The sequence below is a fragment of the Quercus robur genome, chromosome 11 (assembly GCF_932294415.1).
Source record: "Quercus robur chromosome 11, dhQueRobu3.1, whole genome shotgun sequence".
In the NCBI taxonomy this organism is placed as follows: Eukaryota; Viridiplantae; Streptophyta; class Magnoliopsida; order Fagales; family Fagaceae; genus Quercus; species Quercus robur.
The window spans coordinates 55,940,448-56,011,669 of record NC_065544.1 but is presented as its reverse complement, the minus strand read 5'-3'; the positions used below and the strand labels follow the sequence as shown (position 1 = coordinate 56,011,669).

The 71,222-nt window shown below is 34.6% G+C and overlaps 6 protein-coding genes, 1 long non-coding RNA gene and 1 pseudogene across 11 annotated transcripts; 4 read left to right on the top strand and 4 right to left on the bottom strand.

The window, feature by feature from the left end:
* Window positions 1-6,649: 6,649 nt before the first annotated feature.
* LOC126705281 (probable glycosyltransferase At5g20260) lies at window positions 6,650-8,397 on the top strand. Its single transcript, XM_050404170.1, has 5 exons — window positions 6,650-6,913; window positions 7,042-7,550; window positions 7,673-7,797; window positions 7,901-8,058; window positions 8,296-8,397. Exons 1-5 carry the CDS (start codon window positions 6,650-6,652, stop codon window positions 8,395-8,397), a joined length of 1,158 nt encoding a protein of 385 aa, XP_050260127.1.
* A 3,674-nt stretch (window positions 8,398-12,071) lies between these two features.
* LOC126705591 (uncharacterized) lies at window positions 12,072-19,900 on the top strand. Of its 3 annotated transcripts, XM_050404672.1 has the most exons (17): window positions 12,073-12,183; window positions 12,231-12,274; window positions 13,696-14,101; window positions 14,183-14,302; window positions 14,628-14,772; window positions 14,865-15,157; window positions 15,844-15,902; window positions 16,069-16,163; window positions 16,502-16,604; window positions 16,716-16,810; window positions 16,891-16,953; window positions 17,465-17,540; window positions 17,629-17,737; window positions 18,043-18,155; window positions 18,297-18,355; window positions 19,124-19,232; window positions 19,478-19,900. In XM_050404672.1, the coding sequence occupies exons 3-17, from the start codon at window positions 13,711-13,713 to the stop codon at window positions 19,610-19,612; spliced, it is 1,965 nt and encodes a 654-aa protein (XP_050260629.1). In that variant the 5' UTR covers window positions 12,073-12,183; window positions 12,231-12,274; window positions 13,696-13,710; the 3' UTR covers window positions 19,613-19,900. The 3 variants fall into 3 exon arrangements, 2 of the variants coding, with proteins under 2 accessions (XP_050260629.1, XP_050260628.1); XM_050404671.1 differs by having other exon boundaries at window positions 12,080-12,274; XR_007648321.1 differs by lacking the exon at window positions 19,478-19,900 and having other exon boundaries at window positions 12,072-12,274; window positions 18,043-18,188; window positions 19,124-19,200.
* Window positions 19,901-22,206: 2,306 nt separating this feature from the next.
* Window positions 22,207-22,916, bottom strand: LOC126707018 (receptor-like protein EIX2; annotated as a pseudogene).
* A 15,061-nt stretch (window positions 22,917-37,977) lies between these two features.
* LOC126705280 (receptor-like protein EIX2) lies at window positions 37,978-40,413 on the bottom strand. The gene is made up of 2 exons (XM_050404169.1): window positions 39,519-40,413; window positions 37,978-39,323 (listed from the first exon to the last, which is right to left on the bottom strand). Exons 1-2 carry the CDS (start codon window positions 40,411-40,413, stop codon window positions 37,978-37,980), a joined length of 2,241 nt encoding a protein of 746 aa, XP_050260126.1.
* Window positions 40,414-44,548: 4,135 nt separating this feature from the next.
* Window positions 44,549-45,446, top strand: LOC126706349 (uncharacterized). The gene has a single exon (XM_050405768.1). The coding sequence runs from the start codon at window positions 44,697-44,699 to the stop codon at window positions 45,183-45,185; it is 489 nt and encodes a 162-aa protein (XP_050261725.1). The 5' UTR covers window positions 44,549-44,696; the 3' UTR covers window positions 45,186-45,446.
* Window positions 45,447-50,848: 5,402 nt separating this feature from the next.
* Window positions 50,849-54,241, top strand: LOC126706218 (uncharacterized). The gene is made up of 4 exons (XM_050405557.1): window positions 50,849-51,163; window positions 51,469-52,100; window positions 52,683-52,880; window positions 53,976-54,241. The coding sequence occupies exons 1-4, from the start codon at window positions 50,935-50,937 to the stop codon at window positions 54,018-54,020; spliced, it is 1,104 nt and encodes a 367-aa protein (XP_050261514.1). The 5' UTR covers window positions 50,849-50,934; the 3' UTR covers window positions 54,021-54,241.
* A 430-nt stretch (window positions 54,242-54,671) lies between these two features.
* LOC126706219 (uncharacterized) lies at window positions 54,672-69,551 on the bottom strand. The gene is made up of 2 exons (XR_007648536.1): window positions 69,107-69,551; window positions 54,672-54,787 (listed from the first exon to the last, which is right to left on the bottom strand). It is a non-coding gene; the product is annotated as an uncharacterized LOC126706219 (long non-coding RNA).
* On the bottom strand, window positions 54,808-61,061 carry LOC126706217 (calcium-dependent protein kinase 26). 3 transcript variants are annotated; one of them, XM_050405555.1, is made up of 9 exons: window positions 60,798-61,061; window positions 59,540-60,375; window positions 59,090-59,233; window positions 58,852-59,004; window positions 58,234-58,349; window positions 57,878-58,045; window positions 56,492-56,716; window positions 55,634-55,781; window positions 54,808-55,150 (listed from the first exon to the last, which is right to left on the bottom strand). In XM_050405555.1, exons 2-8 carry the CDS (start codon window positions 60,300-60,302, stop codon window positions 55,659-55,661), a joined length of 1,692 nt encoding a protein of 563 aa, XP_050261512.1. In that variant the 5' UTR covers window positions 60,303-60,375; window positions 60,798-61,061; the 3' UTR covers window positions 54,808-55,150; window positions 55,634-55,658. The 3 variants fall into 3 exon arrangements, with proteins under 3 accessions (XP_050261512.1, XP_050261511.1, XP_050261513.1); XM_050405554.1 differs by having other exon boundaries at window positions 60,856-61,060; XM_050405556.1 differs by lacking the exon at window positions 60,798-61,061 and adding an exon at window positions 60,498-60,648.
* Window positions 69,552-71,222: the final 1,671 nt, after the last annotated feature.

The following is a 71,222-nucleotide window of genomic DNA, read 5'->3' as shown; positions in this document are numbered from 1 at the left end:
TAGGCACGTAGAGCAGTTTCAGTCTTGCAGCTCCGCTTGCAAGAAGTGTGGTGGCTCCCGGAGTGAGGCCGTGGCTCGTTCCCCTCTTTCACCTCGTCCGTTGCTGGGCTAACCCCCAACGGAAGTAGTGTTGATGGCGGAGGAACTAGAAGTGCTTTGGAAAAAACTTACTTTCACTGAAGAGGAAGACGTAGGAATAGTATTAGATAGTAGTAGCACAAGAGCAGCGAAAGAAATAGGAAAATGCTGCGTTTTGATGAAGATACTGACTCAAAGATGCATAAGTTTGGATGCACTGAGGAAAAACCTGCGAATGTTGTGGAAGCCGAACAAAGGGGTCCAGATTTCTGAGATTGATGAAGAACTCTTTTTGGTGGAGTTTGGGGATGGGAAAGACAAAAAGAGGGTGATTGAGATGTGTCCTTGGAACTATGAAAAACAACTTATTCTTATTCAAGACTTTGAAGGTGAACTTACCCCAAAGGAGATCGACATCAAATGGGCTCCGTTCTGGATTCAGATTTACAACCTCCCATTGAAATGCAGAACCAAGGAAACCGGATGGGCTATTGGCTCAAGCTTAGGGACGGTGTTGGATGTTGATGTTCCAGAATCCGGTGTTCAATGGGGCAAATGTCTTCGAGTTCGGGTGCGGATTGATACGACAAAACGATTGCTGAGAGGAAAGAAAGTAACCATTGAGGGTGGCGAGAGCAGGTGGGTGAGCTTCAAATTTGAGAGGCTACCAAACTTCTGCTATAGATGCGGCCTCCTTGATCATGCTTTGAAAGATTGCAGTGAGGAGCTTGACACTACCAGAGGAGCGAAGACGAACTTACTTCAGTACGGGTCTTGGCTGAGGGGTGAACCGTTACGACGGAGTGGATATGAGAGCTTTAAAATGGGGTCTAGAACTGAAGGTGTCGGTGGCTCCGGTAAAACAGAAGGGAGCAAGGGGAGGAGTACGACGGTGACACAGGAACCGAGCAAAGATCCTGTGAGTGGCGGAAATCACGGATCTGAGTTGACAGCTCTGAAGGGTATTAGCTCGATGCAGGACAGCAACCCGAGGAGTGATGGAGATGGTTCTGGTCCCTATACTCCTCTGTCAGAAGATCTACGTGAGAAGGGCAATCTCACTGAGAGGGAAGGAAAGCTAGGAGGATCGGAAACCTCTTTGGGCTGTCAGAAAAAGGGGCATACCTCAGTCCAAGCTTCCCCTTTAGCTGAAATGCAATGGGAGACAGCTCACCCTTTGGCTTTGGATGAAAGTCACGTGGGTGCTTTGGCGCCAACAAAAATCCTGGATGAAAAGGTGATGGGCCAAACTCCCGTGGGCCAAGACTTGGGCCTATCTACTTATAGATACACGGTGGGGCAAGATGAGATTGTGGAGACTCCAAGCCCACCGAAAAAAGAAGGAAGCAGGCCAGCAAGGGATGCAAAGTCCAAGCCCAGTAATTATGGAAAATGCCCCCTGGAAGTCAAAAAAGAGGGCCCAACCCCACTACAAGTCGTGGACACCAACATACAAGTCCCCCACGACTCCTCCATTCTAGCTCTGCTCCCTGAGAACAAAAATGGCACGGTGCAAGCTAAATGGAAGCGTATTCCTCACATGGAGACGGGCACACCCTCTCTCTGTGCTAGTCTTGCTGGTTCTAAACGTCCCACGGACATGGTTTCGGATCTTAATGAGTTACCAAGCAAAAAAATTCTGGTTTCTCATTCGGATAAAGAAAATCATATTGTAATGGCGAAGGCTGGCTCCCAGCCTCGCCAGGTGCAATGAGTTGCATAATGTGGAACTGCAGGGGGCTTGGGAACCAACTGGCAGTTCAGGAGCTTGTGGAAGTGGTGCAGGCGAAAGCTCCCTCTGTAGTGTTCTTAGCCGAAACACTGGCAGACGAGGCAAGGCTGGAATATGTTAAGGATAGGATACGTTTTGACAAATTATTCACGGTGGAAAGAGTGAGCAGAGGCGGTGGTTTAGCTTTGCTGTGGAAATCTGACATTGATGTCGAAGTTGAATCATCCTCGGTGAACCACATTGACATCACAATAAACAAAAACTCTGTGGCAGCTTGGCGTCTCACTGGGTTCTATGGTGAACCAGAAACTCACTTGAGACATGAGTCGTGGGATCTTCTTAAGCACCTCCACAGACAGAGTCCCATGCCGTGGCTTTGTGCTGGCGATTTTAATGAGATAACTAAACAGTCGGAAAAAGTTGGTGGTAGATTGAGGCCCTTCTCGCAAATGCAGATTTTCAAGGAGACTTTGGACGAATGTGGGTTAATGGATTTGGGTTACATAGGCTCTCCATTTACGTGGAGCAAACATTTCAGGAGTGGAGCGTCAATATGGGAAAGGCTGGACAGGGCAGTGGCATCTCATGATTGGTTTATTAGATTTCCAGGCTCTCGTGTCCACCACGTGGACAGCTCAACATCGGACCATAAATTTCTGTGGATTGATCCTTCATTCCTGGATTTTCAGTTAAAAAAGAAGATCTTCAGGTTTGAAGAAATGTGGTTAGCGGACAAAGGTTGTGGCGAAACAGTTGAAGGGGTGTGGCAAGCCAGTTTTGAGGGGACTGAGAATTTGAAGGTGATCCGGAAAATTGAGAAATGTGGGGAAAAGTTGACTCTTTGGAGCCGCAATAATTTTGGCAACGTCCGGAGGGAGTTGGTTAAAAAAAGAAAAGAATTAAACCGGGCGGAGCAACAAGCTGTGAGGACTGGGAACTCGTTTCGGGTTGTGCTCTTAAAGAAAGAAATAAATTCTCTAATGGGGAAAGAGGAAAGGATGTGGAGACAGAGATCGAGATTCACCTACATCAAAGAGGGTGATCGGAACACCCATTTTTTCCACAGCCGTGCCACAATGAGAAAGCGAAGAAATTACATAAAAAATATCCGTAACCAAGAGGATGTGTGGTGCAACGGCCAGGAGCAGATTGCTGTTACTTTTGTGGAATTCTATAAAAAGTTGTTCACTTCCTCAACTCCAAATGTTAACCCAGAAGATCTTGACTGTATCCCGCAGGTTGTGACTGGAGAGATGAATGAGATTCTGGTGGGTGAATTTCAAGCTTGGGAGGTTGATGCAGCTCTGAACCAGATGGCCCCTCTCAAAGCCCCAGGTCCCGACGGAATGCCTCCCCTGTTTTTCCAGAACTTCTGGCATCTGGTTAAAGGTGATGTTACCCAAACTGTTCTGCATTTCTTGAATTCTGGTTCTCTGCCTTATCCTTTAAATCATACATTTATTACATTGATTCCAAAAACAAAAAATCCTGAGCGGGTTTCCGAATTCAGACCCATTAGCCTGTGCAATGTGCTATATAAAATCTTCTCTAAAGTTTTAGCCAATAGATTGAAAAGAGTGCTTCCTCATATCATTTCTGAGCATCAGAGTGCATTTATTAAAGGCCGGTTGATCACAGACAATATTCTTGTGGCCTATGAAACATTGCATTACATGAAGAACCATAATTCAGGGAGTTCGGGCTTTATGGCTCTCAAATTAGATATGAGCAAAGCCTACGATAGGGTCGAGTGGTCTTTCCTGAGAAATGTTATGCTGGTTATGGGGTTCGATGAGCGTTGGGTGGCTCTTGTTATGGAATGTGTTACTACGGTGACATACTCCATTTTAATTAACGGTGAACCCATGGGTGACATCAAGCCGAGTAGAGGTATTCGACAAGGTGACCCATTATCACCTTATCTTTTCTTGTTGTGTTCCGAGGGTCTCCACAGGATGATTCAAAGAGCGGCTTGCAATGGGGTTATCAAAGGTGTATCTATTTGTCGCAATGGACCAAAGTTGACTCATTTATTTTTCGCCGACGATAGCCTCTTATTTTGTAGGGCTACCATCCAAGAATGTCGTCAGATTATGGGTATCCTTGCTGCATATGAGGAGGTTTCGGGGCAAAGATTGAATAAAGAGAAGACGGCCCTTTTCTTTAGCAAGTCCACAACCCTAGACCAGCAAGCTCAGATTATGGAGGAACTTGGGGTGTCTGAATTGAAACAGTATGAAGACTACTTGGGTCTTCCAGCTTTGGTGGGTAGAAATAAAAAAGCTAGCTTTGGTAAAATAAAACAAAGGGTCTGGAAGAGAATGCAAGGTTGGGAAGGGAAGCTTTTGTCACAAGCGGGTCGTGAAGTTCTAATCAAATCGGTGATTCAAGCTATCCCCACGTACACGATGGGCTGTTTTAAACTCCCTTCCACTTTGTGCCATGAGATTGAGATAATGGTTAGGAAGTTTTGGTGGGGTCAAAGAGGTGAGAGACGGAAAATCCATTGGGTAAGATGGGATGACCTTTGTCGCCAAAAAAATGACGGGGGAATGGGGTTTAAGGACCTCACTATGTTCAACGAGGCCATGCTTGCTAAACTTGCTTGGAGACTCCTTCATGATGACAACTCCCTCTTCTTTAGGGTCTTTAAGGCTCGTTTTTTCCCCACGGGAACCATTCTTGATGCCAAGGATTCTGTTTCGGCCTCTTATGCATGGAGGAGTATCCTAAAGGGTCGCGATGTCATCCAAAAAGGGGCTCTTTGGAGAGTGGGTGATGGGCAGCAAATTAGAATCTGGAAGGATAATTGGCTGCCTTTAAGGGGCTTAGCCAAAGTCTCTTCTCCTCAGGTGCAGGGGCAGGTTAACTCTTCTGTGGCAGTACTGATCAATGAGTCCTCTAGATGCTGGCGCACCGAGGTTATTGAGCATGTTTTTGTTCCAGCTGAGGCTGCTGCCATCATGAGTATTCCTCTGCCCTCCTCTAACCAAAGAGATAAGCTCATTTGGCCTTTCACCCCTAATGGCCAATATACTGTGAAATCGGGTTACCGATTCTTGTATGAAGGCACTTCAACAAACCATGCTTCAGCTGATGACCCTCTGTTTTGGAAAAAGATTTGGGGTCTTGGAGTTCCTAACAAAGTGAAAAACTTTGTCTGGCGTGCGTGCAGGGAAGCTCTCCCAACTAAAGCTAACTTGTTTCGTAGGAAGATTGCCCAGGACGCTCTCTGTGACAGTTGCAAGGGGCGAAATGAAGATGGCTCACACTCTATTTTCTTTTGTCCTTTGGTGCAGGTCGTGTGGCAGTCCGATCCTCGATGGCTTTGGCTCCATACGTTGGACGATCAACCAATGAAAGACATATTCAATTATGCCATCTCGGAGAAGAAAGCGGTAGAGCTTCTGGCCTTCACGGGATGGGCAATCTGGAATCGTCGTAACCAGGTCCGGCTCGGGGTTGATGCATGCCCTCTAGACCAAATTCTCAGGCTGTCGGAAGGTCGGCTTGCTGAATTCAGGGGCACTAGAACACTCATCCAAAAAATGGTTCACCATAACCATATTCGCTGGAGACCACCTGTGGGCGACACGGTGAAGATTAACTATGACGGTGCAATTTTCCCAGAGGAAGGTCGTGCCGGCCTGGGAGTTGTATGCCGCAACTCGGAGGGTGCTGTCATTGCCTCTCTTTCTGAGCAGATTCCGTTACCAGCGACCATTCCCCTTGTCGAAGCTCTGGCTGCTAGGAGGGCTGCCTTTTTTGCAGTTGATCTTGGCCTCTCCTCGGTTGTTTTGGAGGGTGACTCTGATATTGTTTTTAAGGACTTGTCAAATACTGAAACTTCCCTTGCGCCCCATGGGCATATTGTACAGGACGTTAAAGCCTTAGCATCTTCTTTTTCATGTATTAGCTTCTCCCATACACGTAGGCAAGGGAATGGTGTCGCCCATTTTTTGGCTAAGAGGGCAATCAACTCGCCCAATCAAAATGTCTGGTTGGACAATATGCCACCAGACGTATTCCATGTAGCTCTGGCTGATTTAGCCACTTCGGTTTAATATTATGAAAGCTGTTCTTTCTCAAAAAAAAAATAATAATAACTTTTCACATATTTTTGTTTTCTCTTCTTATAAAATAGCTAAATTTTAAAGTGGAAAAATAAATTTATAGAAAAAGTTGTGATTATTAGAGAAAAAAGTGGAACACAAAAATTTGGGCAAAAGATAATCTATTCATGACCGTTCAAAAGTATGACCAAAATAAATCAAGGGAAAAGTTATTAGGTATTCTTGGAGTATGATAATGTGATGCTTCATTATCTCACATTATTTTTTACTATTTAGTTAAGATATAGAGTGTGAGTGATATTAATCTTGTTTAACAACAACTGGTAAAATATTTTATTATTGAATGAGAAATCTGATGTACGAACCTTGTCTACACTTGAAATTAGCGCGATAATTAGAGTAATCGCCATGAAGTGTATGTTATATGTTTAAATTCTATTATATGTATAAAAAATAATAATAATAATAAGAGGTAATTTTATTGAGGGGGTGGAGGGTTATTTGGATTGGGCTGTTCCTTTGCTTTGGATGGTTTAGAAATGGAATTCTGCCCACATTTAGTACTGTAGGCCTCTTAAGTCTGTTAGCCCAATCCTGACCTCCAGTCACCCTGGTAACCAAACACCGCATCATCATATATGTAAAACGAAGTATCTCCCTCCCGCTTCCACAACTGATTTTAACAACTTTCTTTCACTCACCAAGAAACCAATACTCCCCTATAGTTTCTCTGCTCCAAGAAACCCAACCCAACCCAGGTACAACCATGGCACACCTCAGGTTTCCGCTTCCCAATGGTATTCCACATGAGCACGACCCTTTACCCAATCCACACCCAGAAGATGACCTTTTCCTCGATGATGAAGACGGAGGCTTTGGGGTTTACTTAGCAGAGCTAGGCATAGGCTACGAGGAATATCAGGCACGGAGGCGAATATTCTATTTCTGTCTCTCTCTGTTCCTGAGCTTCTACACAGTTGCTTTCTACTTATTCAGTAACCCCGATACTATCATGCAATTTCCATGGGTGGTACGTTAAGTATGTACTTAATTATATAATACTCTATGTTACTTTATTTCTCTTTCTTGAATCTTGTGCGCTAGCTCTGATCAGTACTTGTTATCTTTAATTTGATTTTGTTGTTGTTTCATAATTAGCGATCACATCTGCAAGATGATGTGTATCACCATCCTGGACGTTTTGCTTTGAAGTTCAAGGACATGGAGAGGGAGTTCAAGATGTATGCGTACCCTGCAGATGAAGTCCTCAACAAGTGCTATCCCTGGGATTACATGAGTTACAGGGCGGGTATGGAGGAAACAAAGAATGGGACCGAATGCGAAGGCGACTTCTTCTTCAAGAATATCAAGCAAAGTCGCTTCTTCACTACTGATGACCCTCGCAATGCTCACCTCTTCTTTGTTATGCCCATCTTTTTTATTTCACATAACAACACGTCTTCTTTGCACAAATCTTGCCCCATGCATCAGCATCAGCGAATATCTCAATACTCAATGCAGTACCCGTATCGGTATTGGAATCAAACACAAGCCAATCAACACTTTTATGTTACTACTTCCAGAAACGACGATGCAATACGAGTTGTTTGTAAATCTAAAATTGCATCCAATGAAATCTTACTTCCGCCTCTTCACATACCTAAAAGGTATTCCTAGCTATTATACAAACTCTTACTATTATCCATGCAAACTTTTCTTTATCATCATCAAGATTAATTTGTCTATTCAAGTCTTTCATAGTGATTTGTGTGTAATTTGTATATTACAGGGCATCTTATGAAGCCAAACTCATTTTTATAACCAAAAAGGATGCAATGTTTTGTGTATGCTCTGGCCGATCCCAAATTACCACTGCTTGTATAACTAAATCAATCTTGGATGGATGCATACCAGGTATGCCTTCATTTTCTTCCATTTTTATGTTGTTTATATATACAATTTTCTAACTTATTTTCTTTTAATGGCTTTTCTATGATTTTTGTTCGTCTTTCTTTAGTTTTCTTGTCAACCTACAGTCGCTTGCCCTTCAAAAGGATACTGGACTGGGATAAGTTTTCTCTAAGAATCGAAAGGAATGATACTTACGAGCCCCACAATCTTGTTCATAGGATAAAAGCCTCTGATTCCTTCACATTGCATTCCAACCTGCTCAAGGTAAAAAACATTATTCTAACACTGATCGGGCTTACATGCAAATTTTTGCTTCATTTACATTCTTTTGTTCCCCTTAAAAAATTCTTGGCTTGGCATGATTGTGTGTGCCATGCATTAATTCTGACATTGTCCTCATTAATTCGATTATGCTAGCTAGGCTAAAATTATGTCACCAAAGGTTGCATATGTATATGGTAAATGCATTATTTTATTAAATTTGCATTCTTTTTTAATCAGGTACAAAAAAGCTTTAAATGGAATTCACCACCCAGCAGATTTGATGCTTTTCACATGGCTATTTTCGAGCTCTGGGAATGCTACAATCAAAATTTTAAGTAGAACTACTCGTGTCAGGAAAAAAAAAAAGATTTGCATTTCGATTAATGTTTTTGAGTAGCATGTTAATTTTGAGTCTATTTATCAAATATTTCCAATGATATGTGTAACCATAAAGACGTAAATCAACCACATATTTTTTTTGTGTGATAGAAAAATGCATTTTTCTTCTTTAGATCTTGTTTTTATTTCACTTTTGAACTATTGCCTAATTACTTATGATCCATACCCCGCATAATGAAGCATTATCATCTAACTCTAATGCTTTAGTATCACTTACAAAGTTGAATTTCTCTTGATGTAGAAGCTCATCTAATCTGGCTGTGAGTTCATTGACTCTGTCTCACTATTCCTATAAGAAATCATATTTTCTCCTGAATTTGTTTCAGTTCCTCCTGGATCTTGTGTATTTGTAAATGTCTAAAGGCTGCTTTATTCCATCTTTGTAAATCCCCTCTACGTAGCCATGCATGGGAGTGTGGATTCAGAGGATAGAAACCTTAGGAGTGCCCAGGTCTCGTTATCCCTATGCGTCTCTAGCCAAACATATATAAACCCGTACGTTAAATACCATTTTCGCACACCATCATTCACAAATATTGTCGAGATATATATGATGATGAGATCTAGAATAGGCTTGGATATCAACGGTAATGTCAGCCTTCCACATTAAAGCCAAACCACCACTCAAACCTCATATTGCCACAATCGAAACATTCTGGAAATCCAGCAACACCTGCATTCTTTTTGTAATTGATAGAGTCATTGAGGGGTCTTTATTTTGTCCTCACCAACTTGTGAAGGTGTTGATATTAAAAATCAAGGAAAATCCTCAATCTAGTAACTAGTGGAATCTAAATTCTTTTGTTGATATAAAAGGCGTAAGCTTTTAGGTTAAGTATTGTTCCTAAGATGGAACTATAATTTTCTAAATTTATACCTATGACTTTTCTTTTTATCAATAATTTTGATCTCCTAAAAACATATAAAAGTTCAATATTGAGAAAAATAATATATAAGAGCCTTTGAGCATGGCCTATGTGCGAATGATTAGAAGCCAGTGAAATTTTTTCATCCAAAAGAAAGGTCTTCTTTGAGCATGTGCGTATCATTATGTGTCATTAGTTCAAGTGGCATTCAATTTTATTAATGTTTTTTTAGGGCCAATTTTATTAATGTTTTAAAATCTTGATTTCTAATTATACTAATTTTTCAAAAACAAACACAATTGCCAATTTAATTTTAAGCAACTTGAAAAAATGGGTGATAGTTATGGAATACTAGCATCTATGCTCAGAGGTTTATTTATTTATTTTTGGTTTAATGACAATTTTTTCATTCATTCCAATTTGAAGTTTTTGCTTTGGTCCAATGATATTTATGCATTTTCCAATCACTGATATAACTAAGGGTGTGATGAGACTTAGCACCAAAAAATGAACACACCGATATAACTAAGAGTGTGATGAAACTAAGCACCCAAAAATGAACATACCCACACAAACTAATGACTTCAATGCTATTTTGATTTTGATTTTTTTGGTGGTAGCCAGGTCTCATCACACTTTTAGCTATTTTTCAGTAATTGACAAATGCCCAAATATCATAGGACCAATGCATAAATCTTAAATTGGAATGAATGAAAAATCTGTTTTTAAACCCAAAAAAAAAAAAAAAATCCCTTTAAGAATGCACATGACGCATGCAAAAGAGACTAGTTATTATTTTTATTGCTAACAAAACTGTAATTTACTTATAAAAAGACAGTATCTTGCAGCTCTACAAGATACATAATTAAGATGCAAGCACTTTATTGCAAGAGACTTCTTTAAAAAAAATTTAAAATAAAACAACAGCTTAACAAAAGTTCGATTAAATTTACTCTAAATTTCAAATTTATTTAATTCAAAAATTTTGTCTGATTCTTGCTAAAAAAATTGTTATGCTCACATAAAAAATATATGTAATAAATTTATAAATTTTTTTCATGTGAAAAAAAATTTCTTTTAATAGTGTAGGGATGTGGAATCCCAAACTTAAGGAAACAACATTGGGCCTAAGATTTGGGCAGGCCCAAGACATACCTTTCCAAGAAAATAAGCCCAATTACGGAAGCACATACCTTGGAAATCGACCTTATAGGGCCCATAGCCCTCGGTCTAGGCATGATTGAACCATTTGAATCAACCAAGATAAATGTACATCAACATAAGGGCATTCCACCTAAGTACAAGCTACATTCGAGGATGCCCAAAGGCCTAAGACATCCCACTGAAGTACGAGCTCTATTTGGGCCATACCTTTTAGTTTTAGGCTAAAAAATGCAAACAAAATAGGCATTATAAATTAGAGATTATCTTAAAATTCAGGTTTCAATAATATAGGCATTATATTTATATTTGAAAAGAAAAAAAAAATGCTATAATTCTAAACTTATATAATAATTCTAAACTTATGTAAAATGTTACATGTGTTCGAGTGTACAATTTTATTTATTTATTTAATATTTTTGGATATGTTCAAATTAGTCAAAAATATTTTTAATAACATATTCTCCATTTATATAAAATAATATTATAATTATGTAATTAAAATATTTTAGTTAAATTACGTTTCATATATATATATATTAGTGAAATTTGATTAAAAGGTGGAACACAAAGAGAGGAATAGATAATTAATATTTGGTGTGAGAAGATAATAATGTAAATAAATTGAACACAAATTTTTTTTTTTTTTTTTTTGAGAAACAAACACAAACACAAGAGAGAGGGAAATAAGTTTTAACATAAAAGCACTCCACAAACTCTATTAAAAAGCCATAGTATCTTTTAAGGAGGATGAAACAAATTATACTAACTACAACATATTCTCTTAAGTAATATGAGACAATTACCTCTTTTTTTTTTTTTTCTTTTTTTTCTTTTTTTTAATATAGAAACAAACTCATACACACACATAAGGGAGAGGGAAATGGGTAAGTTGAACCCAATTAAAACAAGGCAAAACAAATATTAAAAGTAAAGACATTAATTAACAAAAGAATGAATGATGATGTTTCCGCTTTATGTTCCATCAATAATAACTTTTCACGTATTTTTGTTTTCTCTTCTTATAAAATAGCTAAATTTTAAAGTGGAAAAATAAATGTCTAGAAAAAGTTGTGATTAGTAGAGAAAAAAGTGAAACACAAAAAATTGGGCAAAAGATAATCTATTCATGACCGTTCAAAAGTAGGACCAAGGTGAATCAAGGGAAAAGTTATTAGGTATTCTTGGAGTATGATAATGTGATACTTCATTATCTCACATTATTTTTTACTATTTAGTTATGATATAGAGTGTGAGTGATATTAATCTTGTTTAACAATAACTGGTAAAATCTTTTATTATTGAATGAGAAATCTGATGTACGAACCTTGTCTACACCCCAAATTAGCGTGATAATTAGAGTCATCGCCATGAAGCGTATGTTATATGTTTAAATTCTATTATATGTATATAAAAATAATAATAATAATAATAAGAGGTAATTTTTTTGAGGGGGTGGGGGGTTATTTGGATTGGGCTGTTCCTTTGCTTTGGATGGTTTAGAAATAGAATTCTGCCCACATTTAGTACTGTAGGCCTCTTAAGTCTGTTAGCCCAATCCTGACCTCCAGTCACCCTGACCCTGGTAACCAAACACCGTATCTCCCTCCCTAAAGTGTCAGAGCTTACGCTTTTATTTTACTTAGCAGGAAAAAAAAAAAAAAAAATCAAAATCAAAATCAACTAGCCCTATTAATAATCCAATCATAATTTCTCTCTGAAAATCATAAAAATCTCTCTTCGAAACCCTTCAAGTACGTGCATTTTCGATTCCTCTGCAATTCTACAAGGTACAATCCTCACAAATTCTCTTCCAATTCCATTTTATCTTTGAACTGTTAATCAAAGTGAACCCTAGTAGATCTTTTAGAAACTTAAATTTGTTGACAAAATCCAGCTTGAAGTGATTTTCTTTTCAAATTTGATAGCTTTTGTGTGGTTTTTTGCTAAATAGTGAAATAAATCAAATGGGTAAACAGGGAATTCGAATTAGTATCTGTTAAGTGGGACTTTGACTTGTGGGGCGTGTTTGAATTGGATAAATATGTGAATGTTTGTGTGTTTTGAAAAAAAAAATTGAACTTTCCCATGTGGAATGGCTAATTTGGTATAGCTGGTGTTTTAGACTGTCAATCTTGAATTTTGGGTATGTGATTTGCTATGGAAGGAACTGGAGTTACCTGTTTGTGTGATCCTTCGCGCAAATTGCGAATTTGAAATGGAAATTGGAATGTGATTTTATACGAGAATTAACAAGTTCTGATAGCCCCATGTATTAGATTCAGTACTGAGTAGGTATTTAGCAAGTATTCATATCTGCTGAAATTGAAACGGTATTGAGAAAGTTTGATGTGTTGCAAGGTAGCTCAATGAACTTATTACTATCAATGTTTGAACTTATTACTATCAACCCACTATGATACTTACTGTACCTGGCCCAACCCCTTTCCACACCTTTTCTAGACTGACATCGTTAGAGTCCCAATATCTTACTTCCCATAAATATGTTAGTTTCCTCCTTCCTGTATGAAGGACATGCCCTGGTTTTAAATATCAGGGCTAATGAATGTTGTTTTGACCTTGAATAGTCATTTTGAGTTTAAGCCCCGGTACATTACCCTCGGGTTTGTGTATTATTTGCATTTACATTAAGCTGTTGTTGCAATGAAATATATATATATATTTTTTTTATTGTCATTGTCATTTATTTCTGTCATCTTTGTTGTCACCATCACCATTATCATCAGCGTCTTCATTAATGTACTCTTTGGTTGCTTTTGTTGTTACTGAAATAAGATTTAATTACTTTTTGCAATTAGGCATTTGTTATATGTTACTGGACTGCTCTTATGTGCAGAATGAAGCAGTCTTTTTTTTTTTTTTATAAATTACAGAATGAAGCAGTTATGTGCATATATGTAGAGATTGTGGATACGACATACGAACTAATTGAAGTAGGAAACTAATATAGTCAGATTTACTTTTCTAGTGAGTGTAGAAATGTACAATTAGATAATCCCATATGAAGGCATATACTTTTTACTGTTTACATTTCATACGTCTGTTTCTTAGTGAGATGTATATAGTGCAGTCTCCTGTTCAGGGACTTAAACAACCCCCCCCCCCCCCCACTCCCCAAAAAAAAAAAAAAATTTCTGTTATGTTAAAGATGCAAGTAATTATGGGGCTGAAGGTATCTTTATCATTGTAGGTGTAGCAGAAAAAGATGGAGAACATTCAGTATGCTGAGGAACTTGTGAGGGAGTTTCTTGTCTTCAGAGGATTTACTAATACTCTGCAAACTTTTGAGAGTGAATTAGGCACAGATATTGGTAAAGGGTTTCAAGTGGATAAGATTTTAGACTTAATCTTCTCAGTATACGTACCCAAATTTCAGGCAGAAAAATTAATTGGTCTCTTGAGCTTTTTCAAGAAGTGCTTTTCTTCAGCATCTGAAACTGTACTTATTGCTACTTTGTCTAAATTGGAGGTCTCAATTCTGCGATACTATATTGCTCATGCCATACAATCAGGGAGGAGGGACAAAGTTGTAGATTTGTTCGAGATGAATGGCAATGAATTTTTGCAGAGGGGCAAGGACTGGACTGCATGGTTTGGTGGGTTTCTCTTTTATTCATTCTATTGTGTTCTACTGGACTACCTTCTCCTTGATTTATAATTTTGGGCATGTGGTGCAGCCATTCCATATATAAAGAACCCAAACCTGGATCCTGAATTTCGTATTTATTTCTCAAAGGAATGGTATGAGGCCTTACGTCTTTCTGTGAGGAACTTCTTTAGTGAGATCTTTAATGGAACTCATATCCTTCAGAGCAATTCATATATATATAATATAATATAATTTGATACTTTGGTTTCACCATTCCCCTATATTTCCAATGCATTTACTCCCTAGGGGTGGATCCAAAAGGCCCTAGCTTAGTGAGGTTTCACGTCATAAAAAAAATCTAATGCATTTACTAGTTCACAACCATCATTTTAAAAACAGTTTTGTTTAAAAAATGCCCTTAAGTTTGCTCCAAAAAAAAAAAAAAAAAAAAAAAATCCTTCAAGTTTTCTTTTTTTAAAAGAAAAAGTCAATTTATTACTGACTGAGTTTTGAGAATATATCCTTAACCACACCACGCCTCCCTGCCCTATTAAAGATCAGTGCAGAGAAGAATACTGCCAACCGTCTCAGAAAGGATATAAAGCAACTCAATATTAAGTTGTCACAACTTCAAGCTTTACTGGAGGAAAAAGAAGCTCAATTAGGTCGGTTAAAGTGGTAAGGAATGGTCTTTGCTATTTCCATTATGACTATAACAGCTATAGACAGAACTATTTTGATATCTGTCATCCTTTTTTTTTGGAACTCAGTAATGCTTCATCTCTACCGGATGCAAGCACAGGACAAACCAAAAGTTCATCAAGTTTTATGCACAAAGAAGATCCTATTATATACAGGGAGATACATGAAGCCTGTGCTCCTGCTACTCCACAATTAGCTGAAACAGTGCTGGATCAAGATTATGTTACTGGGCCTTCTCAAGTTCAATCTGAGCTTACCAAGTCCAAGTTGTTTCATGATTCAACCACTTCATCAAATCCTGATATGGGAGATGGTAGAACTGGTGATTCCAGTCAAATGTGGCAAGATGGCCCTTGTATTGGTATATTGCTGTTCTGTACAGTTTCTCTTCCCTAAGTTCATGATAGTGAACAACCTAATGGAAATTTTTCTATAAAAATTATAGGAGTAGTTGACATTTATGGGGTGACATGTTGAGCTTTCATTAGTGGGAGGATAAGGTAGATGATATCAGAAACCTGTAAATTTAGAGAAGTCTAGTAGAGCAGTTGTGAAAGATAAGGGCAGATAATGTAATAAATTTGCGAATTTAAAAAATGTGTAAAGTAACCCTACATTTATGCTTCATTATATGAGCAGATCCATTGGCTAATGTAGAATATTTAGGGAAAAAAATGACTGCAGTGGCAAGAGAGTTGATGTGTGAAATGGTATTGTCAATCTGAACAGCAAAAGATGGCTAAAATGTAGATATAATCTTTAAAGAGATCTAAAGAGAATCAAGATTCTGTATGAGTGGTTGACAGCATGGTAATGTAAAGAATCATTTATTTTACTGAACCAGTTTGAGAACTCATTATTTGGTTTTTTTTTTTTTTTTTTTCCCTGAGGAAACAGTCAAATTAATTTTTTCACTGTATGGTATTGTAGGTTGAGCTTTTTAATCTGGTTTCTGATTTCATGTTTTTTACTTGAATATGTGAGTTAATTGTGATAGTATTTATGAACTCATTGCTGGTTAAGTAATTATTGAATTTGGTGTGGCAGAAAATGGCAGGGAAGTTCACATAGAAGAAGAATTTCCAGAAGTTAAAGTAGACTTTCAGGTAAAATATCTGATAAATCCATATTTCAAAATTTGAAGTTTTTAGATTTAGATCATTTTCATTTATCAATTTGTACCTTTCTACAAAGACATTTTGTTCTTTTCCTGTATGTCTAAGCTATGCTTTATTGGAGTGTCTCTAATTTCTGGAATACCATGGTTTTTAGGAGACATTTTTGGGTCACACAAGTCCAATCAGTCGGTGTCGCTTTTCTGCATCAGGGAACAATATAGCCAGTGCTTCTATAGATGGTACAGTAAGGTATTCTTTTTTGCAAGTAGGTAACATTAAACTTAATAAAGATTTAATGCAAGGGTTTAAGATTCCCTGTCCCTTATGGCTTGTATGTATTGAAATTCCTATATGCTAAAATGGATTTAGATGGATCCCCACCCCTTTTCTCAAAAAAGAGGAAAAGAAGAAGAAGAGAAACAATTTCTAGATTTATCCTGCGTAGATGGGTTATTGATTTGAGTTGTGACTACCTTGGTTGTTGAGCATGCCTGAGAAGGCTTGGTGCATGTACCTTTTTTTAAATTTCTAATTATGTGCTGATTTCAAGTTGATTCCTTATTATTCTCCACACATTTAAAACAAAGGATATGGACATATGACTCTTCAACTCCAGCATCAAGAAATGCGACCATTTATTGTGGGGCAAAGATCATGTCACTTGACTGGGAGTGTAAATCTGACCGCTTGGTATGTAAATTTGCCTTTATGAGTGATTGCATATATGGTTTGATATTGAATGATGTTGATTATTTGAGATCGAAATTCATTCTTTTAAGTTGTGGTTCTTTTTGACAAAAGCTTCTCATAGGCACAGCTGATGGAGGCATTAAAGCATGGAATGTTGATGCAAAGAGAGTTGTCTGTGATCTCAGCACAACTGAAGCATTTCCAAGGTTTATCCTATATATACATACTATGGCTGCACTTCTCCTCTTCCTTGGTGTTTGCTCTTAACATCTTTTTGGTGCTGCAGTGTCTTGGATCTAAAGTGCAGCCCTGTAGAACCAATTTTTGTTTCTGCTGCCGCCTCCAAAGGGTATTTTCTTCTAATAGTCTTAAATGTTTGTATGGAAGTGTTAAAATACGACATTCTGTGGTTGTCTGGAGATCTGTTCAATAACACCTCTACTATAAGTATGATGCTACTGCTATGACAATGAGCTCCCCAACCACCCCCCCCCCCCCCCCAAAAAAAAAAAGAATAAATAAATAAATAAAAATTCAAGGAATGGGATGGAGTTTAAGGTTTAGAGTTCAAGACCCATTGGATGCATGTGTAAAACTTCAATAATAAATTAATAATAATAATTAAATAAAAAGAGCATTATGCTTGCATTGTGCTACTGAAATGACTTTAGTATTGGTTAAAACCATTGGGAGTGTTTCTTATGGACCCTGATCTCCCAATCACACAATTTTCAGGAGATTGAACATGGGTTTATCTTTCTTATCAATTATTTACCATTTTTTTAGTTTTTCTTATTTTATCAATTTTATTGTTCTTTCTACTGGTGCAATAGATTAATAGGAACTCATTTTCTTTGTAGGAATGGCTCAAGTTCTAACGACAATTTAGGGTTTGCTTCCTTAACAGTCTGGAACATGAAAACCTGGAAGCCTGTGGTTCGTGACTGTTTGTCTTAGAACTTTATTTTTGCACTCAGTTGCCAGTTTTTATTTTATCCCTTAATGATCTTTGCCTTTCGTGAAGACAGTCCTTCCTCTTGGTAAAGATCCACCTGCAATAACTTCTTTATGCTTCAATCACAATGGGAAGATTTTAGCAGCTTCTGCTACTGATGGAATGATTCACATGTTTGGTATCCTTATGATTATATGACCTGGTTACTTAATCTGCATTTATCCAGTTTGCATGTGAAAACAAAAACCTTTGGTTTTAAAATTTGTGGTTGCACATACTTAAGAAGACAAACTCCTTTTCTGCTAACCCGGCCCTTTTAAGTGCATTTCGGAGGCTTACTTGTATCTTAACTGGGGGGTTAACCTAGTCATTTGATGGAAAATTAAATGGTTAATGAAAAGAAAATGTTGCCCAATAATCACGGATGAGGGTGCCTGAGCAGAAGTATCCGCATTATTATGCATACCCCTTAACTTGTCAAAGACATGGCTGCTGGTCTACAAATTACTGGGTGGCCTGCACATGATTCTGCGATAAGCTCTCTTCTTTTTGGGCCTGATGAGACAAGCATTTTTAGCTTGGGGTCAGATGGAAAGGCAAGTATATCTTGGTTTTCAATTCAAATTTAGGCATAGCTCTGTAAATACAGCTTAGTTTTTTCTTTGAACTTTATATAGCATAAGGTTTTTCCATATTATGCTAATATAACCCTCACAGAATTTGTTTTTTGGTGTTAGATTTTTGAATGGAGCTTGCAAAACCAAGGTCAAGTCCTATGGTCAAGAAACTGTAGTAGGTATTTGTCTTGCTGGCACTCTGTTATCTAAAGTGAATTTTGGTTAAGACTATTATCCTTAGGAAAAGAATATATTGGTTAAGATTAGCTGTACTGACTGGTTCTGACATTTAACTGTCATTGTAGTTCTTGAACTTTCACAAAAAGTGAGATTCATTAAATGCTTTCTAGGTACTCAATGATGTAATAGCCAATGTGTTGTGGAACTGGGATATTATACTACTTATATTTCAAATTGGAGGATTATGGAATTATAATGTTGTTCAATATCATAGGAGCTTTATGTTATTAGACATAGGCGCTATGGTAGGCCTGTGGTCTAATTTGCCTAATCCACTACATGAGCATAATTTTTCCTTTCTGTATGACTCAATTAAATTAGTTCAATTTTGTATTTGCTATAATTCCCCCCCCCCCCCCCCCCAACAATTCATAAAATCCTAGTTCTGCCCCTAATTCATTTGTTTTATAACTAGTGAAGGTTCATGGAAGATTGAAATCACATAAATACTAAAATAACTATGACATTTATTTGATTCTGTTAATTTTTGTGGAGGATCGTGTGCTGTGCATAATCCGTCTCCCTCACTTTCCCAGTGGTGAACCCATTACTTTTTATAATGTTGGTACTGCCTTTGCACATTTTGTTTTATGCTGTTGCCCCATAAAAATCTGTCATGTTCTGGTGTTTGTTATTATAGTTGCATCTTCTATATTGTTGTGTTATCTGAAGGAACCTTGATAACTTGATTCTTTTCCATTCTGTAGGTTCTGTGACGCTGAGAGCTCAAAACTTTGCAGACATGAAATGGCGTTAGATGCTAACGGGAGGAGGCTACTGGTGACATCTGGTTCAGTAAGAGCACCTATATATCAGGTTGATCTCTCGCCCACCCCAACCTTCTTGTTTCTCATTCTCATATGTGTGTGCCTGTGCCTGTGTGCATGAAGACACGTCCAAGTGCACACAATGTCATTCGCTCTCCTTTGTTCTTTAATCTATGGCAATCAGAGTTGACTTGCTATTGACCCTGATCAATATATTGACCAGAATTACAAATGCTGATTTTCTGCCGTACTGATTATTCTAATTTAATTTATCGTTTGTTTAACTTGGCTCAGGTTCGTGGTCAAAGAAATGGGTTGAGAACTCTTCCACACACTGCTGCTATAACAACGGTTGATTGGCACCCGACTTTGCCCATCTTCTTGACTGGATCAGCTGATAACTCGGTTCGAGTAACGTCTATTCTATAAAAGGCTACTCACATCTACATCTCCCTTTTATTCTTGGTCAGTTGGAATGAAGTTTACTTGGTTGGTTTAACATGAGTTTCACGTTGGTGTGCATCTGAGCTTTGGGTTGTATGGATGTTATATAATTGGTTGCACAGGGTGTTTATAGTTTACTAGCCATTCATTGATGTAGTTATTTAATACTTTATTTTGTTTATATCTGCTAAAGTGTGTGTGTGTGTGTGAGAGAGAGAGGGTGCTGTTCTCTCCTCCTTTTTATTTTTATTTATTTATTTATTATTATTATTTTTTTTTTGCGTAGAAGAATTTCAATATGCTGTTGCCTTAGGTTTTGTAGATGTTATGGATGCCCTTAATATGTACACTTTCTCTTCATTCATTGCTTAAAAACTTTTAGTTAATAGCTCTCTTCTATCTCTCTCTCATTAATAATTACTCTCACTTCCACTTTCTTTGTTTGTTTAGACTTCTGTAAATTTAGATTGTTTAATCTAATTAACTAAGTTGTTACTTAGGATTATTATTCAGATTTAGGTTAATTAAACAAAAACAATCATATCACTAAGTGCGGAAAAGTAAAGAAGACAAGCGATATGATAATCCAGGAAAACCAATGAAACCATCTAGTTTCAAGGTAAAAAACCTGGAGAGGATTTAATCCAAAAAATTCTCAAGGAAACAAATTCACCATATAGAATGGAAGTTTTACAATAGATTTTTCCCTAAATCTAAAACTACCTCTTATAGTACTTATTCACATGACCACATGTAGCTTCAAATTCACAGATTCTTCTATTTGAATTTATTGCACACTAACACTCCTGTTTGTCACTTTGAGATTCCATTCAAAGCTTTAGGCCATCAGCAATAGTTAATCTTGTATGCAGCAACTTAACTCAACCGGTTCTTGTGTTTGGATCTTCTTTTCGATAGATGTTTGTTGAATTAGAAGGTTACAGAATTTCTCAAATCTCACAGGAGTAACTTACAAGACTTCCCAAGACTTCTGAAACGTGAATTAGAGTTTTCCTTTTATACCTAGCAGTGTTGGACTCAATCCCTAAACGTTTTGAGGGCTTTTGGGCTTGATTTAATATCTGCAGAAAATGATTTTCAATTGGTCAAACTTTTTTCCTTGCAATTTCTAAATTCTTCTTTCTATAGTTTGCCTGTTCTTGAATCTTAACTTGAACAATGTCTAACATTGTTTTAAGACATAAATATCTTAAACTAGATATGTTTTTATACTTGATTTGCCAACATACATAAACTTAGTTCCTAAACATTTAATGCTAAATATTTAGAACCTAACACACTTTTTTCTTATTTGGTAAGTTTTGATAAAAATAAATAATTCTTGATTTGTAGTAAATGATAGAAAGCTCAATAAAGACGCAATTTATATTTTGTATCAAAGCAAAACTACATTGTTTTATGAGGCTTAACAATGATATAGATAGAAGAATTACATTGAAAACATATTTAACATTAACACTAACATTATAGGGATAAAAATGAAATAATTTCAGGGAAAAAAATGAAAACAAGACAGTTAGAGAAAGTAAGTTGTGATTGTGCCCATATAATATTAAATAAATATTACATATAATATTAAATAAATATTACATATGTTTATATGTATACGTTATAAAAATATTTGTATATTTAAGATTAGATTGTGCTAGTTTGTAAAAAAGTTTTTTTTTTTTTTTTTTTGGTAATTTATTGGCAAATATGATAGTCTATTTCATATTAAAAATTATATATAATTTTTAATAATGCAAGGTTAGTCGATCTAATTTCTATAAATTTATAAAAGGAAATTAAAATTAGTCTATCACTCTATCTAATTAACTCAAATAATATAATTCTAACTTTATTTTAATTATTTATTATTATCTATTTGTGAAAGCAAAAAAAAAAAAAAAAAATTAGTATTGGTATATATATATATATATATATATATATATATATATATATATGAAACAACAAAGGTAACAGTGCAAATAGTCCAGGATGGTAACACTCAAACATTAAACTAGATTCAAATTACAAAATTTCTCTTTGTAAATTAACTTGCTTAATTGAGAAAGGCAATGAAACAAAGCATAATATAGATCCACACCCACGCAAATGTTACAAACGGTTTCTGACACTTATTTTGACGTGAGCACCAACAGCAGCAACTCCTGATATTAGTACCAAATATAAAAAACTATCAGTCTGGATGCACTACATATATAGAATTAGAAGTAGAACTACTTCATGCAAATTGAAATTTACCACGCGGATAAAGCATATCGCCTTAAGCACCACTATGCGACCTTACCTGATATGCAATTTGAAATATTAAAATATACTTCTTGGCATGTGCGGCAAAATCAAGAAATTGTGAGATAAGGTTGGAAACAAAACACTAAAATTGAAACAAATTAATGATTTTTTATTTAAAAGAAAAAGAAAAGGGCAAAGCTCGTATCAATGAAAAATATAGAATTGCCATGTTTGCAGTTACGTTTGCTCTAGGCTAAAAAACAAAGATATGAATATGACAAGAATAAATTAATTGCTGTCTATACGTATTACATTACCTTACTAATCTCTACAGACAAAGTGGTCATCCCTGCCTCTGAATCTTCCTTTGCAATCTTGCAATGTTCACGGTTATTGTTACATAGAGCTAATCCTTCATGTTGTCCAATAACAGGAAATAGGCATGTCTCCAAGAACGCTTTAACACCAAAGAACAGCAAACTCCCCAAAACCCTATAGCAAATCCAAACCCTGTTCCCACATAAAACCATTTTTACGATTCATCTTCATTCTCTTCATTATCTTTGGTAGTCGCTTCACTTCGGCTTGGTGTTTCTTCACTTGGACACTTTTGTGTGAGTGGAGGTCCACAAAGTGCCTTGTTTCCAATAAAATAGGATGCATCGAAGCCTCGGAGTTGAGTGCCTAAAGGAATTTTCCTAGACAAATTGTTATAGGATAAGTTCAGGAATTCCAAAAAGTTTATCTCAAATATGCTAGATGGGATTTCGCCTGAAAACTGATTGCTTGACAAATCAAGTGATTCAAGCTGCTTCAACTGACCAATCATTTGAGGAATTTCTCCAATCAAGTTGTTTCTTGATACGTTGAGTGAAATCAAATCCAAAAGGCTTGAGATTTCACTTGGAAGTTTCCCAATCAGTTTGTTACTTGAAAAGTTAATGATCTTTAGTAGTCCAAGATTTCTACCATGATACTCATACTCATTTCTTTTCAACTCAACCATTACACTATCAAAATATTCTTGCGCAATGAATAGTTTCTTTTCTGAGCCATGGCTGTGAAATTATTGAGGCATTGTGGTATAGTTCCAGAAATGTCATTTAAAGAGAGGTCCAAAATTTGTAAATGTTTTAACCAACACAAATGCAATGGTATGCTTCCATTGAACATATTGGAACGAAAAGATAGAAAAATCAAGCTTGGTAGGCGTTCCCCAATCCATGCTGGTACGTTCCCAGAAAATCTATTATTTCTCATGTCCATAACTATCAAGGAACTGCAATTTCTCAATGACGAAGGTCAGTTTCCAGAGAAACTATTATTATTTAGACTCAACGTGTTGAGCACAGACAGCGAGCCCAAAGAGCTTGGAACTTCCCCAAAGAAGTGGTTGCCAGCTAAATTCAAAATGAGTAGCTTTGGCCATTGCATAAAACAATTAGGAAGTCTTCCAGATAATCTATTATGGGATAGGTCCAGGTAAGCCAACAATGGACCATTGATTTTACAAAGAGAAGAGATTGATCCTGAAAATTGATTTTTAGAGAGATTCAAGATTGTGAGATTTGTTGGAAAATGTGGTAGTGGACCCTCTAAACTGTTAGCACTCAAATCAATTGCAAGTTCATTCAATCCTTTTGTTGACACATTTGGTAACCGCCCATATATATGGTTGTTAGAAAGATTTAAAAGTTTTAATGTAGGAGGCAGGTTTGCTAACCACTCTGCTGGGATGGTATCTGAAATTTTAGTATCAGAGATCTTAAGGAAGGAAACTTTTCTTTGAGTTCGAATCCAATTTGGAAATCTAGGCTCTAAATTACAAGATGTCAAAAATATATCTTTCAGTTGGAAAAGGGGAACCCAATCAAAGCTGAATTCCAAAGAAAGATTATTATTGAACAAGACTAAAGATTGTAATTTGGAGAGCTTTGAGAAAAGAGATTCGGAGATCACACCTTCTAAAAAATTTGAATAAACAATAAGAATCTCGAGATTATATAGGTGTTTCCAATGCTTTTGGGCAAAGTCCCATTTAATTTGTTCTCTGAGAGATTTATTTCTTTTAAAGATGGAAATATAGGCAACAATCCCGTAATTTGATTATATGATAACTCCAAAACTTCTAATGAGTCTTTTGCACATCAGACAAGTTATTCATAAGCTCAAAGAGTTGTCCATTGAGATTGTTCGAGTTCAATTCACGTAATGTACATATATCCCCAAAAGATTTTGGAATGTGGGCAAATTGATTGTTACTGAGATCTAGACTTTGTAGAGAAGTAAAAGATTTCGAATGATTTAAATGGGGAAGAGATGAGAGACTCATTGGAGGAAGATCACACTCAGACATACTCAAGGTTGTTAAATTAGGGTGATGACTCACAACTTCCAGCCAATCATTGGCAACGCTACTAAGATTTATGAGATTTAGGTTAAGGGCTTCTAATGAAGACAGATGAGACAACCATTTGAAATCAATAATTTTCAAATCATTCTCGCTCAGATTGAGATATTGCAAGTGCAAAAGGTTTTCAAGCTGAAGTGGAATTGGCCCGATAGAGATCGAGATATTTTAAGTTACGTACTGAGAGAACCAATGAACTCTGGGATATGACTCTGTTTAAAATCATTGCCACCCACTGAGATCCAGAAAAGTTAAGTAAGGCAACTCAAGTAGTACCTCGCAAAGGTGGGGATTCAACCCCAAGTACATGACCTGTTTGATTGTTGCAAAGAACTCCTTCCCAATGGCAGCAATTCTTATTTTCATCTTCACGTACTCCGCCACGAAGAGAGCTTGCCAATGTCATCAACGAGGCCTTTTTTGAACTCGAGGAGTGCTTGTCTCACCCCCTCTAGACAACTCCAACTCCAACTCCAACCCCCGAAATGAATCCAAGGGCTGGTCTCAAGTGCACTAAAAGTGCTAAAAATAAAACTGCATTAACAAGTCCAGTCGGGAACGTGATCATTGTCATGGCGAGTGAGAGTAATGCATGGTTAATTTCTTAATGAAAGATGCGATAACGATGACAGGCATTCTCCAATTAAATACCCAATGCCGCAACCGCGTTTTCTCATTAAAAAATTGTATCCAATGGAGAAGTCTTATTTATTGCTTTAAGCTAGCAGCAAGACAAGGGAATCAACAGCATTAGTATTGTTAGCTTTCCATAATTTAAGAGAGAGTAATAAAGTAATTCTAGGTGCATTTTTTCTAGGTTTCACACCCATTTGTATGAATCACGTTTCTTTTTAAATTGAGAATGCATAGAACTTTGGCTTTGTGTGCAGAAGAAATATTGGACTTCCTGCTATGCTACCTTTGCTCTTTTAGGACTTTTGACCGGTCATTTTCACGTGGATTGGCCATCAATATTTGATGGAAAATGAGTCACACGGTAACTTCTTGTAGTCAAATTAATAGTAATGTTAAAATAACACACCTAGAAAGTATAGTGAAATTGCTAATCACTTTAGCATTTTTAAAATCTTAATTGACTGTGGTGTTGTCTTAGGTTTTTTTTGATTAAATTCAACTAGTGGATGTCCCGCGCGATGCGCGTGTTCGTTATTAGTTATTTTATAATACTCATACGTGTTATAATGTTTGAAAAATTAATTTCGATTATGTATATCACTAAAATAATGAATGAAAAAAAAAATTGTAACACATATCCATAAGTAACCATAATTAATTTGACTCTAAAAATGCCACTATATGCCCTTTTTTGTTTAATCAAGTGTACATGTATATTTAGTTCTTACATTTGACCGTTTCCAATATAAAATTTTTTATTATTTCCTTTTCTTTTTTTTTTTAGAAGTATTTATTTTTTTTAAAAGAAAACGCGTGAACTTTTGAAGGCTAAACATCTAAATTTAAGGTTTATAATTCCTAATTCGCAAAACTAAATATACATGCCAAGAGATTAAAAATAAAACAATAATTGAATAGGGAAATATAAACTTATACTATCATATCTTACATTTAATTTTACTTACATCTGAGTACCTTAATCACTTACAAAAATTAAACACTTTCCAAAAATATAAATAAAGACAAAATACACATACCTTTTAGAAACCCCATATGTTGTTAAAGCATTGTATCAAGCTTTGATAGTGTTGTTAAGAAGTTTAGATCATATGCATCTGAAACCAAAACCAATTTCATACTCTCTTTGACACTAATTTCTCACTCTTTGTCTCTCTATCTCTCCAGTCTTTTTTTTTTTTGGCCTTTTGATATTTTGTGAAATTGGAATATATAAAAGAACATGAAAACTAACATTAAATGAAGAAAACCTTTCATTTTTTAAATTAATGAAATTGAAAGTGGAAGAGTTCAAGAAGTTGGAAAATGGAGTAGAACCAAATCTTTTAATTTTCTGCATTTATGGCTTAAACTAATCATTGATAAGAAGATGGGAGGTGAAAGGCTAAAAGAAAAATTACTCATACAAAGCGCCACATGGCAGAAACTCATACACTTCTGCATGAGATCTCTGTTTATATATATATATATATATATATATATATATATATATATATATATATATTGATGATTGATTGATTGATTATGCGATTATATTGACCAATGAGTTACTTAGTTGAATTTAACTTATCTTGAGGGAAGATAACACCTTTATTATTGTATTTGTCAATACAAAATTATATAATTGATTTTAATTGAGAAGCCTAAGATATAACACCTAGGAAACCATATCTAAGTTTTGCTTAGCATTTGATATATTTGTTATTTAAGTTCAGAAGGATGTGGCAAGGGAGAAGGCAGATTGGGAGCAACCGCATCTTTTGCAAGAAAAAAGATACTTTTTCTGTTTTATACACTCACTTTTACAAAACACCCACATCAGTTTATCTATTCTATCATCTATTTTATTTAAATAATAATATTTCTTTAATTTTTTATTATATCAAACAAACCACTACCCACATGGCCCCACCTACCTTTTTCTTTCTTTGTTGTGAGAAGAAGACAGATGAGAGAGCAACCTGACGGGGAGAGAGAAAAAAAGAATAAAAAAATCATTTACACATAAACAGTAACCGTGCATATATGCACGGTTACTGTTCATTTGCAAAGCAGTTTTGTATATTTGCACATTTTTACAAGTATTGATGTGGGTGTTTTTTGAGTTAAAATGTGCAAAATTGAGCACTTTTTGTATTTTGCAAAATTTTGCAACCCTCTAACTATTTATATTTTGCTAAAATGCATATTTGGCCATCAATATTTTACGATTGTTTCAAAATTATCTTTTTACTTTAAAACAATCATTGTAGCAGTTTTTTTTTTTTTTTTTTTTTTGAAATATTCAGTATTTTTGGCCTTTGCAAAGACCTAATTAATTTCCTGTAGTGCAAGCATATCTCAAAAAATTACAAAGGGATAAAGAAATTGCTGAGAATGGTGATAAAAAATTGAAACAAACCTCTCCCATGCATGCCACGCCGATAACATAAATCTATTCCTAGAGAGAAAAGAATGAGTTAATTTTCATGTGCAAATGCTCCTCCTGACATGAATTGCAATGTCAAAGAAAAGCATACTCTTATAGGTTTTTGAAACAGATGCATGTCCATTCAACATTTTGAATCAACAGTGTCAAAATGCCGCTAAGAGAGAGGAGCCACACCGTCAGTAACCGCCAGTGAAATTACAAACGAAGGAGATAATAGACCAGGATAGCTAGGAACCCTTAAACATGAACTATACTCCAATTACACATGATCTGTTTGTAAATTTGCAGTATTGAATACATAGCTCGTAAACAAAGCTTATAGATGTTACAATTAAACAAGTGCAGCAACCCGCAATCATGACATGTACACCAAGATTAAAGATATCCATTAATCCAAAGACGCTAGATAGAAGTGCAACTACGAAGCTCATGCAAAATGAAATTTTCCTTTCAGTTAGTTCAAGTGTATCCAGCATCATATAATATGTGATATGCCATTTAAAAAATGAGCTGTGATTGTTACACACTGTATGAATTCGAGTTTTTCAAGTTGCACCAGACCTAGTTCTTACCCTTAATTTTATGAGTATCCAATTTCTTTAGAATCAACAGATATCCAATTATTTTTAATAATTGTTACATACAACTGACTACTAATAAAATTGTGATTTTATCTAAATGAATATAAATAACTTTCCACTTTTCATGTAAAAATTAACTATAAAAAATAATTTTATTTATAGATTTAAACTGTCAAAAGCATAGCCCGTTTATATGTATAAATATACACTTAATTTTTTTTTTTAAATTTTATAAAACTATAAATCCTTAATTAAGATTCTTATTTTTGGGGAGGGGGGTGGCCTTTTGGCCCTAACGGACAACGACCTTCTGAGAGACTGAGACCATTATACAAGTTAGCTTCTCTAGCCTCTAATTATCCGATCTACCATTATTGGGTTCACCCAGATTTTTTGTAATGCTTTAACCTGATACTCTATATGGCTTTGTTATGTTATATATAATAATTAATTAAATATTGACCATTAATTGAATTATTTGGACTCAACTGTGAAAGTATGTATTTATAAAATAACATAGCAACAACTAGTATCACGATACTAAAATGCAAAAGACTGTTATTATTTTGTCACTTTTCATATCTAAAAGGTTATTTTTAAAAAATTAAAAAAAAAAATCAATTTAGTTACTAAACGTAATATAGTTTTAAAGCACATTTTATATATATATATATATATATATATATATATATATATATATATTAATTTTGATAATAAAGCACATTATAATTATAGTTTATGAAATGCTCCAAATCTTACAAACCTTTTTTTTTTTTTTTTTTTTCAGGCTAAAGTTTTATCAATATCAAATGCACACTTTATTGAAAGGAGATATATTATGAGAAATTACTAGTGCGCACACACTATTCTACAAATTCTTACTCAAACTCGTAAAATGCACTAAAATTGTGACTCGAAGTCACGATTTCAATATATAAAAGCTTTACCTTGCTAACCTATACATAGAATGTGTCACCCTTGGCTTCAAAAGTACGTCCTCATCAATCTTGCCATGTGCATCGCCAATTTTGTTCCATAGAACCAGTCCTTCACGTTATTCAATAACAAAAAATAGGGATCAATCTCTGCAAGAACTCTTTAACTGCAAAGGTCCACAAATTCTGCAAAAGCATACAACAAATCCGACTTTGGCTCCAATATGAAACCATTTATCAAATTCATCTTCATCTTCTTCATTATCTTCATTGCGAGTTGGTTGATCACTTTGGTTTGGTGTTTCTTCACCTGGGCAGTTCTGTGGAAGTGGAGGCCCACAAAGTACCCAGTTTCCAATAAAATCATTTGCATCAAAGCTTTATAGTCATGCTTCATGGAATTTATTTCTATTCTTGCTATTACTTGGAAGTTATTTGACGTAATTCACGCATAGACACAGAGGAGATTTATTTCCCAACAAGTAGTATTGGAGCGAGTTTGGTTGCCTGTGTTGGATTAAATATCGAGGATCCAAATTATAAGTAGTAAAACATGTAGAAGTTCCAAATTTCAAGAAGTAAAACATGTAGTAACTCTAGCATAACACGTTGGAAAGAGTATCTCTAGTATTCATAGTCATGCTAGGGGATTTATTTTTAAAGAGTAATGCTTGGAGTACAACACATTTTACTACAAGTCTTACAAAGTGAGGTGACATTGACACATTAGCTATTTAAAAAAAAAAAATAACGCATAAGATTTTAACTCATTAATTTATTAGGATTTTAACAACGTTAGAACATCAATGATTGATATGGTTTTAATGTTTTATCTTAGGTTAACCTTTAAAATTCATTTCATCAATCTTTAATCTTCATTTCAAAATTATCCTTATACTAAATCTCAAACATTACTCATTTATATAATAATGTCAAAAATATGAAATGTAGTATTTATTGTTGCTATACTTTTATTGAGCCATCTCAACATAGCATTTAGGTCCATCTTGGTCCATCTGGGTCTACTTGGTTCATTTTGGTCCAATTAGTCCATTCGGTCCACTTCGCTTCATTTCGCCTCATTTGGTCCATTTTAGTCCATTTCAGTCCACCTCGGACCATTTGGTGATGCTTTTGGAGGAGAAATTTGTGTAGAAAGAATAGTTACTTCATTGACAATTATGCCACCTTCTTAGTATAATGTTGATAGGTTCTTGATAAAATTATATTTTTCTCTTGTTATTAAAATCTTGTATTTTTTTTTTCTAATATAAGTAATGAATTTACTTATATTTGCCTTCACTTTAGGTCATTCATGATGTATTGAGGATAAACCGTGTGTAAGGAGTATTGAAAACAAATTCCAACCATACATTACATTATTTACAAAATATCTCAGCTTATATAATACTTAAAGGTAAAATGTATTATGTTTCCTTGAAAAAAACCTTACAAAATTTAAATCACTTTCAAATAACAAATATAAATAGCTTAATTTAGAAAATATAATATATTGTATCAACTATATTTTATTAGAAAATAATCACATCATTTTAAGAAGAGTTTGAAACTAACACTTATAAGTTTCATTTACTATTTTCATTTTTCACTAAAAAAAAAAAAAAACTTATGAAATTTTTTCATGCACGCATCACGTGGATTTAAAACTAGTTGATCAATAAAAAATTAAAATTGTATGGTTAAATTGCATATTTGTTCATCAATCTTAACCTATGTTTCAAAATTATCCTTATACTTTAAAATGTTTCAAATAGTCCTTGTAATGTTTATTTTATTTTATTTTTTGGTCTATTGCAGTGGTTTTCGCCATTCCGCAAGACCTAATTTCTTATAGTGCAAGTTGTTGGTGCAAACACAATAATAATGGAAATAACACAACGAGAAACTGAATAATACTTCTTAATATCATTAATGTAAAGGAAGAAACATTTCCATTTTTGATACCTCCACCTTTCACCTCTCCCTTGCGTACGTATCTAGCCCAATATCTGAGACAATTCATGTTAGCCCATTAATCACTACAATTAAAAAGAATAAAACAGTCTCTCTCATTTTCAATGTGGGAATAAACATTTTCACTAACTCCTCATCTTCCATATTCACTCCCATATCTTTACATTTATATTGTAACATTTATTCCTTTTAATTATTTAATATTAAAATGCTCCAACGATCCCCCACTCATTTTAATATTAAATTTTTTAGTTAAAGAGAGATTACCAGGCAAAGACGGGTCACTATGCATTATGAAGGTGTGCTCTGCATTGAACCTTCACTCAGTAAAATAGCGATCTCAACTCCAGACTCGTAGTGGTCTCCGACTTGAACTAGGACTGCTTTAGGGAAATTAATTAAGTGTCATTGCTTACACATAACAACCCAGGTGTTGACATGAGCTTTTATAGCTAGCACTTTACGCCCGTGTGCTGATCTCGGTTTCATGAGTGTATTTGAGATTAAGTCCAAATCTCATAAGAAGCAGCCCCACCCCCACACTCACATAGGTGAAATTTTGTCAAGAGTGCTCCTATAATTTTGACACCCCACTCATACGAGCTACAAATTTCATTAAGAGTTTTTTACTCAACTTCTCCACATTACAGGATAAATGTACTTACATCATAGGGATGAACAATTAAAAAATTATTTACAAAATAAATAATTAAAAAAAATAAATTGTGCATTTCTTACGATTATCGTATGATTCGTTTTTCCCATTGAACCCAATTCTTAGGATCTTTGGTCCTTGGGTTGGGTATCCTCATACATGGCTCATAATTCTATGGACTTTAGTCCCATCCCCCTCGATGTATTCCAGACTCTATCTTTTGCCAAGGCCTTGGTAAATGGATCTACAAGATTATCATTAAATTTAATATAATCCACAGTTATGATACCACTACTCAAATAAGATCGCACGGTATTGTGTTTTCTTCTTATAGGTCTGGATTTACCATTGTAGTAATGGTTTTTAACTCTACCAATTGCGGCAGTAATATCACAATGAATTAATATAGGTGGAATTGGTTTTTCCCAAAGTGGAATTTCATATAACAAATCTCTAAGCCAATTTGCCTTTTCACTAGCTGAAACTAATGTTATTAATTCAGCTTTCATTGTTGAATTAGCAATTATTGTTTGCTTTTTAGATTTCCAACAAATAGCACCACTACCTACGGTAAAAATATAACCAGTGGTAGAGAGAGAATCACCTGAGAAAGTATTCCAATCGGCATCACTAAAAGCTTCAATCACAGCAGGGTATTTTTTATAAAATAAGCCATAGCTTTTGGTACCAATTAAATATCTTATAACTCGCTCAATAGCTAGCCAATGATCTTTACTAGGCTTGCTAGTAAATTTGCTAAGCACTCCTACTGCATATGCAATGTCAGGTCTAGTACAATCAGTAGCATAACGCAAACTACCAATGATGCTAGCATAATCCTTTTGATTAAAAATCTCATCATCATTATTCATAGGAAATAAATAAACACTAGAATCAAAAGGAGTAGCTACACTTTTATGATCATGAAAATTATATTTTCTCAACATAATGTGATTGATCGATCAAGATATATTCCATCACATGCTTTTGTAATTTTTATGCCTAAAATAAAATTAGCCTCACCAAGATCTTTCATATCAAAATGGCTTTTAAGCATATTTTTTGTCTCATTTATAACATGCATATTTGAGCCAAAAATCAACATATCATCCACATAGAGGCTAATAATAACATGTAAATTATTCCATGATTTAGAATAAATACATTTATCACATTCATTTGATTTATAATCATTCTCAATCATGCAGGAATGAAACTTTTCATGCCACTGTTTTGGTGCTTGTTTTAAGCCATATAGGGATTTAGTTAGCTTACATACCTTGCTTTCTTGTCCAGGCTCTACAAAGCCTTCAGGTTGATCCATATAAATCTCTTCCTCTAGGTCCCCATTTAGAAAAGCAGTTTTTACATCCATTTGATGAATTTTCAAATAAAAAATTGCAGCAATAGCAATTAACAATCTAATAGATGTAATTCTTGTTACCGGAGAAAAAGTATCAAAGAAATCAAGATCATCTTTTTGTTTAAAGCCTTTTGCAACAAGTCTAGCTTTAAACTTATCTATTGATCCATCCGGTTTCAACTTTTTTCTAAGGACTCATTTACAACCTATGGTCTTACAACCCGGTGGAAGATCTACTAATTTCCAAGTTCTATTAGATATTAGAGATTTCATCTCATCATTTACAGCCTCTTTCCAAAATATAGCATCAGGTGATGTTAAAGCCTCTTTTAAATTTTGGGGATTTTCCTTAATGTTAAAAACATAATAATCAGGACCAAAATCCTTTTCAACTCTAGCTCTTTTACTCCTTCTAGTTTCCATTTCAAAATTTTCTTGATTTTGTAAATGTGAAGTAGAAGAACTAGGTTGTGACAAAATATTTTCTTCACCCCCACTATTTTTCAATTTAAAAGGAAATTTTTCTTCATGAAAAATTGCATCACTATATTCAAAAATTATTTTGTTTTCAAGATCAAAAAATCTATAGGCTGCACTATTAATCGCATAACCAAGAAAAGCACAGGTAGTAGCTCTTATACCTAATTTAGGTATTTTAGGGTCAATAAGCCTTACATAAGCAAGACAACCCCATACTCTCAAATATCCCAAATTTGGCTTATGTCCTTTCCACATCTCAAAAGGTGTGGTATGTGACTTTTTATGTGACACCATATTCAAAACATGACATGCAGTTAAAATAGCTTCACCCCAAAAATGTAAAGGTGCACTAGATTCAATTAACATGGCATTTGTTAACTCAATTAGAGTTCTATTTTTTCTTTCAGCCACACCATTAGAAGCAAGTGAATATGATGCAGTAGTTTTATGGATAATTCCCAAAGACTAAACAAATGAGTTGAATGCACTTGATTCATACTCACGGCCTCTATCACTTCTTATTCTTTTTATTTTTCTACCGAATTAATTTTCAACTTCTTTTAAAAAATCTTGAAATTTTTCAAAAGCATCACTTTTATTTTTCAACAAATAAACAGTTGTATATTTTGAGAAATCATCAATAAAAGTGATAATATATCTATTTCCTCCACGAGTTAAAATTCCCTCAAATTCACATAAATCAGAGTGAATTAACTCAAGCAATTCGATATTTCTTACAACACTTTTATGAGGTCTTTTTGTAATCTTAACTTGACTACAAGTTTCACAAATTTCAAAATCTTTTGACAGTCTTGGAATTAATCCTAAACTACTCATGATTCCCACATATCTACTATTTGTATGACACAAACGAGCATGCCAAAAATTAATAGAAGAAAGCATATAAACTGAACTGGTAGATGCTTTATTATTCTCAATATTCAATTTAAACATTCCATCACAAGCATAACCCTTGCCCACAAATAATCCTTTTTTAGTGATTACATAATTATCAAATTCCATAGTTTGCTTGAAGCCAACCTTGTTAAGCAAAAAATTGACATCAAATTCTTCCTCATGGACGGAATGTAAAGTACATCTTTCAATGTTAGCACACGTCCAGAAGTGAATTTCAATTTAATCTCACCACTCCCAAGAACGTTGGTTGTGCTAGAGTCACCAAGCATAACCGTTTTTTCTTCTTCAAAAGGAGTGTACAACTTGAACCAGTTTTTATCATAGTAGACGTGCCTATTAGCACTAGAATCTACCCACTACCCTTCAACATATTGCACCATATTGATGTCTGTAATCATAGCCACTAAAGGCTCTTCAGTTACGTTAATCTGCGGGACAGATTCACGTTTCTGAAATTTGAAAAATTGAGCAATATGCCCATTCTTGCCATAGACAAAACAGGATCTATTAAATTGATCTTGTGAAGGGGGTCCTTGGTTCTTATTGTAATTTTTATTCGGGTTCCCCCTTCCTTGAGGTCTATTATTATTTTTAAAGGCTCTCTTTTTAGGCTTCAATTGACCATTTCTAGGAAAATGATTTTTGGGCATATTATTATTGGATGAAATATGGTTTACCTTTGTGGTGGAATTACCATTGCTCTCTTGTGTCATGAGTGCATCTTGTCCTCTAGCCTCCTCCTCCACATGGATGCGTGTGATCAAAGTCTCTAAGGATGTCTCCTTTTGTTTGTGTCGCAAAGTCTTTTGGAACTCCCTCCAAGATTGTGGTAGTTTGTCAATTATGCCAGCTACCACCAAATTGTCTCCAATCTTTATGCCTTCGGATCTCAATTCTGCCACAATCATTTGGAAGTCTTGTGCTTGATCCAGCACCAATTTTTCATCCACCATTTGGTAACGGAAAAATCTACTAGCAGCATACTTCTTTGCACCTGCCTCCTTGGTATCATACTTGCTTTGTAAATTTTTCCAAATTTTTTTGGCAGAATTGTAAGTTGTATCATAATAATCATAGAAATGATCGGCAAGACAATTCAATAGATAAAAGCGATAATTATATTCATCTTTTGTATACTTATTTATTTTTTCTTGATGGAGAATATATTCTTCCTCACTCATCTCATCGGTAGGAACTTTTGATGGATTCTTGTCAGTGAGGATGTAGGATGTTAGTTTGTAGACACCTTAAAATACAATTGGATTAACCTAGATAATTAGCCAAGTTGTTACTTAGTCCAAATTCCAAATCTAGGTTACCGCAATCAAACAATTATATCATTCAAAGCAGCGGAAAAATAAATAACACAACGATATGATAACCCAGGAAAACCAAACCGGTAAAAAAACCTGGGGAGAATTTAACCTAACTATCCTCAAGGTAAAAAGAAAATCTACTAGAAGGAATCGAAGTTCATACAATAAGACTTACAAGCCCCCACACTCGACTTCTTATTGCTACCCACCAGTAGAACTTACTAACACGACCACGTGCAAACTCTAAATCCACGGACTCCTTCTTTCTTTGGCCTTTGCAAAATACAAACACCCCTGTTTGTGACTTTGAGATCCCACTCAAAGGTTTAGCAACACAAACTCTCCTGTTTGTGACTCCAAGATCACCCTTGAAGGTTTAGATCATCAACACCTTTGATGACGAGAGAACGCAGCAACTTCTACAATACCGGATCTTGAGATTCTTCAAGGAATAGCACCGGTAGAAGACATAAGAGAGCTTTTTAGGAATAAAACCCTAAATATAAAAGAGGCACACTCTTTTCTCTCTGAAAAGCCACATAAAAATGTGCTTAGGGTTTCCTTTATATACTGGGAGAAGTAGATTAGAAACCCTAATCCTTAATGGGCTTGAACTGCTGTTTGGGTTTAATTAAAATTCTGCAGATACGACTTTCGATCGATCGAGCCTGTTATTCGAACAATCGAACCAGAAAGAATATGAAATCTTCTTCCTGTAGCTTGTATGTTCTTGAATCTTGACTTGAATCACCTTGAGCATTGTCTAATAATACCTATAGACTCTAAGATCTATATCTAGACAAGTTTGTGTTCACGATTTGCCAATTGTTCTAAACATTTAGAACCTAACATAGGAGACTTTGAGAAGACTCAAGTAGAAGAGGACATTTCCTTTCCACCTCTTGAAGTGGGCTCCCTTAAAGCGAAAGGCTTGTTGAGATCTCCAACAGGCTCATTTGGTTTCTCTTGTGTAGGCTCCATGTATTGAATCTCTTTAAAATTGTTGGTGAAAACACAATAATAATGGAAATAACATAACGAGAAACTGAATAATACTTCTGAATATTATTAATGTAAAGGAAGAAATTACACAATACTATTTGGATTGAGGCACGACACTTGCTCTCTTTAAGGAAATTCAAGCCCTTGGTTGGCTAAACTTTGTAACCGGTGTAGATCGTCTCTGACTTGTCTCCCCCAGGATACAACAGCCCAACGAGTGTCGTATGGTTAGAACAACCTTTGCATAAAGTGTTCAAACCCAAAGCTCCACCAGAAAGAACACCCTTCTTTGACAATTTTTTGTGTATATTGTAGTAACTTGGATTGTGTCTAAATGAGTCTATTTATAGGCTCAATGGGCCTCACGAAATTACTACCCAATTTATAAACTCAATTCTCCACCAGAAAGAACACCCTTCTTTGACAAGAACCTCTCTTTATTTTTTTTATTTTTTATTTTTTGTATATTGCAGTCACTTGGATTGTGTCTAAATGAGTCTATTTATAGGCACAATGGGCCTCACAAAATTATTACCCAATTTATTCTGATTAATTTGATATCTCCACCCTTCACCTCCCCCTTGCGCACGTATCTAACCCAATATCTGAGACAATTCATGTTAGCCCATTAATCATCACAATTAAAAAGAATAAAATAGTTTCTCTCCTTTTCAATGTGAGATTAAACATTTTTACTAACTCCTCATCTTCCATATTCACTCCCATATCTTTACATTTATGTTGTAACATTTATTCATTTTAATTATTTAATATTAAAATGCTCCAACACCAGTGTATCTCATCAAAATAAGGAGTGACAAAGAAGTTGCTGAGAAAGAAGGTGATAAAAAAAAAAGGGTAAAAACGTCTCTCCAATGCCATGCAAACGTTATGAATTTATTCTTAGAGAATGGAAGTGTCATTTCACGTGCAACTGCTGCTCCTAACATGAATTGCATCAAAGAAAAGTATACCTCTAAGAGATTTTTGAAACAGGCATACATTTCCAATCAACATTTTGATTCAACAATGTCAAAATGCAGCCAAGATATAGAGGAGCTACACTGTTAGTAACCACCAATACTGGAATCACAAACTAAGACTGGATATATAGGAACGCTCAAACATTAACTAAACTCCAATTACACATGACATGTTTGTCATTTTGCATTATTGAATGCCATAGCGAGTAAAAATATGGTGCTGTGAGAGAAAGTATTATGTACATATACACTAGTTAAAAGTCCATAAAAACCATAGACATCTTATTTGATAACCTCTTGCTACAAACAAAGTGGTCACCCCTAGTTCTTAAACTTCCACCGCAATCTTTTCATGCACATTGCCAATTTTGTTGCATAGAGCCAGTCCTTCATGTTGTCCAGAAACAGAAGTAAGCACCCCTCCAAGAACTCTTAAAGACCAAAGGTCCACAAATTCCCCAAAATCCTATAAAAAATCCAAATCCTGCTACAGCAAAAAACCATTTCTCAAATTCATCTCCATCCTTTTCATTATCTTCATTGCCATCATGATCAGTTGGTTGATCACTTTGGTTTGGTGTTTCTTCACCTGGGCACTTATTTGGAAGTGGAGGCCCATAAAGTGCCCAGTTTCCAATAAAATCAACTGCATCAAAGCTTTGTAGGTGAGTGCCTGAAGGAATTTTTCTAGACAAATTGTTGTAAGACAAGTCCAAGTCGCTTAGGAAATGTAACTCTGACATGCTAGATGGGATTTCATTTGAAAATTGATTCCTTGACATATCAAGTGATTGCAACTGCTTCAACTGTCCGATCATTTGTGGGATTTCTCCAATTAACTTGTTTCTTGATATGTTCAGAACAACCAACTCCAAGAGGCTCGAGATTTCACTTGGAACTTTCCCTATCAATTTGTTACTTACAAGGTTAATGATCTTTAATAGTCCAAGATATTTTCCGTACTCCAACTCCCTTCCTTTCATTATAACCATTGCATCATTAATGAATTCTTCTGTATCATCATAATCATAAACATATGAATCAGTGTAATTACTACCAATGATTCCACTGAACAAATCTCCTTTTTGAGCCATGGTAGTGAAATTGTTGAAGCATTGTGGTATAGTTCCAGATATGTTATTTACAGAAAGATCCAAGATTCGTAAATATTTCAACCAACATAGATTCAATGGTATGCTTCCACCAAACTTATTGGAACGTAGGATAAGAATATTCAACAGTGGCAAGCCCTCCCCAATCCAAGCTGGTACTGATCCAGAGAATTTATTGTTTCCCAAGTCTACAAACTTCAACAAACTGCAATTTTTTAGAGGCAAAGGTAATTCTCCAGAGAAACTATTATTGCGCAAAATCAAAGTATGCAGCTGAGACAAAGAGCCAAAAGAGCTTGGAATTTCCCCAGTGAAATTGTTGCCAGCCAAGTTCAGAATGAGTAGCTTACGCAAATGCATAAAACAATTGGGGAGATGTCCAGATAAAAGGTTGTCTGAGAGGTCTAGGAAATTTAAAATCCCACCCCTGATTTTAGAAACAGACGAAGCTATCCCCGAAAAACGATTTTCGGCTATACTCAAGACTGTCATTTTAGGTGGGAAAACAAAAAGATGCAGTAGACCCTCCAATCGGTTACCACTCATATCTAGATATTGCAAAGTAGGAGGCAAGTCAAAAAACCATTTAGGAATCTTATCCGAAATTCCAGTATCGGAGATATCTAGGATAGAAATGTTCCAATGAGTTTGGAGCTAGCTTGGAAATCTAGGACCTAGCTCGCAATATGTGAAGTATATGACTTGCAATTGAAAAGGGGGAACCCAATTGAAGTTCAATTCTAGAGCTAGGGAACTATTTGACAGGTCTAAAAACCACAAGTTGGACAAGTTTGATAGATGGACTTCAGTGACCATACCATGTAAAGAATTGAAAGAAATATCAAATTGCTCGAGCTGGTGTAGGTTTCCAATTCCTTTGGGCACAGTCCCAGTTATATTGTTGGACGCAAGATACAATTGTTTTAAGGACGGAAATACTGAGAAGTCAGGCAACGATCCCGTAATATGATTCAATGATAAATCCAACATCTCTAGTGAGTCTTTCGCACACCCAGACAAGCTATTGATGAACTCAACAAGTTGTCCATTGAGCTTATTATCGGAGAGGGACAATGAACTTAGAGTACATATATTTCCTAAGGACTTTGGTAACTTACCTTCAAGTTGGTTTTCGTCTAGACTGCGACTTTCAAGAGAATTCATTTTGACAAAGGCATCTGGAATTGAACCTTGTAAATGATTTGAGGAGAGGTCAATAGACTCCAAGTGGGAAAGGTTTCCAAGTTTGTAAGGAATAGTCCCACCAAACTCAGCCTCTAAGAGATTTAGGTTCTTTAAGTTATTGAAAGAACCAATAAACTCTGGGATTTGGCTCATATTGAAATCATTGTAACTGAGGTCCAAAGAACTCAAATGATGCAATTCAAGCAGTGAAGAACTAATGTTACATTGCAAAGGTTGTGTTTTTTCTGAATCACCCTGAAGATCAAGCTTGAGTACATGGCCTGTTTGCTTGCTGCAATGAACTCCTTTCCAGTTGCAGCAGTTCTTGTTTTCATCTTGGCTTGCCCATGAAGAGAGCCTACCATAGTCATCAACAAGGCCTTTTTTGAACTCAAGGAGTGCCTGTCTCTCACTCTCTATGCACCTAACGTTAGCATCTTCAACCCCTGAAATAAATCCAAGGGCTGGTTTCAATTGCAGTAAAAGCATTAAAAATGCATGGAGAAGTTTAAGGGATCTTCTCCCCATAATTGTTGACATGGGCTAGGAAAATAACAATTGAAAATGCAGCAAGCTTTGGTTTTTTTCGTAGCTCTCAAATGCTAAGTAAGCATCAATTACTAATAACTAGCCTCTCACGCGCGTGCTCAGAGGCTTTTCTATTTTTTTGGGTAAGAGTTAATTTAGAGCATTTATTATAATTTGGGATTACTACATTTTCCAATCACAAAAAAAACCTAGGAGTGTGATGAGTATTATTTATAATTTGGAATTACTACATTTTCCAATCACAAAAAAAGCCTAGGGGTGTGATGAGTATTATGTGCGGTGAAATAATTTTTCATCACACCCCTAGGTTTTTTTTGTGATTGGAAAATATAGTAATCCCAAATTATAATAAATGCTCTAAATTAACTCTTATCCAAAAAAATAGAAGAGCCTCTGAGCACGCACGTGAGCGCGTACTCAGAGGCTAGTATTTTATAAGGTATGTAACATTTTCTATGGAGTAGTAAATTAATAAGATTTTTGTTAAAGGAAATGCTCCTAAAAAGATCCTAAAATTTAGTAACTACCGATCCACGTTTTCTTTTTTTTCTTTTTTCTTTTTTTTTTCTTTTCTTTTTGTGTTTTTTCCTTTTTGGTGTTGTTGATGTTGTTCTTTTTTTTCAAATTTTATGTATGACAGTTGTCATTTTTTGTCAAATCCTAAAATGTAGTTTTTTTTAATCCTAAAATTTAGCCATTTACTACACATCCATAACATAAGTAAATGAAAGCTTAAATTGAAAATTTTATGGCGGGAGATACATATTAATTGTATAAAACCACAATTGTATTTTGAGATTTTTTTTAAAAAAATAAAGTATTAAATGGTGCTTTAACCTTAAAAAAAAGGCTAATACAATTGGGAATTAATGATTAGAAGTATCTAGAAAAAAATTGTATAAAAAAAAGTATTAAATGGTGCTTTAACCTTAAAAAAAAGGCTAATACAATTGGGAATTAATGATTAGAAGTATCTAGAAAAAAATTGTATAAAAAAAAGTATTAAATGGTGCTTTAACCTTAACAAAAGGCTTATACAATTGGGAATTAATGATTAGAAGTATCTAGAAAAAAAAATTGTATAAAAACTTCATGATTGTTTGTTGAGAAGAAAAAAAAATACTATAAAGTATTATTAAAGGTGGCTTAACAAAAACCCAATAGGAATAATAATGAACTTTTATTTTAATTCGACAATGTTGTTCTTCTAAATTTTTTATTGAACAAAAGTACACTAAATGTAGTTTAAGTTCATAGCAGTAGGAACATCATCCAAATTCACGTTTAAGTTCAAATTTATGTTTTCCTCTTTTTATTTTATTTTATTTTTCTTTTAAATCTCTTCCATATTTTGGGAAAAAAAAGAAAAAGAAAAAAGACTTCTACTATAAAACCACTACTATAACTTCTCCATCCATATCCTTATATATTTAGGCACTAACATATTTGATTTTGAAAGAAAATAAAAGGCTAAATTTTAGGGAAATTTAAAAGATTAAGGTGGGGAATTGGTGTGACCCTATCCTTATTTAAAAGTTTATTAAAAAAAAAAAAAAACTACATGTTTAAAAATAATCCCATGTTCTATCCATGTACTATTTAAAAAAATCCCACTTTCTATCCCACATTTAAAAACTACCCGACCACCCTTTTTTTAAACCCAAATTCACGTTTTCCTCTTTTTCTTCTTCTTTTGTTTTTTTGTTTTTTTTTCTTCTTTTAAATCTCTTCCATATTTTGGAAAAAAAAGACTCCTACTATAAAACCACTACTATTACTTCTCCATCCATATCCTTATATTTAGGCAATAACATATTTGATTTTGAAAGAAAATAAAAGGCTAAATTTTAGGGAAATTTAAAAGATTATGGTGGGGAATTGGTATGACCCTATCCTTATTTAAAAGTTTATCAAAAAAAGAAAAACTACACTTTTAAAAAAATCCCACTTTCTAGCCCACGTTTAAAAACTACCCAACCACCTGATACATGGCTTGCATTTTTGGATTGGAATTTGGATGCTTCTACTAATTTTTACAATAGCTGAGTATCCAATGAGTTACTATATACACGAGTTGGGCTTTCAGGTGACTTAAAAAAAATCAATTGAACAAAAGGTAAACTCAATAATGAAGTTGATGATATCTTCAAATATTGTAAGAATATAATGCATGTTAAAATGGACCTTATTTATTCACTACCCGAGATGGGCTCACATCTTTATGTCCAAACCTTTTTATTTATTTTATTTTGTTTTTAGAGAAAAGTTAGAATTAGAGTCCAAATGAATAGTGGTTCAGTAGCAGAAATGAAAATGAAAAGGAATCCAACCTTATAATTACCCACCAAAAAAAAAAAAAAAACACCTTATATATTTTAAGATCGTCTTCAATTATTAATGAGCCTTATTATTTAATTTACTGAGAACAACATTTGGATGTTCCTTTGACAACAACAAATTGTTTTCCACAAATTAACAAAATAAATCTTGAAAATGTCTTGTCAAACATGTTTTTTATTTTCTTTGCGTCATTTTCATTTTCCTTACTTTGAAAGTGAATAAAAGGAGCTCACTCTTACTACCAACATAATTATATATATTATATATTGTAGAAAGTTGCTGATTTTACCACCTGACTGACTTTGGTATTGAACAATGAGTACTACTGTAGGAAGAAATTTAACTTTGACAACATATATATATGTTGAGTTCTAATAATTGAATTTATTAAAGTCATGGGATCAACATTATTTCTTCCTATACGTTAAGAAGGGCATGCATGAGTCATGAATATGACTTAGCTATTCTAGTTTCTAACCACTTCTAAGTTCTAACTCTCAAAAAAAAAAAAAAAAAACTCTCATTTTATCACTGTTTTTTGGCTGTATGTACAATGTACATTGAGTATATATCTACTTGAATTGCGGTGACGCCGTGACGGTGAGGCTATTAAGCTAAAGTCGCAAGCCTGCCATTATAGTCACACGGAGAGAGACAGAGAGACAGAGACAGAGACAGAGACAAGAGAAAGAGCTAGAGCGAGAATTGTGTGTAATATATTAATGACTTGTATGGTATCCAGACTTTACAACCGACAGAAAAAGGTAGTCCCCACACTCAGTCACCACCTTGGCTCTCGGAGAAACCGTCTACTCTCCCCACGTTTTATGGCGAAACATGTTGTAGTTGTAAACTTTGTAGTAGCTAGCTAGCTAGTAAAATGAGAGAGAGAGAGAGAGAGAGAGAGAATATATATATATATAATACCTCTTCACTGGCTATAGTGGCTACCCACCTCAGAATCCAATTTCTCGTGAGTTTCTATTATAACAAAAATGAATAATACTATGCATGTGATGCTTTATGATTATTGACTGCTTTTAATTATTCGGTAGGTAAGTGAATTACGCAAGAAAGGTAATTATAAACAAAAAGAAAGCAATCCAACTTTTCTTCTTATAAATTCAGATCCAATTGATAGAGTCTTATATTAACTTGTGTAACTTCTTTTTTTTTAGATCAATGTCACAATTTCAAATACAAGTACGTGTGTATATACTGTGTGTATAGGAGTTATTTCCTTTTTTTTTATGCATAAAATTTTCATTGTAAACTTTGTCCATTTTTATTGCATAAAGCTTGATTTAATAACCAAATAAAACTAGATAATAGTTTTGAATGCCATGCATTGGTATGATGGATCATGATTCGAAATAACATGTTATTGTTATATATAGTAATCAAAAAGTTCAAAACTGTATCATAAAACCTTATATACAAACCAAATGTTTTTTTTTTTTTTTTCATTTTTCATGATCTCACATGCATACTCTCAAGTTTAAGCCAACCTCGTTCGTTTCCACAGCACATATTGCACCACTATTTAATCACAATACTTTTCTAATGCATTTAATATATATATGTTTTCTTGAACAAGAACTACTTAATATATGGTACATATATCGAATGTATAAAATTCTTAATTTTTATTTTTATTTTTTGAATATGAAACATTTGAATTTATCGCAAGGAGAGAATATGATGAATAGAGTAATGGGACCGCACCATCAAACCCCTCCAAAAAATCGAATAAAACAGGCTGTGATAGAGCTGTGAACGCTACATTTTACCTCCAATCTTTTCTTTCTCCCATTCTCTACTCTTCCTCTTAACACTGACACCTCTACCACCACCACCAACACCAACATTTCATTAGATCTCTTTCTTCGTCTTCGTCTTTTTCTCATTCTTAGAGCAACATCATGAGCACAATTATTCACAGCTTTCAGAAGAGAAGCTATTTACCCACCATGCCCACCTCCACAAACCAAGCACTCCCAGTCTCACAATCTGACTCCTCCAAAGAACAAGTCAGCCTACGCAGAAGACTCTCCTCTCTCTCCCTCAAAATCCAACCCATCTCTGCCCCTGCCACTTCATGGGCTTTCCGAAGGTCAAAGTCTGTGTCTTCCATGGGAGAATATGCTGGCACTTCCATAAAGAAATGGTGGGACTGGGGCTTCTCTTGGATCCTCTCAAGAAAGCCCATTTTCGCCAAAGATCTAGAAATGAATGAAGAAGAAACTAAGATGCTCGGTCCTCAAAACAAAGGTAGCTGGAGACATGTTTTCTATAAGGTCAGGTCCGAGATCAGAAAGCTTGTTGGCTCTGACCAAGTTCGTCTTCCTCAAACCTACAAGTACAGTTCCTATGATTACTCCAAGAATTTTGACAATGGAAGTAGAACCTAAGGTTTACAATGGGGGTGTCAAATTAAAGTTGCTGAAACCTTTGATGGAAAATAAGGTTCAAGATTCAAATCAAGATTAAGTCTTTTGTATGCCCTTTTGCTTAATTTTCTGTTTGTATTTTTTTTTTTATAATTCTTTTTCATTTTTTTCGTTAATGTTCATCCTTGCATGAAGATTACTGGGATCTGTAATTAGACAAGATATTCTATTATTATGTGACATTGTTTGAAAGGTGAATTAGAAGTGTCTGTTGGTTCAAAATTGTGCTAGCCTTAGCGTCTAAGATCCTCTTCATTTCACTTGAAATTGCAGGCGTATATTGCTCATTACCATCATTAGAATGTTGCAAGTCATAATATCAGACAGCAATTTGTTAGTAAATATGATTGTTGTTGTTGTTGTTGTCATATTATTTATTATTGAAGGTTCCATTGTACAAGTTCTTCTACTCCAATGTAATGTAATAATATATACATTTTATTAGCTGTTCTTTCTTCCATGTAATAATGATATGAAAACGTAGAGCAGGATCTCTCAATTTCACGAAACTTGAGACCCCATTATGTGGATCTAATTAACACGGTTGCCTTGAGACTGAAGTATGTTGTTAATAACTTTGGCATTGGATCTCAAAATTAACTACATAAACAACTAGTTGTATATGGTAAAGTAATTGCCTTTTCCTTTCGTATTCAGCAAATGATAGGTCGGTCGATTTCTACCGTACATGTGGTGTGTTTTTGCAGTTTGACTAAAATCAAATGTAGCGTTTTTTACATTCATTCCATTTTGCATAGTGTCGGTGACAAAAAAAAAAAAGTGGTAGCTAGAGTGCTGTACCAATCATTGCCAGCTACTTCTTAACCAATGTATCACTGTTTTGTCAAAGGCTTTGCTTGCCCAAAAGTTGGCATCTGTTAATGAAGAGACACCAGTTAGAGTTTCTTTGTCTGACAACTCGGATCCACATGACCACGGATGCCCCACAAATTCTCCCTAAGCATATAGTATTTTACATCGCATCTCCTCTCGATGTGGGAGAGAAAGTGTCGGTGCACATCTTCTTTCTCATGTAGTCATGTTCCATACATCTTCCTAGGACTTACGCACTATTGCAGAATATATATATATATATATATATTCAAATTATTATTATTATTATTATTATTTTTGCTACATATATATATTCAAATTAAGTTTAGGTATAAACGGGTTTGAAATTATCTCCACCAATTAATCGATGTGTTTTATTTAAACAAATTATATAAATTATTAAAAATGTCATGTAGTTAAAATTGCACATAAATAATTTTTACATTAATTGCTCCATAATAGATTAGAAGAATATAGTTCTAAACCAATTTAAAGCTAAACTTTGTTAATATTTATATATACATGCTCTAATTTATAATATTAAATGTTTATTTTTTACTTTGAGGATTTATTATTTTATATATGTCGGTTATATGTAATTTCTTTTTCTTTTTTGTAAATATTTTTTGACATCATTGTAAATTTTAAAGTGGTTTTGCCTCTTCTAAGTTTTAAAGTACTATATTTTATAAAATTAAATGATTGGTCTTACATGTTACATGTCTAAGTTTTAAAGTATATCTTATAAAATTAAATTATGGCCAATGGAACCCTCATTTATATATATATATATATATATATATATATATAATTATTTTTCATCACAGGCTAAGACATCTAACTAATTTATATATATATATATATATATATATATAATTATTTTTCATCACAGGCTAAGACATCTAACTAATTGGTAAATTTCTTGTATTTTCTTTGGTAACCCCACACACACCAAAAATAATATAAATTAAAAAAATAAACAAACTAAACTAAGCGTAAAATATAATTAGGCCCACTATTTTTATTTTTATTTCCTCCTCAATGATGAGGCCAAGTTTGACGAGAGCTTAGAGGCACATGGTTCCCATTTCTTCACCGACAAATGCACAAACTAAAAAATTATAGTTATTTGGTGAGGGATACGATGGACATTTTGGTGCCCTTTACTTATCTTTCATTTTCGGGAAATAATATTAAAGTTTTCTTTTTCTTTATAGAATTATTGTAGAAATTAAGAATGGAAGATAACGATGGCAACATAACAACAATAATTTCAGGGTGTGCTGCTAATTGACAAATGGCAATGACGATGGTAGTGAGAGTAAGACAATAATGAGAAGAAAAAAGAATAGATTGAGACTGCATTACAAAATTTACAATTAACATAACAAACAAATTTTTTTTTTTTTTCACATATTTTAATCTTGCATGTTGTTCTAGAGGTACAAATTCACCGAGTGAGTTGATGAAATTCAAGAGAGAATACAACCCCTATATCTTAAGTTTCTTCATCTCCTACAATATTTGAAATTGTATTATATGTGGTTCTAATCTGTAAATGTGAGGTTGAATCTCTAAGCACATGTTCTTGTCGCAGGTAGTTGGTCCCAAGAGCATGGTCCTTATTAGATGCTATGATCTAAGAAAAATGTCCATTCCAAATTTCATGAAGTTTATACTAAAGTATGGTTCAATGCTTAACCTGCAAGTGAATGATCTCTCCAGGCTCATATCATTTGCGGGCATTGTGTTTAATCAATACGGTTGATTCAAAATAAAAGAGGGAGAATAAAGGAGGAAGTTAATTTAATCATTAAATTTTATTGTCTTGTTTATCTTAGAACAAAGTTTAGCTACAAAATTGGTTATAGCCTTAGACTACAATCTTATTCAATAAAATAAGCATTACTATATATTTTGAAAATCTTACCGTTGAATTGCATGTTCTTTATGCTCTTAATACATATGTCAAATTTTGTGTGAATTAGATATTATTTACTATATGATCTATAAGCTTATATTTTGTACATAATTTTAAACTATAAAAACTTGCAATTTAACCAATTTATTGATGACATAATTATTGATCTTTAATTTTCTAAAAATTTTGCAAGCATAGAGGATATTATTTATTATATGATCTATAAACTTATATTTTATTAATAATTTTTAAACTACAAAAACCTGCAATTTATTGATGACATAACTATTGATCTTTAATTTTCTAGAAATTTTGCAAGCATGGAGAATATAAGAAGATATAATCCAATGGTAGATTTGTCAAAATTCACTTCCAATAAAAAGATATTAAGTAAAGTTGTAACCTAAGACTACAACAAATTTTGTAACTAGAATTTGTCCTCTATCTTATATGCTTTTCAAATGCTAAATGGTGGGAAGAGAGCCTATCATCTTGGTGATTGATTCGATAGACAATAACAAGTGTAGAGTTAACAAAATATGTTAATATTTAACATATCAATTCAAGTTAGGGATTCATATTGGAGAAGCGATGGCTTTGTTACAAAAAGTCTCACAAGATTAAGGTCTATTTTAACTTGAACTCAAATGTTCAAACTTTAAGTACAATTAGCTATATTATGTCAAAATTTAGGAATGGGTGAGATTTTGGTAGGATAGCAATCCTACCTATTAACGTTTAATAGACTATGGGCTTTAGGCCCACCTTCTTTATTTATATAACACACATACTTATACTGCACATTCTGTCTATTATATAAAAACACTCATATATATTTTATTACTGCCATACTTTGGACTTAGATCCTATCCCTTAAAGATCCTAGTGCAATCTAGATTGTTTAACAACTCTAGGATCTTAAGATCTTATAATCCAAAGAAAGATTTTAACAAACATGGTCACATGACATCTTTGAACCCTTTTGTTGTCCTCGTTAGCACTTAGCACACAAACATGTTATTCTTGTAATAGTTCACCTCGAATCCAATCCATAAACTCGGAAACTAAAGAAAGTTGTTCCCTTTTCCAAGTAGGTAAAGTAGGCATATTCTTTTGCTTTGCTTTAGAATCTATTATAACAAAGCAACGAAGGAGTAACGGATAAAAAAAAGGGCTTGGGCTTGCTTAACTTGAAAGCTGTTGGTTCAATGGTAGGGTACGGTATTAGATCAGGTCCTTGGACTTCCTAGAAGCTTTTTCTTTAGGGCAATTGTTCACAGTTGGATCTCACCAATACAACCTCCCATAGTTTTTGTTACCAAGATATCTTTCAAAAACTATAGTTTAAGGATGTGCTTTATAAACATATGTATAACAAGAACATCTTTCATTTTTTTTTTTTTTTTTTTTGAGGAAAAGAACATATTTCATTTAGGCTCTCTATGCCTAATAAAAATAGTTATTTTGGTTTTTTACTAGCATTTTTATAACTTAAGTTCTATTTATCCACTTTAGCAAGATATAAATTAATTGAACGAATAGTTCATTAAAAATGAAACCTAGCTAACTTGGTTTTGTGGTGTTTACTTTGTAGTCTAAGCCACCATGTAGATAGAGGGATGCGAGAGATCATGGATCTACATAATTATGATTTCAAAATTAAAACTTATGCCAATTATATTGTTATAATTGTGTGTGTGTATATATATAATATGATATACACTTTTATCACTTTAATTTTGTTTTATTTTATTGTAAATTATCATTCTTATTTTCTCTTCAAGAAGGTTTTTATCACCTATGTTGACAATTCTTGTGCATGTGATTGTTATCTATGATTTTTCACCCTTTTTTAAAAAATAAAAAGTAAAATCCTAAGATTCAACTATGCCTATGACAAAAATTAATTGACAAAAGCTAAAGTTCAATATGGTTTATAATATATATAAATATATATATATATATATATATATATAGAAAAAATGTTCAATATGGATGATTGAGAGAAATGATGATAAGTAGTAGTTAGTATAACTTGCCTTCATGTGACAACTAATAACGATAAGGGTTACATGAATATTTTCATGTCAATATGAGAAGTTGCACATGATAATAAGATAATGTTCATTTAGTACGGAGGTATCACATCAATACTTGTAAAGTCGAACTTAAAGACCTAACTCTCCCCTCACATTTATGATAGATCTCACTAATTAAATTCATGGTAAATCCGTTATGAATATGAGAATAATGTGTGCCACATCATTGTGTTCCGAGAACACCAAAAAAAATTTATTTCCCCACAGCTTTACTTTTGCATCATTCCCTCCAAATCAAAAATCTCAAGAATTCCTTCTATTAAAGAACCATGCTCTTGGAGCCCTACTCCTTACTCCTTACCTAAGACCAAATTAATGAATGTTGGTAACTTGTCTACGTTGTTTGGTAACTATGTTGTCTAGTGAAAACCTATGGGGGACTAGTCAGTGTAATCACTCTGACTAGTCCCCATACAAACAAAGTGCATTGGGACTTTTATCTGAAGTGCTAGTAGAAACTAACTACTAAGAGTTAACTATCAATTTTGAGAAAGTTTTTATGGAAAATTAAAAAAACTGTCAAAATAATGAATTATTTTTTCATTTTTTCATAAAAAATTTTCTAAAATGATTTATTAATATATACGCTAAGAGTACACGTTAATAAATCTCAATTACTAATACAGTAATCTGGTATACGAATGGGACAGAGACAGTACAAAACAACGTCGTTTGAAGTGATGGATGATCCTATTCCTAGCTCCACATACCACATGCTGTGTCTTAGGCCACGTATTACAAACTTAGCTTTCTTTCTTTGATTCCCTTTCGAGCTATAGAATATTCCTCCGTCCATTTCGTCTTTCCCAAACTCTCATCCTTGTACCGAAGCTCACAACAGAGAGCATAATAAACAATGGCATTAGCTGCGAATAGCGTCATAATTTCCCATAACACAGCTTTCACTTCCTTTGATTTCCCTTCTTCTAAGTTTATCTCAAATCTTCACTCACACTTTCAACGTTTTCCTCGTATTACAATCACCACCACTCCCTCTTCCTCTTCCTCCATCGCCAAGGCCACTCTATCAGATGTTCAACTTCAAGACCACAAGAACAATACCTTCAATACCACGTCCACCACTAGTAAGTTCAAACAATACTCTATTTATTTTCACTTTTTTTTTCAAGCTTTCCAGTGCTAGAAAACTGATATACTATTGAACTTGAACTTAATCACAACCATTATTCTAACACTTGACAGCAATTCTAAACTAGGATCACCTGGTCTATAACTCTATATCAGTTGTCCCAAAGCTTAAGCTTTTAGGAAGGGGTTATTGTAATAGAAACAAATACTAAAACAGTTCAAGATTGATTATTTCTTTTGTTGGAGAATACCCTGTTGTTAAAATAAGATATAAATACATGTTATGTTTTATTTGTTCAAGCTTGGTCAGAATTTGCCACAAATGTCTCTGGTGAATGGGATGGTTTTGGAGCAGAATTCACAAATGAAGGGAACCCAATTGAGCTTCCTGAATCTGTTGTCCCAGAAGCTTACAGAGAGTGGGAAGTAAAGGTATTTGATTGGCAAACTCAGTGCCCAACTCTTGCTCAACCAGAGGAACCCCTTCTTATATACAAGTCAATAAAGCTACTTCCCACAGTTGGGTGTGAAGCCGATGCTGCCACACGATATAGCATAGATGAGAGAAGTATTGGAGGTCAAGATGATAAAGTTTCTGCCTTTGCATATCAAGCTAGTGGAAGCTATGTAGCTGTGTGGCCAAGTGAGGGTAATTCATCGTTGGAGTTGGAGTATTGTTTGGTTAATCCTCAAGACCGAGAGTCGCGTGTGAGAATTATTCAGGTTGTGAATGTAGATGATAGGAAGATGGTGTTACAGAAAGTTCGAGTCTTTCGTGAGCAGTGGTATGGGCCTTTTAGGAATGGTGAACAGTTGGGTGGATGTGCTATCCGGGATTCTGGATTTGCTGCCACAGATGCCATGGAAGCCTCAGATGTTGTTGGTGTTTGGCAGGGCCCCCGTGCTGTTGCCAAGTTCGATGCTTTTCACACTGTGAGTACCCCCTTTGTTCTTGTTTGGTCTGTTTTTTGGTCATGATGACATTTGCGAACTGAAACAATAATGCTGACATTTTTCATAGTAGTGTGATAAGGTGTCAAAGTTGATTTTCATACGAACCTATCACTAAAATGACATTTTTTTTTTTTTGGAAGTATATCACTAACATGACATTGTTGATATGACTATACTGTCTATCAATATTAACTTGACATCTCACCATTCTTGAAAATTTTCAAGAAATATTGTCTAAAAAGTAATTGGAACTGAAAACCCAACAAGTTTTGAAGTGTTTGAATATTGATATCTAATTTTAGACAAGTGACTTGGTAGCATTATTGAAACAATTCTCTGGTTTTTTTGCCATTAATTAATACATTGGAAATTTAGCAAAATTGAAGAGGATCCTAGATAGGTGGCTCAGTGGTTTGAGTATATGTGGATACATGTTTTATTGGAAGAATGATTCTTGCACCATCACCCCCATGCAATAGATAAGCATGAATTTCAATCAATAATATATGACTCAATGGCCAGATTTTAGTATGCATTCTGACCTTGCCTTGACTACTCCAGGACTTACTTCAAGAACTGCGAGATGACTGTGTCATGAAGTCAGTAAGAGATGAATGTGACCTCATATTTCTTCCCAAGCAATTGTGGTGTTCATTTAAACAAGGAACAGATGGTGAAACTTGTAGTGAGGTGGGATGGCTCTTTGATAATGGGCAAGAAATCACATCAAGTTGTATCTTCTCTGCTGCAAAGTTGAAGGTAAGTTTAGCTATATATGTTTGTTTCAATTAGTGATTTGGTGGTCTCAGGCTTGGACATCTTAATAATCAGGACTAATGAGTTAAGAGGGGAAAATAATCTATTTTGACAATCAGAATAAAAAAATGTTAAAGTTATTATCAATTTTACTATAAAAGGCTTACAAATTAACACATGAAATGTGTTGATAGAAGAAAAGAAATAAAAAGCAAACTTATTTTCAGGAGTTTATATGACCTACTTCTATTGGTTGTCTAATCCTTGTTGAAACTTGCATATTAGAATGCTCATTTGTTTGTTTGATTTGTGTTGATAGAAGGCTTACAAATTAACACATGAAATGTGTTGATAGAAGAAAAGAAATAAATAGCAAACTTATTTTCACGGGTTTATATGACCTACTTCTATTGGTTGTCTAATCCTTGTTGAAACTTGCAAATTAGAATGACCATTTGTTTGTTTGATTTGTGTTAATAGAAGACTTACAAATTAACACATGAAATGTGTTGACAGAAGAAAGGAAAGAAATAAAAAAGCAAACTTATTTTCACGGGTTTATATGACCTACTTCTATTGGTTGTCTAATCTTTGTTGAAACTTGCATATTAGAATGACCATTTGTTTGTTTGATTTGTGTTGATAGAACTTACAAATTAACCACTGTTTTAAAAACCAGACCGGACCGGCCAGTCCGATCGGTTCAACCGGGAACCGGAGTCAATCCGGTCCGGTTAAAAGCTCCAAAACCGGTCAATAACCGGTCAACAACCGGAAAACCGGTCAAAAACCGGGGTTGAACCGGAAATTTAAAAAAAAAAAAACGGTTCTATGACCGGTTCAGTTTTTAAAACCATGAAATTAACACATGAAATGTGTTGACAAAAGAAAGGAAATAAAAAGCAAACTTATTTTCACAAGTTTATATGACCCACTTCTACTATTGGTTGTCTAACCCTTGTTGAAACTTGCATTTTAGAATGACCATTTGTTTGTTTGATTTGATTATTTTTTTTATTTTAGCCATATTAATCAAATTGAAAAATCAAAGTCTTCCAAGTTTTGCATTGACCATGTGAACTGTTGTTTCTTTTGCAGGGAGTCTCCATCGCACGTGAAACTAGAGCTGCAGAGGGTGTATAGTCATAGTAATTAATTACGATTGAGTCCAGCCTCTACCAAAAAGAAATAGCCTTGCCATTTGACTTGCACATTAAATGCAAATCAAATTCAATCATAAATAAAGCAAGTTGTAATGGAAGTGTATCTTACTATATCTTACATTTACCATATCTTAATGCCTTCATATTACTTTGATTGAAAAGTGAGAAGATAATAATACTATAACACCGCCCATACTCACATATTCCTTGCATTTCTCGATGCAATTCTCTGCATATTATGAAATCGCCCACTTTGTCTGTTGCAACAATATGCATTTATTGGGCAAGACTTGAGGTTAAATTTTTTAAAGTGTTATAAGTTATAACATGAAAAGCACTGTTTGTACCGTATTTTAATCAATAGTCATAATTAATTTAAATGGGAAACTACACTATAATACTATAAAAATTTTACCTTCAGTACCCCGGTGCAAAAACAAAGCGCTATACCACCCCCTCTAGGTTCTCATGCTGTTCTTTACAATGCGGCCACTGATTGTGTTCAATTTGAAAGACAGACAAAACTGTTTATTTTTAAGACCAGAGTTTAAAAAAATGAATATAACTAGTTGTGTATCTGATTCCAAATTTTATTTCCTTCCTCTCTGAAAGCATTCTTGCAATCATGTAATGCACCAGAATGACCTCTTATAAAAACTATAGGAGTGACAGTTTTTGGTAGGAGCACGGTGCAATGAATGCGGCAAAGTGCATTATGCCTGTGATTGCCTAAATTTTTCAATGCACCTAGCAAGTTGGTCACTATCGAGGCAAAATAGGGCTCTCAATTCGCCCAAGACTACATTCAAAAGAAAATATAAATTTACATCCTCAGAATCAAAGCAAAGTATATGAACAGAAACCCCCAAATGAAAACAGTGCACACTAATTTAGAAACTAGAACACTTCACTCTGAAGTCTACAAAGCTTATAAAAATTTTCTTCGGTCATACAGCATCATCATAAAGGCATCACTCAATAAATGTTCAGGCACAGAACATCTAAGACCCTAATCCTGTGTTTGACATGATAAGGTTTCGGAACTAGGGAAGAATCAAATATGTTTCTCAGAGCTTCATCACTAATTTTCTTCTGGCTTTGCTGTACAACCTGCCAATTGCCAAATCAGTGTAAGCGTGGGGAACAGCTTGATAGTCATATTATTAAACAGGTTAAAATGGCCCCCAGATAAGGACATCATAATTAACCCAATCTTGGGGGAAAAATTGCAACTTTATACGAATTCATCCGGTTTTAAGCTAATACTAGTAATACATTAGTTGAAACCAAGCCAAATCAATTTGATTATAGGAAAGAAAATTGAAGCTAGTTTGAAGTTTGAACCTTCAGCAGTTGCTTACAGAATTTAATGATTAGAACAGTTGTCATTTCACATTTAAGCTTTAATAGATGACCCTAGAAATGAATTAGAACAATTTTCCTTTGAAATTCAATTGTTTGCCTTTAAAACTCAACTATTGAACTAAGCAAATGATGTTAAACTACAACAACTGAAGGATCCTCCCAAGCTCCAGGATTCTTAGAAGGAACTGAAAGAGGGTAAATAGCTCAGATAAACAAAAATGGAAGTACCTATACATGATAAACTTGTTGGGGGCTAATGAGCACCAGGGGCATCTCTCATGCTCAAATTCAGACTGTTTCGCATAGTTCGTCTTCCAATTCCAGCATTGCCCTTTTGCATCATAGCAACAAATTCACCATAATCGATTGTTCCATCCTAAAAGAACACACATATAGCAGAGCATCAGAGCTTGATCAAGAACCAAATAGTTGAACCAGGCCACAAAACACAAACACACATAGGAGACAGTATAAGGGAGGAAAGCCTCATTTGACTAAAAACAACAGTTAAGAAAGGAAAATCTGCTTGCCAACCTCTGCCAGCTTTATCATATGTCCTATTTAGATGTGCAACATGTGCTGTGATTACATACTTATAAGCCTAACCTACAAAAAGTTACACCCCCAAAATGGAGAGAGGATAAAGGTTAAGCCTCATTTGACTAAAAAACGACAGCAAGCAAGGCAAATACTTGCCAGCCTTCCACCAATTTTATCATATGAATTTGTATCTCACTTTTAGTTGTGTAATAAGTGCCGTAGACAAAATACTTATATACCTGACATTCAAAAGTTCTTTATATGCATAATTTTGGAAGGAGAAGCCAGATGAAGATAATGCTTAATGTCCCATTATCTAATGCACAATGGTTGAGTAAAATCCAATTCTTTGCATGCTTATTATCTGATAATTAAGAAGAACACTTGAATTGATTTTGATAATGAATACAGATATAAAAGCTTTGAAAAGGCATTTAAAACTTACTAGTTCAAGTTTAAAAATTATTACAAGGAGACAATTATTTTAGAGTGCATAAATGTCTTCCGACCTGAGGTGCTTAAAGGGATCAAATATAGATGACTTACATTATCTTGATCAACTTCTTTTATTATATCTTCAATAATAACATCACTTAGGTTATGATCTTGACAAGCTTGCTGGAGCTCATCAACTGTAATATGACCGCTTCCATCCTTGTCAAAGTATCGAAATGCTGCAATGAGATGCTCCTCACGTTCTAGTTTATTAAGATGAACTGTTGCAGCTATAAATTCCCCATAGTCGATAGTCCCACTGTTGTCAATATCAGCCTGCATACAACTAAAATAGCTCAGCTAAAGGAAACATAATGAATCCATGAAATAACATTATAAGAAAAATAATCTTGTATCATAAAGGATGATCTTGTCTGCTGATTTTTTATTATGATTAAGGAAGAGACATGATAACTCCCTAATTTGTCAAAATTTATATTGGTTTCTGGGTATGCAAATTCCCAAAAAGAAAGCAACACTAAATGAGCTACATAATTTACCCATGATCTCAACTCCCTTGTTGACAATACTGCTAGAATATCAGTTAAATGATTAAATTCACCAGTATTAAAAATAAAATAAAATAATCTTCATGTAAAAAAAAATAAAAAGAACAAAATTTAAAGTCACCATTTTATAGTAGCTTAAGTTTTTGGGAGAACTGGCCATTTATAATGGTATCAAAGGAGATGATCATGAGTTTGAACATTGTTTCCACTCTACCTCCCATTTTAAAAGTTTAAATCCCACATTTAGGGCCTCGCTTATTAAGGGGGAGTTTGGGCTCACATGTGATGGGAAGTATATTGGTTAAGTGATTAAATTCAACCATTTATTAAATTCTCCAAGACACTTGGAACCAATAATCGCCCTACATTCCAACAACTATCTTATGAAATGGATTGGAAAATCCTATAGTTTTCACTCATGGAGAATATGATTCACATTTAAGAGTGGTGCCTACTCCTCATAAGTGGTATTCACTTTACACATTCCTTCACCTTCAGAAAAACACCAAACAGATTAAAGTTGAAAAAAAGTGGGCAGTTGGGGGGAATGAGTTCTTGTGCTACAAGCACAAGCACATAACATCAAAGGAATGCTACCTTTAGGATCTACTTTAGCCAAAAATGATTTTCCAGATTCCTCATCTAACATGACATCACTAACTCTGATATCAATATAAACTATGAATTCCAATAATCCAAAACAGTGAATTAATATTGATTCCACCATACCAAATTGAGCAGAGTCAGCTCACAGACATGTAAATAACTAAATATTCAAGTAATGATGTCAACAGAACAGGAAATTGAAACAATAACAAAGAGAAAATAATGATAAAAAAGAAGATATTGAAGAAAAAGAATTAGATGTCAGTGACATACAAAACAAAGACAATACGCATAAGTATTAGCTATGAAACAAACAAATTACCGCTTCCATAAGATCACGTATTTCTGTATCCTTCAAGGTAGAGCCATATCTTCGCAAACCAGCTTTCAGTTCATCAAACGTAATTGAACCACTGTTATCAGTATCCATTGCCGTAAACATTTCTCTCAAACCAGCAATCTCCTCCTCAGAAAGGCTTTCAGCTATTACCTGAGGGCACAAAACAGACATGGAAGTTCTGTCAACATGAATACTAGATTTGGAATTGAAAAAGGGGCATGCCAAAAATCAACATCAATGCTTTTCAAATGGAAGATCTCTCTCTCTCTCTCTCTCTCTCTCTCTCTCTATATATATATATATATATATTAATATCTGTGTCATGCACGCATACTTACGCGTAAAGCCATCTTCTTTAACTTATTCATTGCAGAGAACTGCTTGAGACGAGAAAGTACGGCTGGATCCAATGGTCTGTCAGGAGCAACTCCATTTTCACATATCCAAGGATGGCCTATATACAATTAAGAAAGATACGCTTCAATTTGATCATGAACATAGTTCAAATAAAAAAATCAAAGAAATAAGGCAGCCAACTACATTAACAATTATGGTAAGTACCCATTTAAGCAGAATTTTTTGTTGTCATCTTCCAAAACTAGCAAAACTCTAATGAAAGAAAAATATTAATTACTAAACCAATTTAAAAGCTTCAAGATGTAAATAAAACAATAAATTACATGTACTTGATACATGATATACTTAATTAGACAGAGACTACTATTTTGAATAACATTTGATGCAGAGGCAAGGACTAGGTAGCATTTAAGTCTTCAAACATTGATTACATAATAGATCAACCTGAAACCTACTTTAGAAAGTCCACAGTGTGCAAAACACTGGAGAACAAACATTAACAAATAAAGCGCAGCTTATTTTATTGCATCTGCAATTAAACAGTCCACATAATTTGGTAATATCAAGAAGAAGAAAAAATGACAGAAAGGTAAACATACTTAAAACTTCATGAGCATTCAAGCGTTCTGAAGGTTGAGAACACAGCATTTTCCGGATTAGGTCTTTTGCACTGTCAGATATTAGGGGCCATGGTTCTGATTCAAAGTCAATATGTCCCTTCAACACCGCATCAAAAATTCCCTGCTGTGTTTCTGAATTGCAAACAAATAAAGCTTAGTGTAAAACCACAGAATGAAATTTCCAATTGTGGTTAGTTGAATACCAGAGCACACATACCTGCCCAAAATGGTGGCACACCACTTAGCAATATATACAGCATGACCCCTGCAGTCCATACATCTGCCTCTGGCCCATAATGCTTGAGGAGTACCTCAGGAGCCACATAATATGGGCTTCCAACCACATCAGTGAAAATTTGGCCTGAAGTAGCAAGCAACATATAATGTTAAACATCTCCCACATACACCACAAGAAACGTTTTTCACCCTCTAACCTTTAGGCAGTAGCATTAAGTTCACAAATGTATCTTGCAAGTTGTTTATTATAAAATGCATCCCCCATTTAGTTCACATTTACTAGATACGTATGCACTATAAAACATGGAACCTTTAAACATACAAATGCTCCATTACATTTAAAGTACAATATTAGGACCTAGATAATTTCAATATAATGCCTCAAGTAATTACATTAAAGAGAAAAAGGCACTGGAACTTGTAATGTCACCTGGTTTAAAGAAAACTGAGAGCCCAAAATCAATGGCTTTGAGAGAGAAATCATCATCCTTGTTAACCAACAAGAAATTCTCCGGCTTCAAGTCTCTATGCATAACCCCGAGTGAGTGGCAAGCCTCAACAACCCCTACAATGATCTTTGTCAATTCAGCAGCCTTCCTCTCAGTGTAATGTCCCCTCTGGATGATCCTGTCAAACAACTCACCCCCAGCACAAAGCTCCATCACAATATGCACATACAATGGGTCCTCATAAGCACCCTTGATGGTCACAATATTCTTGTGACCTGCCAAATGATGCATTATCTGAATCTCCCTCCTAACATCTTCCACATCCTCCTTAGAAATCAACTTCCTCTTTGAGATTGACTTGCACGCATAGTCAATCCCCGTGACAATCTCCGTGCACAAATAAGTAGTCCCGAATTGTCCCTGTCCTAATTTCCGACCCAACTCGTAAAGATCACGAATGTTAGCAGTCTTATGACCCAACACATAATAAGCATGGCTCTCCACACCACGTTTCATGATGACTTCTTTCTTGGTGGGACTAATTGCAGGTAAGTTGTTATTATTGGGGTATTCTTTGGAGAACTCTTGGGAGGTAGGCTGCTGGGAATTTAAGCTGGTAGAGGAGTAATCAGAGGCGGTATTGGTATTGGTATTGGTCTTGGAAGTAGAAGTAGAATGGTCTTCGGGCTGGCTGAAGCCCTGAAAATATTTTCCTTTGAAAGATCCACGGCATGTATTGCCCATCAAACAATCACAATTCCCTACTTTCACTTCACTACCTTTTCCTCATCCAAGAAACTCTCATCAATGTTACTCACTGCAAAAAAATAAAAAATAAAAGACCCATCAGCTCCTAATCCTAAATAAAAAATCTTTGAAACTGAAAATCATAAAACAAGCACTCAAAAACAAATCTTTTGTGTTAGATCAGATTCCTACATCTCCTTCTTGCCTCTTATTTCCAAAGAAAGGCAAAGAATTCCAACCTTCCCATTTTGTCCCACAGTACTTCAACAATGAAAGCTTTAAACTTGGCATTATTTTTTTGGGGTTAAAAATTAAAGACAAAAATAAACAGTCTTTAGAACCAAAAATCTGTCTTATCCCAAGAAAAATAGTTCTATCAAAAGCAACATGATCGGACTGCTAATTAAAATCCAAAGATCAAACTTGGAAACACAAAATCACAAAAATAACTGAAGAAAGGAATAGATCAACAACATGAACACGTGTACATACCTAAGAAGACATACATATCCATAACATAAATACAAAGAGAGAGAAAGAGAGCTAGTACCAGTTTGGTGTAAATGAGAGAAAATAGGTAAACAAAGCCTAAAGTTGGAGATGTTTAACACCTTTCATTCTTCGCCTGCTCCTTTCTCCTCCTTTTATCTATTTTTTATTAATTTTTTTCCCATTTTGTATTAATTTCTGTTTATTGTTATTTTAGGAGGTGTTGCTGAGAAACATCGGAAGTTGGTGCTGACCAGCTTAGCTCTCTCTCTCTCATCCAATTCTTTTTCTTTTCCATTAAGTTTAACATAAAAAAAATATTAATATTAATAAATTCAAAAGGTAAAGACACAAACTTTTTTATATATTATACATTATTTTCATTTTGGGCCTATCTCTATCCAAATATATCAACCAATATGAACAAATCTATATATTATATAGTATATAAAAAAAAACGTTGTGTGACACTTAATGAATACTCATTAGACCAATTGACTTGTGGGTGGATGTGGTTGTAAAGGTAATTACAACATGGGAGATCTTTTGTCTGGATACGAGGGCGGTGAATATAATTATAAGTACAAAACAAAAACCAAAAAACCACGTTATGTTAGATTCATTGATGCGTGTATGACACGTGCGGCTAAAACTAATGCAAGTAAGCAGTCAAAAACTTGGAGCTGATTTTTCTGGTGGATGGATTTGAGAGAGAGAGAGAGAGAGAGATTAGGAATCTGGCAACTAAATTTAGTGTATGCTGTTTTGGTTGTGTGGCACACCCTCTTTGAACCAACGGCCTTTACTTTTTTTTTTTTTTTTTAATTATATGGCTCTTCATGTTTACTTTCTTTCCCATATTTGCCATTTCTGCAACTTCCTTGCTCTCTATGACTTATCACTAAACTTTTGTGTTAGCCAATTTTTAGTGATTTGGACCTTAATTCACTAGGAACATTCTTTGTTTTAGTGAATTAACCCTTTTTTATTTATTTATAAGGTCAATGAATTATGTTTTATTAAAGTTGGCCAGACCACTAGTAATTTTCCACCAGTTATATATATATTTTTAATAATTTAATAGATATAAAGGAGAGAGCAATTTGAACCTTAGCAGTTAAGTTGGAGATAACACGCTATTTCAGTTAAGGTACAAAATTCTTTGACTGCTTCTTTCCTTTTATGTAAGATTTATTGGTTCTTTGGGTTTACTTATTAGTAGTTAATTAATGGTATAGAATGCATAGATTGGTTGAAATAGAGGGTTTCTTACAAGAAATGCTAACTGATAGCGTTTAGCTTGTAGATATTTTAGCAAGCCCAACAATAGGCAGAAGGAAAGCCAATCACTTTGTAGTTTGTACCCCCTTTACCCTTTTTTTAATTTTATCAAATTGACTTTTAAGCAAAAGCATGAAACTTTTTTACTGGATTGGCTTAAACATGATTTTCGGGACATTGTGGCTTTTACTTTAGAGATGGATACCCCCAACCCAAGGCCACCACCAAAGTTGACCCCCCACAACACATACACACAGAAATCCAAAAGTTAAAAATGTCTTAAAGAGTTGGTTAATTCAAATTCCCCTTTTGTAAAGAAACACACTATTTTATTGGCAAAAAATTATTTCAGACTAGATTCAGCTCACATTTCTTTTGTAGCAAAAAAAAAAGGGTAACGACTAGTCAACACTTAGCTTAGTTCTGGTCAAGTGCATTGGCACTGAATGATTCTATTTATTTGATATGGGCATGCATGAGTTGGGCTGGAGAGCATAAATTTGAGGAGGGTTGAAAGTGCTGGACTACCCAACTTTAGAGGCCAATGGGTCAGTCTTTTTCTTTTTCTTTTTCTTTTTTTTTTCTTTTTTTTCTTTTTTTTGTTTTAAAGAATATTTCATTAAACAGAAAACTAACCGACCTCTAAAATAGAGGAAACAAACTGGTCATTCACAGCTCCAGCCGCATCAAGGCTGAGAATTTGCAAATGGGTCAGTCTTGACTCTTACTAGTAGCATGTAGCCAATGTACAAGAATTTGCAAAAACTTGAAGGGCTTTTATTATAGATAAATAAAAATGGCAACTTGAACTGTATAGGTTGGCAAGTTGACCACGTCGTCACAACATGACTTCAAAGAAGGATCATCCAAACGCATGTCGACGCAGCATCCAATTGGACTTCTGAGATGGCTTTGACAATGGCAATAATGAAAGACCATCAGCATTGACTGCAAAGGTCCACACCATCATCATCAGCCTTTCTTTTTGATTTTTTGAAGCTTAATTATAACAGAGGTTACAAAGTTACAACCATGACTACATGCGCAATTGTCATCAACTTTCATTCTTGACTACTTTGTCAATTATGTTTTTCCAAATTTGAATTCGAGAAGATGATTGTATTTTATTTAATTATCCATGAAAAAAAAGTTTTATTTTTGTTTAATTGGTCTATACAACTATATATTTGCATTTAAATGGATAAGCTAATATGCCGCACTTAAGTTTGCTCTAGTAAGAAATAAGAAAATAGAAGAATTTTTTGGGAGTACAGTATATTGAATTTTTTAAAAAGGAACCTAGATAAGGACATCACAAATTCCTAGGACCACTTTGATGAGAGCCGAGAGCTAGCTTATCCATTTCTCAACCCAGTGGTTAGATAATACAATTATTGAATGCAAGAAAAACCGTCAATGACATAAAAAATAATGTTTTAGTTAATCCAATGTGTTAATGGTGGACAAAAGTCTTGTAGTTGAATTGGTACCTTCTTATGCACAAAGTATATAGGGGTCTAGGAGGAAAAGGGTTCGAACTGCGGGGTTAGCAGCATATTGTAATTATTTATCAAAAAAAAAAAAGTGTTAATGGTGGTAATTAGTTCCGGTCTCTTTGGTGACCTTCAACTTAGGGGTTCAAGCCCCTGCATAAACAATTACCCAAAAAAAAAAAAAAAGTAAAATAAGAATCTCAAACTACAATCACTACCAGGTGCCAATAGCTGCGGAGTTGTGGTGTGCTTTTATATTAAAACTCATTTTCCTCTTCTTTGTGTGTGTGCTTTTTTTTAAAAAAAAAAAAAAAAAAAAAAAAAAAGAAGGTAATTGTCCCACATTTCTTAAGAAAGTGTGTTGTGTATAGTATAACTTATCCTACCCTCTCTTGAAAGTTATCATGACTTTTGAGTGGAGTTGTGGTGTGCCTTTGTGTTAGAACCTCTTTCCCTCTCCCTTGTGTGTGTGTGTGTTTGTTTCTCAAAAAAAAAAAAAAGGTAATTGTTCCACATTGTATAAGAGAGTTTGTTGTGTGCAGGGTTTTCAGAACCGGACCAAGACGTCGGACTGTGAAAACCGGTTTTTTAAGCCTAAAGAACTGGATTTTTTGTTAATTCCGTGAACCCCTAAAACCGGGATTGGACCGCACAAACCAGTGAGAACCGTACGGTCCAACCCCTTAGCAATTTTTTTTTTTTTAAACAATTTAACACAATTTTATTCTACTTAATTAAATTATCCATCTCTTACAAGGAATATAAAAAAAATTATCATTAAAATCATTCAAAGATATTCAACTTTATTTCAAAAATTAATCATAAATTTTAATGTTTTTATGGTTATTATTTTATTTTATTAACTTTCTTATTTAATTATTAAATATATGCTTAAAAATTATTAAATTTCCCTCACATATATAGATATATTGTCAATTTTGCTAGTTTTATAAACTTAATATCTATATTTAGGCTTCAATTAATTATTAAATTAATTATGATGTCATCACGATTCGACCCCGGTTCGACCTTGGTTCGACCTCAAAAACCTTGAACCTCTCCCTTTTACGGTTCAATGAACAATCCGGGTCTGAAAACCTTGGTTGTGTGTAGTATAATTTGTCTTACCCTTCCTTAAAAGTTACCATGACTTTTGAGTAGAGTTGTGGTGTGTCTTTATGTTAACACCTCTTTCCCTCTCCCTTATGTGTGTGTGTGTTTATTTCTCAAAAAAAAGAAATGGGTAATTGTTCCACATTGCTTAAGAGAGTGTGTTATGTTTAGTATAATTTGTCCCACCTTCCCTTAAAAGTTATCATGATTTTTGAGTGGAGTTTTGGTGTCCTTTTTTATTAGAACCTCTTTTCCTCTCCCTTGTGTGTGGGTTTGTTTCTAAAAAAAAAAAAAAAAAAAAAAAAGTGCTAATAGCTATAATTGCATTAACACCATTGTTATTGATTCCGTTTCGTTCCGGCCAGAATATTTCGTACCGGCATGAAAACTGATACCATAATACCCCTCATTCCACCTCGGATCAAATTTCAGCCTATTTCGGAGTGTTCCGGTCATTCTGGCCAATTTCGGCCTGTACCAGATTTTGGCTTAAAAAAAAAATCTTACCTTCTTCTTCTTCTAGGTCTTGGACCCTTCTTCTTCTTGTTTTTTTTTTTTTTTCTTCTTGTTATTTTCTTCTTCTTCTGTAGGAATGGCAACGAGCCGAGTTCAGGCCGGGTTTTTGCATACCCGGACCTGACCCGCGACCCGAACCCGGCCCAATTATTAATCGGGGTTTTTTTTTTTTTTTGGGGCCCAAACCTACCCCGCGGGCCCCGTTTAGCCGCTTGGGACCAAATCTGGCCCAACCAAAAATATTTTTTTTTAAGCCCATTAAGATTTTTTGCCAGATTCAAGCCCATTCAAGCCCATTAAGATTTTTTTGTATTAAGGGGCCGATTATTAATCGGGTTTTTTTTCCGGGGCCCAAACCCGCCTTGCCGGGCTCCGTTTAGCCGCTTAGGCCCAAATCTGGCCCAACCAAAAAATTTTTTTAAGCCCATTAAGATTTTTTTGTATTAAGATTTTTGGCATTTGGGCCACGTTATATGGTAGTCAAATCAATCCAAATCATATGCAGCCAAATCAATCCAAAGCATAGGTTAATCATAAATCAATAAATCACCTGTTAATTATACATTTATAAATCAATAAATCATAACTAAAATCACCAGCTAAACATAAAAATAAAATAAATCCAACAAGTCCAAGAACTAAGTATCACAAGTCCAACAAGTTCAAGAAATTAAAAAGCTACAAAACAAATCCCACAAGTCTAAGAAATTAAAAAGACTTAGAAATTACAAAATGTCTTATCCTCCACAAACCAACAAATTAAAAAGGTTAAGAAATTACAAAAGGCTAAAAAGGCTTAGAATAATTACAAACCAACAAATTAATCCAACAAGTCTAAGAAATTAAAAAGGCTACTAAATTAATACAAAATGTCTAATCATCCACAATTGTGACACAACTCCCATCCTCTTCATTAGGCTCCCCATCATCAAGAATTGATTGAAGTGTACAATTTCCAGACATAGTTGAAGAACCTACAACAACAATGAATTAAAAAATGGAATAAACTTCATCAAAGGGGTTGTGGGTCGTGGTTGGGTCCGGGGTTTGGGTCGTGGTTGGGTCGTGGGTCCGGTGTTTGGGTCGTGGGTGATGGCGTGGGTGTGGTGGTTATGGTTTTTGGCTGTGACTGGTGTTTTTGGTTGTGGTTGTGGTTGTGGTTTTTGGTTGTTTTTGGCTTGGGTCCGGTGTTTTTGGTTGTGGTTTTTTGAATGGGTTTGCTCTGATGGGTTTCAAATAGGCTGGGTTTCAAATCGACGGTGTGGTTTCTGATCGGTGGCTTGGGTGGTGGGTGTGGTGGCCGTTGTTGGCTCTGGTTTGATGGTTTGTGTGTGTGGCTGTGTGTGGCTCTGTTGATGGGTCTGTGTGTGTGGTTCTGTGAGATGAACCGGTGCTAGAGGTTGAGGGAGGTTGAGGGAAAAAAAAAAAAAAAAAAAAACGGTTGGAAAGCCTAGGAAAGTGGAACTGAAAAAAAGTATTTATTAAAAAGAAATAATAAAGAAAGATTAAAGAATAATATTTTAATAAGAATAGAGTTTTAGGATGTGAGAGGTATTGTAAAATGGGATGGTATAAGTAATAAAGTGGTTTTTTAAGATGGTATAATAGTATAGCATAGCATTTTTCAATGCTAGTGCTCTGAGTACCCCTTTGTCCTTGTTCGTTCTGTTTTTTGGTCATGATGACATTTGCGAACTGACATGACATTAATGTTGACATGACTATATTGTCTAACAATATTAACTTGACATCTATCCATTTGTGAAAAATTTCCAAGAAATATTGTCTACAAAGTAATTGGAACTGAAAACCCAACAAGTTTTGAAGTATTTGAACATTGATATCTAATTTTAGACTTTTCCAAGAAATATTGTCTACAAAGTAATTGGAACTGAAAACCCAACAAGTTTTGAAGTGTTTGAACATTGATATCTAATTTTAGACAAGTGACTTGGTAGCATTATTGAAACAATTCTGTGTTTTTTTACCGTTAATGAATACATTGGAATTTGAGCAAAATTGAAGAGGATCTTAGAGAGGTGGCTATTAGCATGTTTGATAAGAGATTTTTAATAATATTGTATAAGTTTTGTGAAAGTAAGTGTAAGTGAAAAAATATATAAAAATACATGGTATGGTGTCTAAACAATAATTTTTGTTGTTTAAACACCCTTATCAAATGGGGCCTAAGTGGTTGGATATACGTGGATGCATGTTTTCCACTAGAAGAATGATTCTTGCACCATCACCCCCATGCAATTGATAAGCATGAATTTGAATCAACAATATATGACTCTTATGGACAGATTAGTATGCATTTTGACCTTGCCACTACTCCAGGACTTACTTCAAGAACTTCGAGATGATGGTGACCTCATATTGCTTCCCAAGCAATTGTGGTGTTCACTTGAACAAAGTACAGATGGTGAAACTCGTAGCTAGTGAGGTGGGATGGCTCTTTGGTAATGGGCAAGAAATCACATCAAGTTGTATCTTCTCTGCTGCAAAGTTGAAGGTAAATTTAGTTATATATGTTTGTTTCAATTAGTGATTTGGTGGTCTCAGGTTTGGACATCTTAATAATCAGGACTATTGAGTTAGAGGGGAAAATAATCTATTTTGATAATCAAAATATGAAAATGTTAAAAGTCATTATCAATTTTATTGTAAAAGGCTTACAAATTAACACGTTTGTGAAACGTGTTGATAGAAAAAATGAAATAAAAAGTAAACTTATTTTCACAAGTTTATATGAACTATTTCTATTTGTTATCTAATCCTTGTTGAAACTTGCATATTAGAATGGCGATTTGTTTGTTTGATTTTATTTTTTTATTTTTTATTTTAGCCATATTAATCAAATCGAAAAATCAACAAGTCTTCCAAGTTTTGCATTGACCATGTGAACTGTTGTTTCTTTTGCAGGGAGTCTCCATAGCACGTGAAACTAGAGCTGCAGAGGGTGTACGTATAGTCATAGTAATTAATTACGACTGAGACCAACCTCTGCCAAAAAGAAATAGCATTGCCATTTGACTTGTACATTAAATGCAAATCAAATTCAATCATAAATATGGCAAGTTGTAATGGAAGTGTATCTTACTATATCTTGCTGCCTTCATATTACTTTGATTGAAAAATGAGAAGATAATAATACTATAACGAAAAATTCTTGTGCGACATAAAGCGGTACAACATTGGTCACAACTCGTCTATATGGTTAGTGGAGGGGTGTTCCCACATGAACCCATCATTATATCTCCACTAACCACAACTTACCACATGGACAAGTTGTGACTAATGTTGTGTCACTTTATGTGGCACAAAAATTACTCTACTATAACACCACCGATATTCACATATTCTCGGTATTTCTCGATACAATTATCTACATATTACTTTGTCTGTTGCAACAATTTGCGTTTATTGGTCAAGACTCCAGATGAAATTTTTTTAAGTGTTATAAGTTATAAATGAAAAGCATTGTTTGCACCGTATTTTAATCAATAGTCATAATTAATTTAACGGGGAAACTACACTATAATACTAGATGAATTTTACCTTCAGTACCCCGGTGCAAAAACAAAGAGCTATACCACGCCCACCCACCCCCCCACCCCCCAGGTTTCCATGCTATTCTTTACAATGTGGCCACTCTGATTGTCTTCAATTTGAAAGACAGACAAAACTGTTTATTTTTAAGATCAGAGTTTAAAAAAATGCATATAACTAGTTGTTTATCTGATTCCAAATTTTATTTCCTTCCTATCTGAAAGCATTCTTGCAATCATGTACTACACCAGAATGATCTCTTATAAAAATCATAGGAGTGACAGTTTTTGGTAAGAACACGGTGTAACGAGTGCGGCAAAGTACATTGTCTGTGATTGCCTAAATTTTTCAATCCACCAAGCAAGTTGGTCATTATCGAGGCAAAATAGGGCTCTCAATTCGCTTAAGACTACATTCAAAAGAAAATATAAATTTACATCCTCAGAATCAAAGCAAAGTATATGAACAGAAACCCCCAAATGAAAACAGTGCACACTAATTTAGAAACTAGAACACTTCACTCTGAAGTCTATAAAGCTTATAAAAATTTTCTTCGGTCATACAGCATCATCATAAAGGCATCACTCAATAAATGTTCAGGCACAGAACATCTAAGACCCTAATCCTGTGTTTGACATGATAAGGTTTCGGAACTAGGGAAGAATCAAATATGTTTCTCAGAGCTTCATCACTAATTTTCTTCTGGCTTTGCTGTACAACCTGCCAATTGCCAAATCAGTGTAAGCGTAGGGAACAGCTTGATAGTCATATTATTAAACAGGTTAAAATGGCCCCCAGATAAGGACATCATAATTAACCCAATCTTGGGGTAAAAATTGCAACTTTATACTAATTCATCCGGTTTTAAGCTAATACTAGTAATACATTAGTTGAAACCAAGCCCAATCAATTTGATTATGGGAAAGTAAATTGAAGCTAGTTTGAAGTTTGAACCTTCAGCAGTTACTTACAGAATTTAATGATTAGAACAGTTGTCATTTCACATTTAAGCTTTAATAGATGACCCTGGAAATGAATTAGAACAATTTTCCTTTGAAATTCAATTGTTTGCCTTTAAAACTCAACTATTGAACTAAGCAAATGATGTTAAACTACAACAACTGAAGGATCCTCCCAAGCTCCAGGATTCTTAGAAGGAACTAAAAGAGGGGAAATAGCTCAGATAAACATAAATGGAAGTACCTATATATGATAAACTTGTTGGGGGCTAATGAGCACCAGGTGCATCTCTCATGCTCAAATTCAGACTGTTTCGCATAGTTCGTCCTTTTTTTTTGGATAGGTAAGAAACATGTATATTCAATAAACTGCTAAATGCAAAGAAGTAATAGCATATCAAACGTATAAGAAAAGAAAGAAAAGCACAAACATAAAAGAAGAAAAACACTAAGAACAAAGAAGAAGAGAGCTAAGGAATAAAGAAAGAGAATCACTAGATGTGAGTCCCCAAGCCTAGCCCAATCAAAAAGGGAATCAGAAAAGAGAGTGAGCATTTGGTCATCGGATCTATCCAAATCCTCAAATGTCTGCCAATTACGTTCCCTCCAAATATACCACATCAAACACAATGGAACTAAATTCCAAATGTGAGATGAATGCTTCCCCAACCAATTCCACCAGCCAAAAAGAAACTGTCTCCCCACAACAATGACACATAATACACCAATCAACGAAGTCAAAGCCCTTAAGCCTCAAATTATCTCCTGTGAGAATCCTATCCCATGCCGCTATCCAAACAAAGAAAGAGACACTCCGGGGTGCCTTAACCTTCCAAATATCTTTCTATGGAAAAACAATGGAAAAAGAACCATGTAACTTGTGATAATATGAGCGGATAGTAAAATCCATGTTCTTTGTCAACTTCCATCTCATTCGATCACCATCAGTCACAAGAGGTAAATTGGATGCCAAGAATCGAAAGAAATCATCCACCACATTTGTCTCCCAATCATTAGGACCCTGAATGAAACGAACATCCTAAGTTCTCCTATTCCCCGCTCCTTGGCACAATAAAGAAGATTCTACGGAAGCTTCATTGTTTGCAGCAAAAGTGAACAGGATTGGAAAAGCCAAATGGAGAGGAAGATCTCCACACCACCTGTCTGTCCAGAATTTTACTCTATCCCCCACCCAACCTTAAAGTGGACATTTTTGCGAAACACTTCCCACCCCATCCGAATACTTCTCCATAGACCACATCCATGAACACCCCTTCCCAACTTCGAGGTCCATCCCCCCCCCCCCCCCAAAATTCTTCCCCAAATTTCAAAGCTACCACCCTCCTCCAAAGCCTATTCTCCTCGATCCCAAAATGCCAAAGCCACTTTCCAAGTAAGGCTTTATTGAAAGTGGTCAACTTCCTAATACCCAAACCGCCATTAGCAATAAACATACACACCTTATCCCAACCCAACAAATGTGTCTTAGTGTCACCCCACAAGAAGTCCTTTTG

Bases quoted from the DNA above. Each gene is read 5' to 3' on its own strand.
- LOC126705280 (XM_050404169.1), bottom strand. From the start codon at position 40,413: ATGGGGAGAAGATCCCTTAAACTTCTCCATGCATTTTTAATGCTTTTA. The intron at 39,324-39,518 runs GTATGGTCACTG...TTTCTATCCTAG, and splicing joins TTCTTTCAATTCTTTACATG to ATATCTCCGATACTGGAATT.
- LOC126705281 (XM_050404170.1), top strand. From the start codon at position 6,650: ATGGCACACCTCAGGTTTCCGCTTCCCAATGGTATTCCACATGAGCAC. The intron at 7,551-7,672 runs GTATTCCTAGCT...TGTATATTACAG, and splicing joins CCTCTTCACATACCTAAAAG to GGCATCTTATGAAGCCAAAC. The intron at 8,059-8,295 runs GTAAAAAACATT...TTTTTTAATCAG, and splicing joins TGCATTCCAACCTGCTCAAG to GTACAAAAAAGCTTTAAATG.
- LOC126706217 (XM_050405555.1), bottom strand. From the start codon at position 60,302: ATGGGCAATACATGCCGTGGATCTTTCAAAGGAAAATATTTTCAGGGC. The intron at 58,350-58,851 runs GTATGTTTACCT...AATTGTATATAG, and splicing joins GAATGCTCATGAAGTTTTAA to GCCATCCTTGGATATGTGAA. The intron at 58,046-58,233 runs GTAAGTATGCGT...TTGTGCCCTCAG, and splicing joins TAAAGAAGATGGCTTTACGC to GTAATAGCTGAAAGCCTTTC.
- LOC126705591 (XM_050404672.1), top strand. From the start codon at position 13,711: ATGGAGAACATTCAGTATGCTGAGGAACTTGTGAGGGAGTTTCTTGTC. The intron at 17,541-17,628 runs GTTCGTGACTGT...CCTTTCGTGAAG, and splicing joins TGAAAACCTGGAAGCCTGTG to ACAGTCCTTCCTCTTGGTAA. The intron at 18,356-19,123 runs GTATTTGTCTTG...TCCATTCTGTAG, and splicing joins TGGTCAAGAAACTGTAGTAG to GTTCTGTGACGCTGAGAGCT.
- LOC126706218 (XM_050405557.1), top strand. From the start codon at position 50,935: ATGGCATTAGCTGCGAATAGCGTCATAATTTCCCATAACACAGCTTTC. The intron at 52,101-52,682 runs GTGAGTACCCCC...TGACTACTCCAG, and splicing joins AGTTCGATGCTTTTCACACT to GACTTACTTCAAGAACTGCG. The intron at 52,881-53,975 runs GTAAGTTTAGCT...TTTCTTTTGCAG, and splicing joins TCTCTGCTGCAAAGTTGAAG to GGAGTCTCCATCGCACGTGA.
- LOC126706349 (XM_050405768.1), top strand. From the start codon at position 44,697: ATGAGCACAATTATTCACAGCTTTCAGAAGAGAAGCTATTTACCCACC.